Source organism: Macrobrachium rosenbergii, chromosome 3 (assembly GCF_040412425.1).
Source record: "Macrobrachium rosenbergii isolate ZJJX-2024 chromosome 3, ASM4041242v1, whole genome shotgun sequence".
In the NCBI taxonomy this organism is placed as follows: domain Eukaryota; kingdom Metazoa; phylum Arthropoda; class Malacostraca; order Decapoda; family Palaemonidae; genus Macrobrachium; species Macrobrachium rosenbergii.
Window position 1 is genome coordinate 47,035,478 of NC_089743.1, and position 72,089 is coordinate 47,107,566.

A 72,089-nucleotide genomic window follows, 5' to 3' on the forward strand; every position below is an offset into this window, starting at 1 on the left:
CTAATGAATTCTAGACCTATCAGATTGGAAAGATCTTTTGGGCGTAGAAGAGAGGGAGGCAGAGCAGTGGTTGGGGCGGGGGGGTTTGGGTGAGCGTTGGGGCTGACGGGAATGTTCCCCTGGCAAGAGTAATTTCCATCGATCACGCTGGGAGTCATCTACCAAACCCTGGAGTATATCACTTATCTCTTTTAATAAGAAATATCTGCGTACAGTCAATATACCGGTACCATACAGTACTGACTTTAACTTGAGCAAATAAAATCACTCTCGGAGAGCCATCTATAAATGCTGTCGATGACAGTCTCATTAAATTTTGTTTGGAAGAAAAGCCGTACCCGGTATACCAAAATAATCGACGCTATCATTAAAGAAATCGAGTTCTTGTAACATATCGACGATACATAGAGAGAGTAGAAGAGAGGAAAATGAAAATACCTTTTTATGACAGTACAATATCTCCTGAATTTACAAACGCATTTATCAATTTTTAACTACATTCAACGGGCATCATTGCATTAGAATACTGGAAAGTCTCTCTCTCTGTCTGTCTCTCTCTGTAAATCTTAAAAAACGCTAAGGACGCACATCTGACGACTTGAAGGCTAATGTCTACGGCCTTTGAATAATAAATAATTATATAGGCGTAACAAAAAAAGATTAGCGTTTGTTAATATAGAAGGAAAGTTTTCAAGATTTAAGTATAGCGATTGTTTTACAATCCACGGTGGGTTTAAAATTATTCTCTTTAGTTAACTATTCTTCTAATAATGTATTCCACAGTAGCCAACTAATGTGTAGACAAAAAGTGTCTGTATTCCTGGTTAGTTACAATCGGCAATTTCATGATGACTAAAATAAAACGTATTTTTTTACAGGGATTAACTATACATCCTATATTAAATGCTCATCGATTGCTGTTTATAAATATAATAATCAGCTGTTGAATAAATTAATAAGCTGGCCTTTTGTGTTTTATTATGAACGAGGAAGCTTTTATAATTTAAATACTCAAGAAAGTGATAAAAATCTTTCTACGCGACAATGAAGTTAGATCTTAGCAAACAGCGATTACGCCTAAAAAAGAATGAGGTTACTAATATGCTACATGATTACTGTGCTCAATTGGAGAGAGAGAGAGAGAGAGAGAGAGAGAGAGAGAGAGAGAGAGAGAGAGAGAGAGAGAGAGAGAGAGAGAGAGAACTGTGATCTATGTGTTCAGTGTAGCTGAATGTACTTTATACATATACTTTTCAAGTTACTGCTCTGCAAGGAATGCTCAAAGAATCCTTATCCAGGAGGTGGTAAAAATAGCTTTGGGTCCTAGTAGGGGACTTTCCTTCAGGATAGTTAAGCGATTTGACCCAATGGTGTCTATTGAATTGAACTGAATACAGAATTTAGGCCAAAGACCAAGCACTGGGACCTATGAGGTCATTCGGCGCTGAAATGGAAACAGACAGTAAAAGGTTTGAAAGGTGTAACAGGATGATAATATTTGCAGTTGCACTATGAATCAATTGTTAGGAGAGGGTGGAGAGTAAGATGGAAGAAAGAGAACATGAAAGGAGGCACAGTAAAAGGAACGAAATGGGTTGCAGCTAGGGGCCGAAGGCACGCTGCAAAGAACCTTAAGTAATGCCTACAATGCACCTCTGACGGCCCTGCCCCGCTGCGGGGCCAATGGTGTCTATTCTTCACACCGCTGGACTGTAGAACAGTCTCCCAGAGGATGTTGTGCAACGGGAACCTCAAATGTTCAAGAGAAGATGCAATGCATTAATACCCTAAAACAATTTTCCTTGTACTTTTAATAGCTGACTTAAATTCTTATCCATTTATAAATTTAATCTATCTGTTCTTTCCAATAACTGATCTCTTTTTTTGTATTTCCTATTACCTGCTTTTCTTTCCATGAACATCATATTCTTTGGAATCTTGAATTTCAAGTCAATGGCCCCCGTGGGCTTGTTCCATAAGAATGGGGTCCATCTACTGAATAATAATAATAATAATAATAATAATAATAATAATAATAATAATAATAATAATAATAATAATAATAATAATTGAACGTTGGCTTTAGTTTCTAGAAGAGAGAAATTTTCTTCTGAATATTCAAGTCCTATAGGCTCGTCGTGCCAAAGTTACCTCACCTACATTAAAGAAGAATGCTTCTTAAAAGACAGTTCAGTGGAACAGGTAGAGCTTTTACAAAATCGATAACTCTGTCAAAGGCGGTAACATTTTTCCCCCTGAACTTTAAAGTTTTCTGAGTAATTTTGCTCATTATGCTCAGCAGAGAGAGAAAAAAAAACAAGTAAAATATGCGCCGAAGTGTCTTTGGCGCAATCGAGTTTTCTGTACATCGTATAATTAAGGCCACCGAAAACAGATCTATCTTACGGTGGTCTCGGTATAATGCTGCATAAGCCGCGGTCCATGAAACTTTAATCACGGCACGATGGTAGCCTATCCTATATCGTTGCCAGAAGCACAATTATGGCTAACTTTAACCTTAAACAAATAAAAACCGCTTAGGCTAGAGGGCTGCAATTTGCTATGTTTGATGACTGGAGGATGGATGATCAACGTAACAATATAAAGCCTTTTAGCCTCCGTAGTTTTTAAGATCTGTGAGCGGACAGAAAAAAGTGCGGACAGAAAAAAGTGCGGACAGAATAAAGCGCGGACAAAAAAAGTGCGGACAGAAAAAGTGCGGACAGAAAAAAGTGCGGACAGAATAAAGCGCGGACAAAAAAAAGTGCGGACAGATAAAAGTGCGGACGGACAGACAAACCGGCACAATGGTTTTTTTTACAGAAAACTAAAAGTGTCACATTTGTAAATATACATGCATAGCAATGATGGTCACTGAATTTAATTCATTTTAATAATTTCAGTAGTATTTTGATTAATCCCGGTCTAGGTGCAAATTTTTGTTACGTTTTATGTACATTTTCCATGTGTACAGCAAACTGGCATTTTTTAAAAGGTGTATTTTTATTTCCCAAAACTGAGCGCAGAAAAATAATACTTGCTTGGGCAGCTTTCATAGTGTTTTAATGCTTTTACCCCAAGCTGCACTGTATAGATGTCTGTGCTTTCATGCTGCCTCATTTCCATTTTACTATTTTTACAACCATTTGTTCAACAGGTCCTTCTTTTTTCCACAGAGGTAATAAAAAATTAAGATTTTACTATGTACCCATGAATGCATACAACTCTAATCTATCTTGGTTGTAGGAAAGGGAACTACATAGCCATAGATCTTTGCCACAAGAGAGACAGTGACAATTATTCGATCCTGCTGAGGCTATTAAGTTACATGCCCGCACACCATGAACAGTAATGCTCGATGGAGTCATTCATTCAACAGTGACAATGAAGGTTTAATGCATTATATAATATATATATCTTCTTCTTCTTCTTTTAACGTGCTTTTTTCCCATTTTTATATATATATGTATATACTGTATATGTGTATATATGTATATACATAATGCATATATATATGTATATACAGAATATGTATAAATATATAAATACACAAATATATATATATATATATATATATATATATATATATATATATATATATATATATATATATATATATATATATATCGTAAATTGTTACGAACAAGTCGAATTATAAGGCGGGGATAAAATGCAAACCTTTACCTCTATTTTACAACGCATAAAAAAAATATTACGGTTAGTGTCTTAGGGATCTTTCCTAGATTGTGGCCCCCAAGGGTTTTCGTGGGTCGTTATCTAGGACTAATATTTCTTGGGGGTCATTATCTTTATGATCTTTACAGTCTTTTGTTTATGTTTTTACGGTCATCCCCAACGGGCTTGAACTAAACACAAACACGTCGCAAAGGTGGATACATACCGGGCTAAAATCCTTGGGGGTCACTATCTAGGAAAGATCCTGTCTCAGAATAATCGTATTATATAGGTTTAAGCTTTGGCTAAAAATCTCGAGGTCGACTCGGAGCTATATTATATATATAAATACATACATATATATATATATTATATTATATATATATATATATATATATATACAGTATATATATATATATATATATATATATATATATATATATATATATATATATATATATATATATATATATATATATAATACACACATATATATATATATCTATTATATATATATATATATATATATATATATATATATATATATATATATATTCATAATGTTGCCTTGTAACGTGTATATCCGCCCATAGTTTTGATATATTTACTCTTCTATTTATAATGTACTATGTGTAGTAATAATAATTATTGAAATATCATATCAGATATCAAAAGAATTAATGCTTTAGATGAATTAATAACGTAATTTAGAGTTAATAATTTCTTTCCTGATAAAATTGTAGTATATGAGGAACACATGTGTCTTAGTGAAGGGTTTGTCTCACTTTATTTGTCATCAGTTCAGATAAGAGAAGCATGTTGTTTTAATTCACGTGATGACAGGTCGGGAATAACAATTGCCATCTGTTTGAGCATGTTTAATGTTACATACATGGCTCTGGTCACTTATGCCATTTTGAGAGTAAGATCTCATGATCGACTGCGTCATGTATTGTCCAGACTGAGTTCAAAATGTTTTGCCGGAAGTTACGCCATCTTCCTTATTCTGATTAAATCTGTTTCATTCTTATTTCAGAGACCATTCAGTTTGGTTCCCTCTCTCTCTCTCTCTCTCTCTCTCTCTCTCTGTATTTCTTAAAAAGAGAGTAATTATAAACGTAAAATATTTGTGGTCACTGGTATTAGTATTAGCTTTTGAGATCTGAATTTAGTAAAATTATTTAATTTGTAACAGCGGCCGGTAAAAAAGTGTGTTTTGTGAATTTAGCACAGCTGCAAAGGAATTTTACAAAGGTTTTCACAAGCTTGTGTAAGGTAAAGTGAATTTTACTTATTACTACCATGGTATAATAAGTTGTATTAGGAGAATTTTTGCCTTAGTGAAGTTATTATTAATATATCTTTTGTGTATTTTTGTGTGTTCTTGTGTTTGCAGTTTCTTGATATTTGTTGGTGATTTAATATTTATTTACTTGGCATTTTAAATATTTCTTGATAATTTAACATTGAATACTTGATTTAATTTTCATTTATTAAGATTTTCTTTTCAAATCTTGAATAATTTTTGATAGTTTAAATCTTGCTTGATTAACTTAATTCCTTGATAAATTAAAGTTTTGATTTAATTTTGTTTAGTAATTTAATTCTTGATAGTTTAAATTTTGCTTGATTAACTTAATTCCTTGATAAATTAAATTTTGTGGTTTAATTTTGTTTAATAATTTAATTAAAGAGTTAATTAAATTTTTTGTTGTTTTCAAGTAATAGTAAATTTTTCAGACTGTGAATTCTAATTATAAATTTTGAATTTAACAGTAAATTTTTGTATTTAAAATTTTTAAAAAACATTGTTTCATTTATTGACCACCAGTGAATAGGATTAATCGTGTGCATAACGCAAAGTGATAAACATGTTTTGTTCCTTTAGTTGTGCTGAGGTGAATTAAGACCAGGGAAACAGTTAAAGTTGTTTGATGGAGTGATGCCCTTTTATTCTAATATATTTCTTGTTTAGACCTCACAATTCTGTTGATAAACTTAGTTTGACTTTTTTTCATGCGATTAATGAGTTTTTAAGGGATCACTGTCACCTTTAGAGTACTCAGTCATAATTCTTATTGTTATGAGAGTTCAGGTATCTGGCTGAAGTGAGGTATATTTTTGAAATCTGTGATTAGTTATGTAATAACCAGGTACTTGGTATGCATCGTGAAAAAAATATATATATATATAGATATATATATATATATATATATATATATATATATATATATATATAATCATATATATATATATATATATATATATATATATATATATATATATATATATATATATATATATATATATATATATATATATATATATATATATACAGCATATACATCATGACTACCTTTTCAGCATGCTTAATACTCATGTTAATATTGGTAAAGCTAACAAGTTTTTACAATATAAAAAAAATCATGTCCACAAAAAAATTTTGTTCATTCACAAGACATTGCTAAGTCTTGATAAGCAATTTTCGTCTTTTTATATTAGTTTTTGTATAAAAATAAAGCCTAGAGTATGCATGAACAAAATCTAGGATTCGAATGTGTCTATTCGACATTTACAAAACTGGCGCGAAACCTTCAATTTCTGGAACGCGTAATATGCAAGGCACATTTAACTCAAATTACCCCTGTTTTTTATCAGTCATTCTTTCCCAAAAGCAATTCTCTCCCTTTTTCTCCTTCTTCCGTCCCTCGACGCCCTGAAGCCTTCTGAATCATTAACGACGATGAGAAACAGTAACTGACGTCGGATTAGGGAAGCAGAGAATCGGTATCGATGCCGACCATGACTAACGCTTAAATACACCTCCTTAAAGGTCTCTGAGGGGCGTAATCGTCTCTCCGAGTGTCAAACTTCCACCCCGCAACACCTCTTATCGATTATGGCCTTATTGGTTGAATGTAGATTAGGAGAATCGAACGCGGGAGAAGGAAAGGCGAGTTTTTTTATTTTTTTACTCAACGACCGTTGGATTACAGTAATTCGGCTGCATCCTCTCGCGCAAGATACTTGAAGAATGTACGCGATCTGCGATTTATTTTTCTCATATCGTTATATCGTGGTTTATACAGCTTTAAACTTACAGCTTTTAACTTCCCTATTCCTGATCAGAGAAATCCTGAGGGTTAAGGGGGTATAATGCCATTTTAATAAGAGATGCTGATTGCAGGTATCAAAGGAGTATATTCTTCTATCTAAGGTTCATCTCCCTGGTTTCATTATTCCGTACCTCACAATCGTCAAGAAATGTGCGGTCTCAAATCTCGCCTTCCTCGAAGCAAATGGAATCTACAAAGTTATTTCTAAGAAATTTCTCTCTCTCTCTTTCGTGTATTTTCGAACAATCATGGAACGAGGTCTTTATCTTTTTATGTATTCAACAGAAATGACAACTTCCGCAAAATATATGTAAGCCAAATTCCTCTCTTCAAGCTGTGCAACCAGGAACCTTATAATAATTTTATGTCTGGTAAAATCATTATACGATCACGTCTATTGTTCTGTTCAGGTGGTTTATGAAATAAATGCATATTTCGAGCTATTTTAAAAGACTGACCCACTAAGAAGCATTTGCTTAAGAAACAGGATTCGGTTTCACCTGCCTCCCGCGGCACATAGGCCTAACAACCAGGCCTTCAATCTATTATAGGTGGGATGGGGTTGGGCTTCTTTTGGACTTTAGACAGTAGTTCTTCAATACCATTTCCTTACTTTTTTGATCTTCCCATTATAAGTATTTTGTCTTCCCAAACTTAGGAAGGGACAAGCTTCGATTACCTATCACTCTACTCCATGACACCTGAGGAGAGAGAGAGAGAGAGAGAGAGAGAGAGAGAGAGAGAGAGAGAGAGAGAGAGAGAGAGAGAGAGAGAGAGGTTCACCTCTCCAAAGGTGTGTACCCCTAAACCCCCAAACCACCATTTCCTACATTTATTCAAGGCAGCTCGGTCAGTGCTCCTTTTCCTACATTGCAAACCTATGAAATTCCTTCCTGTTTGCTATTTCCCCTCAGATCTCTCTCTCTCTCTCTCTCTCTCTCTCTCTTGGGAGCTTGAATTTCAAGTCAAAGGCCCCTGTGGCATTTTTCTAAATGAACAAGGTTCATCTTATGAATAATAATAATAATAATAATAATAATAATAATAATAATAATAATAATAATAATAATAATAATCTCTCTCTCTCTCTCTCTCTCTCTCAATTAATCAATCAAGTTCAACCTCTTTCTTCTATTTTTTTAACTTAAGTCTAACTTAGTAAGAACACTGGTCAATTGTTTTCATATAAGAAAAATTACTATGTTTACCATATTAAAAAATATAGCAGTGGTCTTTGAACATACATCACCTCACCTAAAACCAGAGAGAGAGAGAGAGAGAGAGAGAGAGAGAGAGAGAGAGAGAGAGAGAGAGAGAGATATTATTATTATTATTATTAAAACCAGTAAAATGTACGCCGTTAGTGATATTTTTTCCTATAAATTCTACCGATTTATACTCGGACACATTACAGTGATCTGTGGCATGTCAACTTATTGTAATCTCTTTGCAAAATATGTCCTCAAAAATTTGTTATTTACATACACCTGCATGATCAATAGTTAATTTATGATCTTAATATAAGTGAATATGCGAAGAGAAAATTTAAAATAATACCCTTTATGTAACAGTAAAGATTAGTCACTGATGTTCATATATATATATATATATATATATATATATATATATATATATATATATATATATATATATATATATATATATATATATATATATATATATATATATATGTGTGTGTGTGTGTGTGTGTGTCATATTTAGAATCTACTGGTCAAATTTTACCAGATATGCAATTTTTATTAACCACATTTAGGAAACGCTTGTCACTACTATGCCTAGATCCAAATCAAGAAATAAATGAAGATATTCTGATGTAATACATATACCTATAAAGATAATAGATAATACCAATAATCATGCATTTATAAAGAACAATGAATACATTGCATACACCCACATGAACAACAACACCGAGCATACACATTTCACGAAACACGCCTCCCACGTAATGTCCAGCAGGAGTTTGGCGAAAACACAAACGCGAACCAAAAATATCCAGCGGAAAAAACCAACACGGAAATCAATAAGAGGTCACAAGGGAGAGAGCAGTGGTTGGGAGGTGGAGTGACAGATCTTTCCACAGGAAGGAAACATTTACGAGGGATTCTGATCACACGGCGGAAGAAAATCTTGACTTGGAAGACCCAAGGTGATCTTTAATTCATTGCACCAACAAGATCTTTTTAAGAAGTTTAAACTCTCTCTCTCTCTCTCTCGTCATATACACACACAAGTTTAATTATAGGTCTACACACCACACATTCATAAACACAGTAGAAAACAACGGCGGTTGCAGGCTAATAAAACTAATCATTAATTCATTGCACTAACAAGATTTTTTTTTAAAGAAGTTTAATCGGCGCCTCTCTCTCTCTCTCTCTCTCTCTCTCTCTCTCTCTCTCTCTCTCTCTCTCTCTCTCTCGTCATATACACAAACATATTTAATTATAGGCCTACACAGTCATACACACGCAATAGAAAACAACGGTGGACGTTGGCTAATATAACTAATTTTCTACGCACTATGTAAAATAAAATATTGAACCGAGGAAAAAAAGTATAGTCTACGGTAAATTCTAAATCGAAATAAAAGCTGTCTCCTTAAGTTAAGCTAATGGGAGGAAAATAAAAGCTAATGGTGGCAAATAAGGCGCAAGTATGCCGCCAAACCTAATGTTTTGGGAGATTTGCGGCAGAAGAAGAACCATGAAATTGCCGAGTAGAGTGACAAAAGTTTTGGCGCGAAATGGACTTAATCGGCCGAGATGGTCGAGAATGCGTTCAATATTTACGAGTGAATGGCATCTATCGCTTTCGTGTTCAGTGGATTTCATGTATAGGATTCGGGAAATTTATTATTCAGTGCCTACACAAAGCTAAAAGTATTTCTATCTATTTTTTTTTTCTTTATTCTTTCCGAGGAGGCTTCATTTTCGCCTAACCATTGAGACAATTATAGGATAAGATTGACTTGTGTCTTTTAAAATAGAACATCCCAATTGATTTCAATAGCTTCCAGTAGTAAATTCCATATGAGTAAGTATACCTATATTCACTTTTATATGTGCAGATACTTATTCAAATAGGATTATCATTCGAGACTGTATAATTCGTCCCGTAATATATGCAATCCAGTATAATAATAATAATAATAATAATAATAATAATAATAATAATAATTATTATTATTATTATTATTATTATAAAAAAATGAAAATGGTTGACATTTTTGAAATCCTCCGCATAATCTAGCTACGCACAGCTAGCTATATAGAGTAATTCGTTACAATTTTTAAGAAAATACCTTAATAACCGTTCGAATGTACAGGCACATTAACATAACGTACACTATCTAAAATGTTAAAGACTTGTGGAATTAACTCAGATGCAACGAATTAACAACGAAATAAAAGTGAGAGAAACTTAGGAAGAATGAATGTAGTTTACATATTCCATTTAAGGGTCGTTAAAAAATTACGCAACACTTTTTTTGGTAATTTCTGACCACACCTCCCTCCTTGTCACGCCTCATAACTCCCCCTACAAAATTATGTAACATCAGCTGGTAAACCCCCCCCCCCCGCCGAATTAGTATGTTTCCTTTTTTTAATGCAATGATATATTAAAGTCTAGCCTGATGCCTGAAAATTATTACCTCTAGGTTTTTCTTAATACTTCTTATGTTATAATATTAAAGAATCACAGATAAATTTGAAATGAAAATGTTCTCTTATGCCATGTTTGGAAGAGGGTTAATTTAATTTGTGATTTTTTCTAAGTCACATTTGTCCTTCTACATTTACATCTTTTCAAATGAAACAAAGGAAAAAATGTGAAAATGTTATGTAACTTATGGCTGCACCCCCTCCCCCCACTGTCACACTCATAACACTTCACCAGTAGCCCCTCCCCCCTAGGCCGTTACGAATTTTTAAACGGCTCCTTACCAATTTAATGCTACCTCGTTTGCATTAATTTGAGTTCGAGACAAAACTGATACTTGGCCTTTCGTTATCAATTAATTATCAGTTAACTTAGAAATTTGTACTTGATCCCACAATTCCTAAGTCTGAAGATAACAACATGCCTACCGCTTTCTCTCCCTGTACGTTTCCTGTAACGCTAACTCTGACGCCTTATGTCGAAAGAGTCAACCGTAAGATTAAATATACGATATTATATTATATTTTTATTTCTTTCTCTGCTTAGAAATTTGGTGGAATCTAAGGCATATATAATTCTGAGACAAGTACAACAGGTTGTACTTGTCTCAGAATTGATGCTAGCATAGGAAAAAAATGACTAGCTTATTAACTAACATAAGCTTGACAAGTCACTTCCTCCAGTTGTTGCATCAAAGTTGTCCGTAAAAATGAAATTATATTTGAAAATAGCGATATTTATAAATCTGTTATAAGTTGTAATTGTATAAGACTTATTTAAATAAAATAAATGCTTGGAAAGTGTCTCAAAGTGAAACCAATACTTTTATAAGTTAAAGGCAGACAGCTGTATCCTTCGCTTTATAGACGCAAAGCGAATCGATACTTATGTCAGCCATTCGCAGTTTGACGTAAGATAACACAAATAAGTATCCTTCCCATTAAAGTCCCATACGAGAGAATTTTTCGAAAGAGTGGAAAAATGTCGAAAGTTCTTCCTTCTCGCCCCTTCGGGATGTTCCTGGATTCAAAAAGAACAGCAGCAGCATCCCGACGCGGGATTCTAATCGATGCTTGAGCAAAATCAGCGTCGCGGGGCAAATGCATTTCTCTGTATCACCTGCCAGGAACTTTCTCCTCTCCTGTCGAATCCTCGACACTTGAGGGACAACAGACCGCCGTTCTTCTTCTTTTTCCTCCTCCCTTCATCATCCCCAACCCCCAAAAGAAATTTTATCGACCCCTGGCAACTATTGATCTACTTTTGGCTCCCCCTTTGTCCCTTTTCTGAATCTTGCACCCCTAGATATTTTTCTCGCCCTGATTCCATTCTGCATTCGAATACTTCTAAAAGATTCCTTCTGTCCGTCCTTCCGTCTGTATGTCTCTTAGGGTATGTCGTTGACTAATATTCTCTCTCTTTCTCTCTCTCTCGTGTAACTGGCCTTAAACCATGTTCCGTCTCATACCGAAATACCGAAATCAAAAGCAATACTTTCATCAAGAAAAAATTTGAAGATTGTTCTGACAAACTGTATCTTCCATAATGTTTCAGTGTGTTTTAAAAGGACGGATAATATTTCAAACAACTGTTTTAAATACTGTTTGTTGTGATTCTATCAAATGTACTTCAAGCAGTCCGCTCTGACTTTCTTATAACATGTAATAAACTCTCTCTCTCTCTCTCTCTCTCTCTCTCTCTCTCTCTCTCTCTCTCTCTCTCTCTCTCAAGCCCAAGGGTCCCCGTAGGGAAAGCATGCCAACACCGAGAAGAAAACTGAGAAATAGAGACTAAAAATTTGAAAGAGAAATAACAAATAAAAGCAAACAAGACAAATAGCTAATAAACTGTGACGAGAGGTTTACGACAGCCAGCACAAGTAAAAAGCAGTTGCACCAAGTTTGAGCTTCAGAAGATCCAACAATCCAACTAAAGGATTAGGAAGATCATTTCACGATTTGGTCACAACAGGAATCAAACTTCCACAAAACTTTACGGTATTGGACCTTGCACAATAAGAGGCAAGGCTGGAAGAATTAGAAGAATTAATTGCATTCTAGTACTATGTGGTAGATGGTATAGAATTGAATTGAATATAGAATTTAGGCCAAAGGCCAAGCACCGGGACCTATGAGGTTATTCAGTGCTGAAACGGAAATTGACAGTAAAAGGTTTGAAAGGTGCAACAGGACTATGAATCAATTCTTAGGTGAGGGTAGAAAGTAAGATGGAAGAAACAGAATACGAAAGGAGATACAGCAAAAGGAACGAGAGGGGTTTTGCAGCTAAGGGCACGCTACACAGAACTTTAAGTAATGCCTACAGTGCACCACGCGGCACTAACCACCCTAGGGGGCTAGACGGTATGGTCTAGGACACTTTGAATACGGATGTTCAGAAGTATGAAATATCTTACACAATGAGCTAACGGAATGACGGCGTCAAAGATTAATATCAAGAGCATAAATAAGAAATTCGTTAAAACTCGCGTTTTTGTCCAACAATTTAAGATGCGATTCAGCTACTATGGACGAAACCCAGGAGCAATACTCAAGAAAAGTATTACAATATTTCCTCAGGAGAGACTCAGTATATACCGATTTTTCGTGCAGGTGAAAAGATAGACCAATCAAGAATACCACCTACAATTTGAAATAGGTTGCAATTAGTTAAAAAAAATCAATAAAAAGATATTAAGGGTTGGAGGTGTCCAATGTCCTAGACATGCTTCCAATGACACTTTTGAGTTTTGCTAGGGTTTAACATCCTCTACCATTATTTTTTATAATTTGGTTCACGTTGTTATTCCCTAATAAGTTTATATATATATATATATATATATATATATATATATATATATATATATATATATATAATTACACATAAGCATAATTACACTGATTATATATATCTAAAATATCCAACTTGAACTGATATATATATATACTGTATATATATATATATATATATATAATATACATATGATTATATATTATATAAAATATCCAACTATGAACTGATATATATATATATATATATATATATATATATATATATATATATATATATAGACTGTTATTACACAGAAGCATAATTACACTGATTATAACTTATCTAAAATATCCAACTTGAACTGAAGTATTCCTGGAACTCGGCATACAAGTTTCAAACAAAATTTGTACATTACATCTGGCAAGGAAAAATCACTTCTTGGAACTAAAGTACATAGTCTAAAAAAAACTCTTTTAAATAAGATAAGAAAAAATCCCTGTAAACCAGACAATATAGCCTATCTCAAAAGATCGATTGTATTCTATTTGCTCAAGAGCTGTAGATTAACGCTGAACGCTTAGACGACGATAAAATCTCTTCACATGTAATCAGCGCAAAGAGATAAGAAAAATCGTGTTAATGATTAGACCCATCCTTTAGGAACGCCTAGCCAACCTCATAACAAGAGTAGCTTGTAGGTTTAAGGGAACGCTGGAAACTAGATATCTATAATCCAGGAAAAAAAATTGCATAAATAACTGCTGAAAACGGTTGCTCTCTTAATCCTCTACTTCTACACACTATTTGTAGGAATGCGAAGCCAGAGTGTACAATGTGGGAAAATTTGCACTATGAATCAATTGTCAGGAGAGGGTGGAAAGTAAGATGGAAGAAATGGGATATGACATCCAAAGCATACGATGCAAAGTTTCCTGGCGATGAGGTGCAGTAAATTATCTACTACTGCATATCCTTTGTCAGGGAAGAATAACCCATCAGGTTTTTTATGCAATGTTATCCTCCCATCATCTTTTTACATCCAAAGATCAATTTCAAACTAAGCTGTGACACTTCCAAACATATCCCACTTTCTTCTTTTTATTCATCTTATTTTAAATAAAATGTCTATCAGACGCCAATTAGAATTTCCCACTTTTTTATGTCTGTGTAGACGTTCCCATTTTCTAGTTTTAATGCATATCTTTTCTTTCATGTAACATGGCTCTCAGCTAAAGCCTTTACATTCAACCAGCATTTTTTACATTCCTCTGGAATTATCCCATCTTCCAATTCCAACTCTATCCAAAATTACAGGCATTGTGTTAAGGACAAGAGAGGCATTTGGATCCTACCCACAGGACAAAGCCCTAAACACAGGGTTGTGAAAGTTTCCCCATTTGTTACTAAAATGAGGCCACTACTCCACAAACTTCGTTGTGACACTGGATATCATCTAGGCAATAACTTGTCCCGTTCTATATTGCCACCAATCAACTTCATCTTTAAGCTTTAATTAATAGTATTAATCCTTTCTGAAAAACCATCTACGCCTATGTCATGTTGCCTTTCTTAATAATTCTGTTTTAGCTAGAAATGTGGCTTATAATTCTAATATAAAACCTGATAATAGTCAGGTTAAGGAGCTTCCATGCCCCTATGTCTTACCTTGGCACACCCTGGCTTTAACCCCATTTAATATTGCCTGTAACTTGTAAATGTAACTCTTAATAGTTTACCTCCCAACTGAGACAGATTCACTCTTAATTCTTGCTTGAGAAAAGCTACAAGTAAAACTTATTTCTAATATCTATTTCAAGAAAACCTGCCACAGTATGATTTATGGAAAGTTAGACTCTGTTGAAAGTAGAGTAAAGGTGAGACAGTGAAGATTAAGTTTTTATTAACAATTGTGTGTTTGCTGGTTTGGTTACAAGATTATTGAATGTTTGAAGACATTCTCTGAGCTTTAGAGGTAGGACGAATGTAAGCAAAAAAGGTCCCCTATGCTTAGTAATTCCCTTGAAATTTCTGACTTGAAATTCAGGGGGTTGAGTGACCCAGACTCCCACAGAGGCTGTTCTACAGCTAGCAGGGACACTAATAAATTTTTACAGCACATTTTGATTGTAATAATTCTGTAAGTTCACCCCAAGTAACTATACCATGTCACATCTTCTGTAACAAGATCACTTTCAAGTTTTGGTGGCTAATTTGAAGGACAAGCACTACTTTGATCACAAGGAGAAATCAATGTTCAATACAACTATCGTCACTCACCTTACAGACAACTTCTTCGGCTTTGCACAACAAAATTGATGACAGTTAACCAGCTATGAACAGATATGACATCATAACCACTGATGAGAGAATGTCCAGCAGTGACATCACAGACATGGCATTCATTCACAGAGGATGTCCTAGAAGATGAACCACACCTTAATAATGATACCAGTGAAATTGGGACGAGTGAAGTAACTGTTCAAAAAAGTTGAAAGAACAATAACACCAAGGACAGATTCAGCTACTCCAGACATGCTATATGTTTACGGATTGTGTATAAATAAATATGAAAAAAAAAAAAATGGAAACAGGCTAGCATAACTGTTAAAACATCCATGAAAGGAGACAAAGAGGGTAGAGATTAGCCCATGACCAGTCTCTACAGACAAGAAGGTCAGAGAAGGATGTCAAGCTGGTGAAGAGAAGAGAGAGGAGGAGAAGCCCGACAAATAATATAACTTGCACTTAAATTGTGGGCAGTAATGCTTCATGGAACAAGATTAGCAGTATCTGCAACAGTATTCTCAACTGTAATTTTGAAAAGGACAGAATCTGCAATAGATTTTCAAGAAAACAGTTTGTAAACTATAGAAGAGGGTAGAAACATTTGTACTAGGATAATATAAAGAACTGCAAATAACTAAAAGCACACTGATTTTGTGCACTGAAGACTTTGTACAGGGTTTCAACAGTGTCTCTTCCTTACAGCACTTCAAAAAACAATGAAAAGTAATCATTACTTTCAGAACATTACAGTACTGTATTAACATCATAATTGGTTTTAAATGTACTCAGCTAATATCTATCAAACATTACAAGATATAGAGAAAGATTCTGTTGAATGCCTTATATTATTATTATATTATCGAATGGAATGGAATATAGAATTTAGGCCATTGGCCAAGTGCTGGGACCCATGAAGTCATTCAGCAATAAAAAGGAAACTGCAAGTAGAAAGATTTGAGAAGTGTTAACAGGAGGAAAACCTCACAGTTGCACTATGAAACAACTGATCAAGAGCAGCAATCTTTCACACAATGGAAAAAAGAAAAAACGATATAAAAGGAGTATAAATTAACACTGTATATGCATGCTACCTGCATTAAAAATCAATAAAGAAACCGAAAGGTTCTGCAATTAAATAACAAAAAATAATAGTAAATGAAAATGAATGGACACAAGTATCCTCAAGGAACAAACAAGTAAAATTGAATACTGTATATTAGATTTAGAACACAAACAATAAAAAAAAAAATGAGGGGGCTGACTGAGTTTTCTTGCAAGTGAAGGAGCTCACAGCCAGTATTGTGGAAAACCATGGTACAGAGACTGAGCCTTAACCCAAGGTATGCAAACACTGATCATTAAATCTGACAGATGAGATGACCATGCAGCCATAAATATGATATCAGATACTTCAGTTAAGTAAAACATGAAGGGAAAGGGTGTTGTGCATCCTAAATAACCCTAAAGCAAAAATTTGGAGACCTAGATTTTCTGGATGGGGCAGTGTAAAAGTCATACTTCATCTCCTCTCATATTAACATCCATGTTATGATTATATAATTAATCTGATTTAATGGAAAGTTACAGTGACATTTGAGAACACAGCTATGACCAAAAAATCTTGGATATTAGAACAAACATAAAAAGTATCACAGGGTTGATTACTTCATTAAACCAACAAGATGCAAATGGATGACACATCCCAAGAAGGGATATACCCAATTGGATGTGGAATGGAATATAGAGTTTAGGCCAAAGGCCAAGCGCTGGGACGTATGAGGTCATTCAGTGCTGAAAGGGAAATTGAGAGTCAAAAGGTTTGAAAGGTGTAACAGGAGGAAAACCCTACAGTTGCACAATGAAGCAACTGTTAGAGGGGGATGAAAAAGTCAGATAAAAAAAATATGAAAGGAGGTACAGTAAAAAGAATGAAAGAGGTTGCAGCTAGGGGCTGAAGGGACACTGCAAAGAACCTTGTGTAATGCCTACAGCACACCAAGTGAGATGCACTGAAGTCACTACCCCCTTAAGGATAGGTTTCATAGGGTTGATGACCCATTAGACTAACAAGTGCAAATGGGTTACACATATCCCAGTCAGGGATATACCCAGTTGGATATCACAAGAACAAAGAGGCCGTGGTGACCGAGAAGTTGATGAAGACAATATTTTGCCTCATGACTATGGTTGTTGACAGGGAAAATGTTTTTGATATACAAACAACGCTGTACAGTACTTTGGGAAAAACTTGATAGAACCTTTTCAAGAAACAATCATGAACTCCATGGATACTTTACAAATAGGGTACTTTCATGGCTTGCATCCATAAAAATTTGCAATAAAATCAACCTTTTCATGGGAATAAGTCTCTTAAAACCTAAAAATACCAACCGCTTTGTGTACAATATCCCCTCCCAAAACATGGATGAGAAGATATTTACTTCCATCATCTTGGCACTTGGAGAAAACACATCTCTCATTCAATGTCTTTAAATGGTGATGAAAGAGAAAAACTTTTGGTAACACTCAATAAATCATTCAAATACTATACAACATAACTGTTTATTTACCAAATATCGTACAACATTAATCAATGTAAAATACTAGAACATTTACAAAAGTAACCATGACTTATTACTACTCCCATAAGTCTCGAATTATTTGTCTAACATATCCTTAGCTTCACTCAATTTGGCAGAAATGTACGGAGAACCTCCTCTATCTGGATGGTTGACTAACATCATCTTTTTATATGCAGCCTGGAAAATAAAATAAGATGCAAAAACTTATTCATTATTATTTATTTGCTTAAATGTTATACATTTGTACAGCGTAGTCACAAGATCAAATAACAACAAAATATGATTTAATCCATGAAAACATATGGAGCATGTTAAAATAGTATTATTCACTTTCCTTTCGGGAAGCTACCACAAGATACTTAACTGTGACTACAGGAATAACAACTCACGCAATCCCCCCAAAAGGGTTACTGAGCTAATCTTTCACATATCTTTTTTAAATACATCCAATAGGCATTAGTCAATCAACTATCCAATTTCATCATGATTCTTTTAATGTCAGCTTTTTCTTTAATTGTACTAAACATATAAAATGATTCCTCTCCCCATCTCTGTCCTGTGTTCTTCTGCCTGAACTCCAATAAGATCTCTCATCTATCCTCTTACTCTATGATTTCCAGGGCTTCCTAAAGGTCTTCCTTGTGTTATTTCCTTATCTACTGCTTTTCTGACCAACTGTTAATCACCCCTTGACCAACACATCTCAGTCTCTGAAATCTCAAATCTTCTTTCCAGCCTCTTGATACTGCATCTGTCCACCAATTTCCATGTGTAAATGTGTACTCGAAAGTGTGTACTTGAAAGTGTAAGTTATTCAGACAGCGAATACGCTAAAAGTCTTTCAGTCAAACACCTTGGCAAAGTGCATCCATTATGGATTTTAGCAAAATATAAATTTCTAAGACCATCTTAGTCTTTATACTCCTGAAAAAATTTATTTTACACTGATGAACTTCAAACATTCCTTAATTACTAGAAACACTTAAACTCATATATTCTGTCTTCACCCAAAATATCAATTGTTCTACCATACTCTACTTGCCAAAACATCCCTGAAAATATTTTCACAAAGTTGATAAATCTAGCTAACTTTCAAAAGAAATTCACTTATTTTTTCTAACTAAAGTATATGAAACACAAAGCATTCCTGGATCATGGGAAATGCACATACTGTATTAATATATTTAAACTTCAAACACTGATAAATAATCTAAAATGTAAGTTGCTCTTAATAACATCCTTGAGAAAACATTTTGGCATGGCAATAACCTTGGTAAAGTCATACTTGTAAAGTAGTTGAATTACATTTATAAAATTACGACAATTACTGTTATACTATAATACTGTATAAAACACAGACATTGCTAAATTACCAGAAACACACATTCTTATGTTCCTCCTGAAACACAAAAAATGATGCATAACATTGTTTCTAAAAGACATGCTGCCCATAAGATAATGTCATTCACAGCCAAACCTAAAGCTATTGCTTTGACTGCTTGCTATTTTGTGAGGTGGAATCTGTCAACCATAGTGACAGTCAAACCACCAAAGTTTCCTTAATACTGTTCATGGCAGGGGTGCAAATTTTGAACAAACCCATAACCATTGTTCCACTGGCATGGCTTCAATTATAGCTTTTCGAGAAATAAGCATTAATCATTCATAATTCTAGATTCATGATATTTAAATGTATTTCTTTTCATTGCTCTTCAGAAAAAATGATGCTTTAAAAAAATAATAACAGATGGAGTATTAGTACTGGTTAGCAAGCACTCCTAAGACAGTTTCCCTCAATATAGTTCATCCCCAGGTTGTAACAGAAACCCACTTTGCAGTCAAGATGCAGAATTCAATGACTGTATACTATGGATCTGTATGGTATAAAATGCTGTTCCAGAATTCTATCTGATCCCACTCATTATACTTTACAGACTACTGCACATGGAGGCACACAGAGAGATTTAGACAGTCCAGTACACTTCTGGGAACAACAGCTACGTTACAAAACTGGTAATAGCCATAACTTCTGGTTGTTAATATTTTACGAGAAGGCTTACTCTACCTATGGGTTGATATATCCAAAGCACGGACAGTGCCTGCAGTACCTGCAGTAAGCAAATGGGAGGGATTTTTAGCTAGGTCCTATTACAACCAGTTTCCCTGCATGGAACTTGGATCCTGTTTACTAATGGAAGCCATTTCCTATCATGCCATTATGAAACCCACCAGTGAGCTACTACTGCAAAGTGCATAAAAGGCTCATTGGAGCCATCATTACATAAGAATGTTTGCTGAAAAACACAAATTATGCCTTTTAGTAACTGGATACATTTAAAAATCTATGAAGAAAAACCAATACACTGTTTAGGTGATAATGATAGTATACCAGCCTAACCACCAACATAGGCACAAAGGCAAAATGAAGTTAAAATAATATAACAAATGCCTATCCCCTGAATCAATTTGGTTTAATTTTAAACTGACATTACAACTCCTTTCAGCACAACAGCTGTTGTTGCTCCTGGAGAATTGTCTCGCATGAAAACCCAATTTTCAAAAACAAAACCAGTTCCATCTTGCAAACCCATCAACCATACACAGTTCATATCAGGGGTCTTCAAATGTCACATAAACTAAAGTCCTTCATCTTGTAGACTGATGAATCCACAGGGCCACAGCGGATACATATCTAACTTTTCATGTAGCCTAAAATGTTATCAGTGAGATAAATTTTATTAAAAACCCACATTAAATCCATCACTCAAATAAAGCCTAGACTGCAACTGGGGTGGGATATTCCAGCTGCTGAATGCTCAAGAGTTAGCTGTTGTGCCCTGTCTAACCCAAGAGGAATTGCTGGAGATGAGAATCAGAAAAAACCCATAGGTCTGAGGTCAGGGGTCTGACTATATGAATGGAATGACCTCTGTTAATAATAGCAAAATAAGGCATTTGTAGTTACGAAAAATCTTTATATGAAGTACAAAGCACTTATCATACATGTGAGAGTAACCACCGAAGTCTGTGTGTTTAAGAAATGAGAGCCATGAACAAGAGGAAGTCTCCTGAGCCCTTCATTTAGTGTTGTCGGACCTAAGAACAATGGAATGACCTACTACCCTCTCTCGAACTCCTGAAGACCCAGGAAGGGAGCTTTCAACTCCAACATGTTGATGTGGAGCCACTTGTCCTGAGAGCTCCACACCCCAAAGTCAGGAGCTCTTCCAGATGAGTAACCCAACATTAGGAGGATGTGTCCGAGAACAGGAGAAGATCCGGAGGGGGTGAATGAAGAGGAACTCCCACCATCAGGTTCTGATCATCCAATCACCACAGGAGATCGCTTCTCACCTCTGCCAACAGAGAGACCTGGAGCTGTGGGGAGTCTCCTGCTGGGGACCAAAACTCCTTTAGTCTCCACTGCAGGGACCAAATGTGAAGATGCCCATGAGGGACCAGCTTCTCCAGAGAAGTCAAGAGGCCCAGAACTACTTATCACTGGTAAGCTGGTTGTTCCTTCTTCAAAAGGAAGGAGTGAGCTACTGCCCTGAACCTCTCGATCCTCTGGTCCGACGGGAAAGCTCTCGATGAGGCTGTCTATCACCATTCCCAGGTGCAGAATCCTTTGGCTGGGAGAAGGATTGGACTTTTCCACATTTATCATGATGCCTAGGTTGTGACATAACTGGAGAAGATGGTCCCTGTCCCAAATCAGCCTTTCCCAGCAACTTGCTAAGACCAACCAATCATCAAGATATTTCAACAGGCGAATCCCCTGAGCATGAGCCCATGTCGGCACTAGGGTAAAGACTCTTGTGGACACTTGTGGAGCTGTTGTCAGTTCAAAGCAAAGGACCTTGAACTGGAACACGTGCTCCCCAAGACTGAAGCGGAGGAACTTCCTGAAAACATGTGCTGGATCTCTATAGTTTCACTTTAAAAATACAGTATCAAACAATAATTAACTTAATCTCTATAGTTTCACTTTAAAAATACAGTATCAAACAATATTTAACTTATTCTCAATATCATAATAAACTATGAATATTAGCATTATAGCTTTTCTTACAATAGATTCATCAGTATACTGTGTATCAATTCCAGAAACACCTAGCACTTCTCGATTTGGATAAGGAGTGGTTCTAGATTTGGATTAAGAGTATATTATGCTAAAAATCCTTCAAGTTATGGCTGAAACTGATAGACTTTTCCATTATATTTTGAATCCCATCATGGATTGGTAGTTTTAACAATTTAAATAATTAAGACAAGCAAGTACCCATTTTATGTCTAAATTTTGATACTTACCAGTTCATAAGAAGAAAATCCAATTAAAAAGTAAGAGTTCTTGGTTCAACAACTGCTTGAAGAACAACAAGAACAGTTATTTGCTTAAAAATCAATATAGCAATGATAAAATGAATACTCTATCGTTTCTCTGTATCTCCTGGTGATGACAATACTACATGCAAAATGACAGTATATTGGCATCATCATCCAATGATAACATCTTGTGAACTGAACAGGGTAACATGCAACACATCACTGGCACTAGTCAATTGTCTGAAGTAGCTGAGTTGCTTGTCATGTGTGAAATGAGCCAAAGTCTTCAATGTTGAGCTTCCTTCTTGGTCTCTTTATACACAACCAGCCCCTCAAGGTTAGTTACAGCTGTCATCATTCCCTCCTATCAATAATGTATTAATTGAACAATCGTGCTACTATTTATGGCTCATGGGTCATTTCAGGTGTCAAGTTTAGTTTTCTTATGTCAGGTGGTGACCACAAAACCATTATTCTCAAACCTTGGAATGTTAGTGCCAGATAATTGCATATTTCATAAGAATCTATTTCTCTAGATTTTATGAAACAAGCATGAAATTTTACTGCACAAGTGCTCTTTAAAGATGTGATGTCATCAGAAACTAGATGCTTGAGTTGACCTGAAAAATTTAATATGGAGTAAAATTCCAAGATGGCATAGACATCTTTTAATAACATTTGCTAGGAAAGATTTTGGTTTATTTTTCACTGCAGAATGGCAATATGAATATTTATCCCTTTTAGCACAGGATATGCCCATACTGAATATTGTAGGTTACAGTTTTTAACAGCCAAAACTATGAAAAGCAGACACTTTCACTACTGGCACGAAGTTCTAGTTGATTAGTGTGTTACCAGAATCAGTAGTATTAAGTATACTATGTACTCATTAAAAGCAAAGGTGAAACAATAATTATAATGAAAAAATGCCCTGTTTGCTCCATAAAACAAGTTGGATCTATTAAATGCTAGTTTTAATCCTAACAGAACCTTCAATTTTAAATAACTTCATCAATTTTGAAGGAAAATTAAAGTAAATGTAAAAAGTGTATGTCAGTGCATTTTGTTCAACCAGGGCACACCATTTGGAACAATGAAATCAAGTGCTTGTACATAACTAAATGGATTTGGGTTCAGTGCCAGCTAATCCAGCAAACTAATCCTGGTTGTCTTAGACTGAGTGACACAAAAGTAGGAAAAGTTAAGTGTCCAAAATGCTTTCTTTTAATAGACCAATCTGAATAGTTAGACAGAGGAGGTGTTCATGAGCTGAAATAAACTGAAACCCCAAAGACTGAGACTGTGATGAGAAGGGGGTGTTGTGATGGTTTGAAAATGACATTTTCATGTGTAAAGATTTACATACTTAAATGGCACTGCTACCAATGATCATGGCAGACCAAAATGTAGGAGACCAACCATTTGAAGTCCCATGACAGGAATGTCCCACCCACTTCCGGACTGTTTAAGGTGGTAAAGGATAACCCTTCGCCTTAATCAAAAGTGAAATCATGGCAGAATGTGATGCCAATCCAATATTGAGCAGTAGAAAACAAACTGGAGTTTGTGTTTGTCATTTTTAGAAGGACAAAAGAGGTGAGCACTTGACATCACTGACTCCAAGTCAAAGGAGTCCTAGACCATGATGGGTAATCACAATGCTGGCAAAGATAATGACTTTGTTCAAAAGATGATATTTTAATGATAAAATAAAGTTTGTTCATATAATGGATCCATATAAGCTGGATTCTCCGAAGGTCCGATTTCAAATTTAGAGGCCACTCTCAGGAAAAAAGGCAGTTAAATACCATTCCCGCTGTCGCTGGGAGGCGTTTAACAACATTCCCAACTGGATTCAGATTTTCTAAATCCAATGTCTCAGACCAGCAACAGGGAGACTATAAATATAAAACTCTGCCAGGTAACCAGTCATGACAATGAAGTTTGCATTTTATCATTAAAATATCATTTTGTTCATGAGACTTACCTGCAGATATGATCTCAGACAGGCTGAATACTACCTTGACTTGAAAGACAGCCAAGAATGTGCAAAAATAATTATTGGTAAAATTATTTTGGTTCCTTATCTGATAGCTAGCTGACTGGTGGTTACTGTCACTTGTAGTCTGCTTCTTTACTAGAGACCCCAGAAAAGGTCCTGACCTGAGGCTGCCTTGAGAAAGATCTGTCAAGGTAGCACAATGAGTCAGATCAGATGTGTAGGACAAAGTTCTGTTACAACCACTAACCAACACCTAAATTGTTGCAAACAAGACTGTTCAGAGTGATCCAGTCACCATTTCGGCTGGGGATAGGATCAGAGTTACCCCTTGTCCAACAACGTTGCTGGAACAATGTATGGTCCCAGAGTCAATTTCCAAGTGCTAAAACATCTTGCCAAGAGACTCAAACACAAACTGACTGGCAGAAAATGTGAACTAAAAATGTCACTGCTACCATAAATTTTCTTGAAGGAGATGTAGCAACTGCCCTCACCTGCAGCGTTAAAACAACTTGATGTTGGGTCGTCAAAGCTAGAGTTGCTCAATCATCTGATCTAATGAAGAATGCCAGTTATTCTTGCTAATAGGCAAACTGGTTCCTCAGAAAGTCTATAAAACATCCAATGGACCATCAGTCACCTGTGTTCTTTTGGCAAGGTTTTCTGAGGCTCTAACTGGACATAGAACTCCCTCAGGTTCCTGTCCTGCTCCAAACCTTTGTTTCAATGTCTGAGCATGGGTTAGAAGACCTCAAGTCAAGAACTTTTGGAGCATCAAAGAATCAGACAGCACTGTGTTCAGCCCACATGACAGTTCAAACTTCTCTCACTCCTTTCGATACAAAGAGGGAGCAGACCAATGCCTTATAAAGATGCAGATGGGAGGCTCAAAAGGGCTAAACATCAAAAACTTGAGATCCGTCAGCACTCCAGAAGAACCTTGGACGATGGTGGCTGGATCAGAGATTGTCATAATCCTCTGTGTCTGAATACAATCGAAACAGAGGTTCAAACACTTGATAGTCGGAACTGCTGAGAGTTTTCAACTTACACCATGAACAAAAATCACCTCCTGGCTCAAGTGATTCTTGAGAAGAGTCAAAAGCTGTCATTGGCTTTGCAACACTTTGGAAGTTGCTTTTCAGGAAGAGAGCCAGGATGAAGAACTTCTGTATTCCATTGACAACAAAGACATTGCCACCCCAGCTCAGCAGAACTTCTAGTCTGAAAGACAGTCACCTTCAGACAGAGGCCGCAAAAATTATCTCAGAAGTTTTGTATGAGCAGACTGCTCTTGGCAAACAATGCAACGTCTCCAACCAGAAGAGAGCTCCGAGAACCAGTGGTTCGAAGAAAACAGAACTGAGAGTCATCCTCAGGCAAGAAGCTGCTCCTGAATTTAGAACAGTCAAAAAAACTTCTGAAGGATCTATTGCCAGCTTTTCCCAGGAAAGCTATTTATATCCTGCCCCAGGGCCGAGTACAGATGAGCTTTATGAGGGGAGCCTCTGTTCTTGAGGTCGTGAAAATATCCACAAGATGGCGACCCCAAAATTTCAAAATCAAAACATTCCCAAACCTTCCTTAGATGAAGGGGTAGGCTGTAACATGTCAGAAGTCTCAAGCTGACCTTGTCCTTTGCTAGAACTCATGTTGCAAACTTGGACTCAAGAATTGACAAAGATAGCCAAAGACTGATGTGCCAGGACACCTGTTCCTCTCTCAGGTTCCTAGATGGACTCAGCCCTCTGGTGTTGCCCCCCAACCAAAGAAAGGAAAAACAACACTAGGTTGGGGTTCAGAAGCTTGAGGGAGATCCTTTCTGCAATTCCGCCTGGATCGAGCCACCACCACAGATCCTATTTATATAAGGAAGAATTCATCACATCCTCTTTTGAAGTCTTCCTTGCTTTGTCAGTTCTCAACAAAAGAACTGAAGAGGCCTGAGATGGACTCCCAGAAAACAAACTTCTCCAGGAGGAAATGGTCCCAAGAGACTCATTCCTTCCTTCACCTAGGCATGTTTCCTTTTCCAAGAAGGCCGAAACTTTTTCAACAAGACAGAGTTGCCGTTCTTGGCAGACGGAGACGCTTAAAAGCCGCTGAATAGAACTGAATTCCCAGACAAATGGACAGTGAGGGGATCAGCTTCGACTTCTCCACAGACCAGAAGTCCCAGGGACTTCACGAGGCTAGTCAACTGAAGGTCCTGGAAACCTGCTCTCATGAGGAAGCTGAATCAACCAGTCTCCAAGTGCCAGATCCTGCCACAGAACATGGAGCCAAGACCATTTCATGAGACGTTAAACACCCTCGGAAAAAAGTGACGCAACAGCATCTGGTGTTCCCAGGCAGTGCCATCCAAGTACTGACCAGACCCAACGTTGCTTAACCACAATCGGACGAGGGCTAGAGAACGCTATGGGTGGCATTTGAGTCCAAAGCAGAGAGCCCTGAACTGGTATTGCTGTCCCCATGACCTGAGATACTCTCTGGGCCAGGAGAAGGTGAATTGGGGCGTGAAGATAAGTCCTTGGAGATCACAGACAAAGATACATCCAATCCCGGGATGAAGGGCAAGTATTGACTGCCTGGCAGGTCTCCATCTTGAACATCTTTCCAGAGGCCTCCACCTGTGTTCTCCAAACTGAGTCTCCAGCCTACTGAAAGTTTCGGGAAGAAACAATCTGAAGTAAAATCCTGGGAACACCGTCAATATCTGTTCCATGCTCTCCGAAACATCCAGCACTGGTCAAACAATTTTCTGTTTGACAGGCTAAGGATATGTTTGCCACAAAAACAAAAGAGGAGACAGGAAGGCCATCAAGTAACCAACAGTAGGAGGGACCAAACGTCTGCCCCCACTCTTTCCAGGCTTGTGCAAAATGAAGCCTGGCTGGTTGTCTGTGAAGGGTCAGGCCACCTCTCTTGTGACATTCCACAGCCAGAGAAAAAAAACTATTTCTGAGTGGGGATGGTTGCTTCTGGTGAAGCCCCTGGCAAGTATCAAACATTTAGCTTTCGTTTACTTTTTGTATCTGAGAAGAGTTGCAACAGCGTTATGAAATGCAGTTTGAATGTCGCTTTAGTTTTGAGAAAAAACGATATTTTTGCTTCTCTGTGTATTTATTTGCTTGCCTGCACAGCTTGATGTTTTTGCAAATGAAAAGTCAAAAATAGACCTGCAAATATAATATAACTTCAGTAAATGAATCTAAATGAGCATCCAACGTGTCAAAACATGCCTGAGGTTGGCCATCCTCGAATTTTTCAAAGGTGTAGCTTGAGCTGACCTACTGACATAGACTGACTGCCCTTTATTCCTGTCTTTCTCTGATTTATTTTTATGGTTTGCAGATCTTAGATATTATTTCATGTTGTATGGAAATACCACCGATATACTGACATTATCATTTTATATGAAAAAAGTAATTTGACTATGATAGGTTAAACTGTTTTGTTTATAACATGAATATACCTTTAAATAAAAACAGTTGGTCTCTATAGTCAGGATATGTATGATGCCATATAAAAATATCCCAGAAAATTTTATTTCAACGATTTTTTCACAAACGCCATCTTAAGACAAAGACAATTCATTTAGTAGAGGGTTTTTCAATAAAATGTGTTGAAAAGTCTCAGGAAACAGATTTATAAAAAAGCCAGAGTCTTAATCAAAAAAAAGAAGGCAAAGAATTCCTTCATACAGATGCTGTGAAACCAGTGTTCTTCCATAGCTGGTGGGTCTTGATTTTGAAAAATAGTTCCGCCATCTTGGCGGGAAATTCAGGTGGCCAAGAAGTTTTCTAAGAGAGCGTAGTAAACATAAAAAAAAAAGTGGAACGCTTCAATGTTTAGCGTGTCATCCTTTCATGCCATGTTTCATCTATCTGAATCGTTTTTAGTATATGTACTGCTGCAAGTACTGGCTAAATTAAGAAGGACATCAAATGTTGGCCTTTGAATTTTGAACAACTGGTATATCAACACAAGACTTGAAGCTATGTATATCTATTTCTCTACTTTTATATGTCATCAATTATATATACTGTACATGTGCCTATACTTGATGTGATGTCATCTGAGCACTAGATGCTTGAGTTGACCCAAAGAAGCCAGCTCCTGGCGCGAGACAGAAAAAAGTCCAACACCTTAACTAAGACGAATGCCACTAAACATCTTTTAATAACATTTGCTAGGAAAGATTTTATGTTTATTTCTACTTTTGCAGTAATGCAATATGAATATTTATCCTTCCAGCTGTTGGATAAACCCAACAAAATATTGTAGGTTGGAGAAGCACTTTTTAGAAGGGCTGAAAACTGAGAGAAAAAGCAGACACTTTCACTTCTTCCACAGGGGAAGAAGTTCTAGCCTTGATTAGTGTGTTACAGAATCAGTAGTATTAAAAATACTTTATTCTCTTCTAAAGAGGAATATCCACGCTCACGGGAAGAGTATGAAAAATGTCTGTTTGCTCCATCAAACAAGTTGGTCTATTATTAAATGCTAGAAAAATCATGAGACAGAACCTTCAATTTTAAAGTTTCTTCTCATCTACTTTCACATATGGGCAGCCTATCCCTGGCAGCCTGGATTGCTAGGAAGGTTCACGTCACCCGTGCTTGTTCAAGTAGAAAGCACACCATTTGGAACAATATTGTGGAAATAGCCATGCCCCTCCCTGGTTGGGAGTTCGACAGAGGTCCAATGGCCTAGAATTATGGAAGCGATCTGAGAAGGTCCAAACACTAGGGGCAAAACAAACTCTAGAGAAATTGCATTGTTCTTTAGTTTCACTGATAGTGACACAAAAGCAGGAAAAATTAACCTTCTGCAAACAAACTTTGTTTTTAATAATAAATCTGAATGCTGACAGGGTTGTTAGTAGCTGAGAAAACCTGAAACCCCAAAGACTGAGACTGTGATGAGAAGGGGGTGTGGATTGTGAAGAGCGGTTTGAAAAATGACATTTTCATGATAAAAGTTTTATATATACTTCAGATTTCTTCCACTCACCTCAGACAACCTACCATTCATTACCAATTATCATAGAGCATTGAACACCACGGTGGCATATCATACATAAAGAGTGGTGAACTATCAAAGTCCCACCCACTATCCGGACTGAAGGTACAACTCAGCAGGTAAGACATCTTAATTAAAAGAAAAGTCAAAAGCAAAATCAAAAACATCCGTGCGGGAAGTCAGGGATCCAGGGCTACCAAAAACAACCAAAATACTGCTGACAACAAATTTCAAATCCAAAAGTATATATAAAACTTTATTTTAGTCGTAACATTGTCATTTTTAGAAAATGGGAATGGTTCCTGACTTACCCAGCAATGGGTACAGCTGACTGACATTGAAAGGAGGTGGGTTGGATGGAAATGATGTAACCTCCAGACATTAATAAAGATAATGACTTTGAACTAAAAAGTTTGCTAGCACTGAGACAATGCTTGTTGTACCTTACCTGGTAAGATAGCTACTGCAGGTAATTACTGCCTCTGGTTGACGCTCATCTTAACCTGTAGAGGGCGTGGCAGAATGGCCAAAGTCGCCCCTACTCCAGTAGGTACTTTGCAGCCATGGAGGTTCACCGGAGGCTGACAAAGACAAAAAAGGGTGCCCTTGTCCTGGGCATGACCAGAATAAAAACAACATTGTCACCTACACCACAATTAAAAACCAGACAACCATCACCCCAACCATAAAAAACTGGCGTGTATTCCAGGCACACTGTACCCCCAGGCTTCCCATAACTCAACAACCTTAAAAACAAGGCGAGGAGACAGTAGAGACAGAGAGTGCCCTATGCTTCCTCTCCCAACACCAAGCCAGGCACAGATAAAGGCCCTAATACACTACTGTGCAATTTTCAAACACTGCTTCCACATCTTCCAGGTAGTGCTAAGCAAAAACTGATTTCAACCTCCAAAAAGTTGAGTGGAGTATCGAGGACAAGTACATATTATGTCAAAAAGCAAGAGAAGTGGTGACAACTCAAACCTCAAGTGCCTTTACTTTACGGATCAGAAAGGTGTCCTCTTGGACCTGAGAATGTGCTTCTGAGATCAGGCTCCTCAGGAAAAAGGAGAGATCATCCTTAGAAAGCGGGTGAGAAGGGTTTCTCACCGAACACCACAGGGTGTTTGAGGAACCTCTGATCTTCTCAGTCCTGCGGAGGTAGTACCGCAAGGCCCACACAGGGCAAAGAAGTCTCCCCTATTCTTCTGGCCCAAGAATGTCCTCCACGCCCTTAATAATGAATGAGCAGGGCCCGGGATGTGAAACGTCCTCTTTCTTGATGAGGAAACCAAGTGACAGAGCAGACTATATTTCCTTGTGCAAAACCAACGTTCTTAGAGGTCTCAAGAGACTTGATGCGATCACTGATGTCCTGATTCGTAGACAGGTTAAGGTCTCTATGCTTGAATACTGAGCTAAGCATAGCCCTGTAGCCCTTAATTGTGGAGGGCAACAATCTCCTAGCAGTCCTTAAGAAGAGCAAGAAGCCTGCTATCTGGCTCACAGAGGTTTCAGAAATAGAGATGCTATTCTGTCCTTACCATCTCCTGAACACTGCCCACTTAGACTGGTAGAGCCTGCTAGAAAAAGCTCTTCGACATCTAGCAACAGCTTCTGCAGCCCTACGTGAAAATCCTTTCGCTCTGACAAGGTTCTTGACAGTCTGAATCCTGGCAGGGCCAGAGCAGACAATCCTTGATGATACCTGCGAAAATGGGACTGTTTGAGTAGCGACTGTACTTGTGGAAGAAGTCTCAGAAAATCCACAAGCAGTCCCAGCAAGTCTGGAAACCATTCTTTCCTTGGCTAGAATGGAGCGATGAGATTCATCAAGACATTTCGATGAGACCTGAGCTTGTTGAGTACCTCTCGAATCAACCCGAAGGGAGGGAAGGCATAGATATTGAAGCCTGTCCAGTCTAAAAGCATGCATCCGTCACCCACGCTAGAGGGTCCGGGACTGGAGAGCAAAAGAGAGGAGGTCGGTTGTTCCTCAACTTTGTGAAGAGATCTATGGAGGGCTTGCCCCAAAGCCTCCACAGATCGCTGCAGACTCTGGAATCTAAGGTCCACCCTGTTGGAAGAACCTGGCAACCGCGGCCTAACTTGTCCGCCAGAACATTCATCTTTCCCTGAACGAAGTGAGGGAGCAGCTTGACTTGTTTCTGCTCCGCCCAGAGAAGGAGGTCTTTCACTGCCTTGTAGAGAGTGAAGGAGAAGGTGCCTCCCTGTTTGTGAACACAGGACAGTGCAGTGGCGTTGTTCGAGTGGATTGCTACTATTTTCCCTGAGAGTAGCGGAGAATATGCCTAAAGGCCCAGATGAATAGGTTCCAATTCTCTGACATTTATATGCAGCAACTTCTGGTCTAATGTCCACCTTCCAGACACCTGACTTCCCAACAGAGCTCCCCAGCCTACATCTGAGGCGTCAGAGCAGATTTCTAGGCTGGGGTTCAGAGGGAAGAGAGAGATCCCTTCTTAAAGTCTACTCCGATAGATCCTTGATCTCCGACGTGACCGGGAAGGCGACAGAGCCTGACTGAGTCTTCCTGCATCAATTTGCCTTCGGGAAGAATTGCAGGGACCTCATGTGAAGTCTCCCCAACCTCACAAAAGATTCCACCGAGGCCAGAGTTCCGAGAAGGCTCATCCAACGAAGAGCTGAACAGGTCAAGAGACTGAGAAACTCTTGCACCGTTCAGAGACATGACTCGACTCTTTTGAGCAAGAGAAAAGCCCAAAAAACTCAAGAGTTCAGTCATCCCCAAATAAAGAATACTCTGAGTCGGAGTCATTTGAGATTTCTGAACTTTGATCAGAATGCTTAACTCCTGTGTTAGGCAAAGGGTCCTTTTCAATTCCTTCGCGCACTGATCCTCTGATGAAGAGCGGAGAAGCCAGTTGTCTCCAGGCATAGGGATACACTGATCCCGAGAAGATGAAGCCACTAGTCGAGGGGAGCAAGAATTCGAGTAAAAACCTGTGGGGCTGTGGCCAGGCCGAAACACAGCGCCTGAAACTGAAGAACCCTGCCCCCGAAAAACAACCCTCAGGAACTTTCTTGAATGCGAATGGATGGGGACATGAAAGTAGGCATCCTGCATGTCCAAGGTGACCATCCAGTTGCCCTGATGGGGACAGGACATGGCAGAATGGTTCGTCTCTATGTGGAACTTTGTTTTCACCACAAACAAATTCAGGATGCTGATATCCACTATGGGTTTCCAGCCCTGAAAAGACTAGGGGACAACAAAAAGTCTGTTGTAGAATCCTTCCAATGACTGGTCCACTAATTCCTCCACAGCTCCTTTGCGAGGGAAACATTCTGCCTCTTGGGCAAGGGCCGAAAACTTCTCGGACCCTGACGAGTAAGCTGTCAAGGTGATTGGTGACTTGGAAAGTGGCGGCTTCTGCTTGAAAGGAATATAATAGCCTGTTTTAAAACCGGCACTACCCAAAGTGCTGCACCTCGGCGACTCCATTCTTTCCAAAATCGGGGCAACCTGGCATCTACCGGGGCGCAAAGGACGCAGATCTCACTTGCTGGTGGCTGGTTTACTTCGCTGGGGAAAGAAGGTTAGAGCATGGTCCCGATTGGGATCTGGCTCGTCCTCCACAAAAGGACTGAGGTTGCAGAGGAGAGAAGGTCTTCAGAACGACTGCAGGAACTACCCCGGGGAACTTCGGTGACTGTGCCAGCATATCGTGAGTCAATTTCTTCTGAAGCGCTGAAAGAACCTCTTTCACAGTGTCCTGAGGGAAGAGTACAACTTGTTGAGCGGAGCAAACATCAGGGATGGCTTCTGAATTGTGGTAACTCCCTTGGTAGCAAAGGAGCACCACAGCTCCCGCTTCTTTAAAGAGCCCATCGCATATGAAAATGCCAGCTCTGCTGACCCATCTCTAACCGCCTGGTCCTCACAAGACAGTACATTCAGCCAATCCAAGGCAAAGTCCTCTGCTAAGACTGGACAGTCTTCGATCTTCCTTGCCAGTGCTCCCACTGTCCAATCAAGGAAGCTAAAATCTCCAGAAACTTTAACATGTCGCGAACCAGATGATCCAATTCTGGAGAGGAGAACATGACTTTAGAAGAGGCGAAAGCAGTGCGTCGCTTAGCGTCGACCAAGCCGGAGAAGTCTCCCTGGGAGAAGGCAGACATTCCCAAGGAGGGAGCTTCTCCAATGGAATAAAACCGGTACCTCCTCTTGAGAAGCTTCGAAGGAGGGAAGGCGAACGTAGCCTTGCCTAAGTCTCTCTTAGAAGCCAACCACTCATCGACCTCTTTCAATGTTTTCTTTGAAGAAGAGGAAGGACTAACTTAGGAAGGCAAGAGTCACTAGCTTGCTTCCTCATCAAAAAAATAGATGCAGGAGAATCTGGAGGTGTGGGCTAGAAAAAATCCGGGAAGTTCGTTAAAAGGAACCCAAGGAAGCTCGAATAGGCAGATGAGGCCGAATCATGGTCAGCTTCCTCCTCATCTGACGATATCGAAGACAAGTTGGAATCTCCAGTCTTGGAAAAAGTCTTCTTCTCCAAGAAGCTCGTCAAGTCATCAAGTTGGCGCCTAATTGGGGCCAAAGGCGAATCCTCTTTAGAAGATGTAAGAGGATGAGGAGGCATTGGCGCAGGTCCTTTGAAGGAGGAGTTGAGAGGTCCACAGTTGGTGATGAGCAAGCAGAAGTTGGAGCCAAACGAGCTGGCGCGGACACCTGAGTCGGTGCAGCTGACGCCAAGCACTCAGGAGAAGGCAGGAGCTCAGGAACACAGGAGCTCTTGGGCTAAGGCGGTGAGTGCTTGTGATGAGAGCGCTTCGGAGACAATGCCTGGCGATCTCCAGAACTGAGAAACTCTGGACTGTCCCAAGCTGACTTACGAAGCTGCGCTGATGAAGAAGGAGGCAGATCAACGAAGCTACAGGAGGGTTGAGGACTCATGCTGACCTCCTTAAGCCTTTTAACAGGAGGAGGAGAGATGTCCGCAGCAGCAGAATGCCTCTTCAAAGGACTAGAGGTGGAAGACCAACAATGCCTTCCATCATATGACGAATCTTTAGAATCAGACAGACGATGCGCACTAAAAGAGACGCCTTTCTAGTGGCGCTCAGTTGAAGGCTGGTACTGTGCAACAGGCTCGACGGAGGGGTTGACTGCCGTGGGCAAACCCTACCGGCCTCCCTTCGACCTCCGGAATGTCTTCTCCCCGGTGCGGGTGAGTGGGACAGGGACCTTCATTTAGGTGCACTGGTAGGACAGACAGCCACCTCCTCAGAAATCACAACACTCTCACTCTGCACTGCACTTGCACTGTGTATACTTGCACTGGAAGCACTAACACTGGGTACAGACGTTTTATCCACAAAAACTTTAAAAGATAAACCTAGTTCCATGACCGTATCAGCCAAGAACTCAAACTTCTCATCGAACCTAGATTCGAGACTGGCAATGGTGTTGAGATCAGAAGCATGGGAACTTGGTAAAGGAGTTTGCGGTAATACAATAGGAGGACTCAAGATGGGAAAAAAAGACGGGATAAGAAGAGATGAAATAGCGCTACCCTCAGCTACTGAAGGCAAAGGAGTAGCCTCTACGCTAGCTCTATTTTTGGCTCTAAGAGCCACCTTCCTCATCCTATCGCAATCAAGTTTATCAGAATGATGTCTATAAACCTTCCACTGCTGTTCAACCCAATCCTGGCATTCTGGACATGTAATCTCCCCATTACAATCCTGCCTTCTACATTTTATGCACTTAGTATGAGAATCATATGTAACTTTACTTAATCTAGTCTTACAATACTTGGTATAAAACCAAACACTAGAAGAACTAGAATCTGACACCTTAATCAGGGAAAAAATGCTAACCAAAGCTCACAATTCACTAACTGAAAAAGCCACACAGAATTCAAATACATCACCAACACTGGAACAACAAATGCAGAAAGGTACTGCCCAAAAACCACTGATGTTGATCAAGAGCCAGCAGAAAACGAACTGAAGTTATCTGCTGAGTTGTACCTGTCAGTCCTGATAGTGGGTGGGACCCTGTCACCTATACTAGCGATGGTGGTGCCACTGCGAAATTTGAATTTTTGGTCGGCCGTGGTAGGAAGCTGGTAGCTATGTAAATGCTTGGTAAGTCACTTATATAAAAATAACAGATACAGAATTAACAGGATGAAGACCAGTAGCAAGTCCAAAAAATCAGAGAAAGAAAATAGAAAAGATAAAATCTAACAAAAAACATCAACGCTGGTAACAACGATGAAGGTAAAAACCATTTCCTTTTACAAATATCACCTCAGCGAGAAATTAATAAAGGCGAATTCAACTGTACTGTACTCACCCGAACTTTTTGAGGATTAGCACTTGGAGATACACTGAGTATAAGGCCTGCCTCTCTTTTCGTCATTTTGGGTTCAAATCCGCCTTTGTAATATTTGCTATTAGCTAGGGTCTGAAATTATAAGATTACTATTAGTAACACCACTGAACGAAAAAATTATTGAAGAAACCCTCATTTTCCCTAAGTACTGTCAGGTTAAAAAACTAGTCAGGGCTTATAAACATTACAATTATTTTATAATACCTTAATGTATAACTCTAAGTGTACTTAAGCCTTACTTTCTGATCAACTGCAACATTAGCAGCCATGAACTGAGTTGTCAGTAGGCCTACGTTGAGTTTTTTTTTGTCAGCATCCTGTAATCCAGGAACCCTCAACTATTTCATTTATATTCTGGCCATCTCAACCCCTTCCCAGATCAATTATATCAACCAAGCATTTCATTTCAAAACATTTATTTTTTACTTTATTTATTTAGTAGTCTAAGGAATGCTGCAAACACCCTTTAACAGTACCTACAGCTCACCACATGAGGTGCACTGACGGCATTATCCCCCTTCTGGGGATACAACTTATGGAAATTTTACAAATTCCAGAATGCACACTCACTGCAGCAAGCTTCCCTATTGGCATGAACACCATCAAAAACTGAAATTATTTTTTGACATTATAGTCTTTCATAGCAAACAAATCATTATTTAAAATAGTACAGTATTAATAACCATGCAAAACAGCAATAACACCATGTCAAGCATACTTGAGTAATTACAGGTGTAATAGCTCCAAATGCATTGGAGGAATACTTCAGCAAACTACATGGTCCATCATTACGTAACTGTTTGTCCTTTCTATAAAAGCTTCATCAGTGTACTTGGAAAAGTAAAGATAAACACACACAGTGTAAAACTACTACTGCTGAGAAAAATACTTCATGTGACTAACAGACATTCTATGAATGTGAATGATCCAAAGGGAGGTTGTGCTAATGTCACGGTTCACCATGATTGTCATCTACCTGTATAATAACCATAAATGGAACAATGAACTCATCTGTCCAGGATAAAAATGCCCAAAGTTCATTCTATTTTGGTACATAAAAACATTGGAAACAAGGTCAGATTTGGGTTAAAAGCTATCCTCTGCAGATACAAATATATAACTCTTAAACTTCTTAAAACTGGAAATGGAATATAACATTTAGGCCAAAGGCCAAGCACTGGGACCTATGAGGTCATTCAGCGCTGAAATGGAAACTAAGAGTAAAATGGTTTTAAAGCTGCACAACGAAACAATTGTTAAGAGAGGGTGGAAAGTGAACGGAGGTACAGTAAAAAGGAAAGGAAGGGGTTGCAGCTACGAGCCGAAGGTATGCTGCAAAGAACCTTAACCCTTAGTGGACGGATTGAGCTTGAGTGTGAAGTAAAACAGGTTTGTTGAGGTGGACGGATTGCGCTTCAGTGTGAAGCAGAATTATGCACCAATGTTATGGTAATAATGATTCGAAACAAAGGTGCCAATACTTCTATATGCTATAAATTCACTAATGGCAACTTTTGTACAGACGTGAGAGCTAGGCCAGTATCAGTAATGCTTGTGACTTCAAGGGGGAAGGTACTGCATCTCTCTCTCTCTCACGAGTCTTTTGTTAAATCTGCTTGTAAATATACGAAGGGGTTGCTGTTGATAGTATGTCGGTTGTAAATGTAATTTTACAAAGAAAATTGCAAAGAAATATTATAAAAAGCATGTAAAAGTAAAAAACGTTACTGAATCTTCTTTCTTGTAAACTTACATGAATATTTTACAACAAATATGCAAAAAATTTGTTACTGCTTTTATTTCTTATCTGTTTTGATATTGTGTGAGCAGTAATAATAATTTTACATAATCCAAAAAACTTATTTATTAGAAAAAACATATATAAGTTGGTAAAATTTACGATTGTCTTGTAAATGAGGCCCCACAAGGGTTTGTAAATAGTCATTTTCAACTTCTCGTGGAAGGTAGGGAAAATTTTTTAGAATTTTTTTATTTATACAGTGTGAATGTACGTGTCATTCTCTTTCCATTGATGTGATTTTGTTTTTATTTTGCCGACCTCAAAATTTCCCCAGTCTGGGGTGCTGCATATTGATAAATTATGCCATCCCTTAAGGGTTAAGTAATGCCTACAGTGCACTGATGGCACTATCCCCTGACAGGGGTACTTCTTAAACTACTCACATGAATGAAACGATACAAGATGGAAGGATGACACAAAATCACTCTATTGCCAACTAGAACCACCTCATGAAAAAATTCTTAGTGGCTATGGATAAATTCTATAATACCATGAGAAGTTTCCTGACATTACCAAACCCTGTATATTAGCACCTGGGCATAATTAGTCTTCAGACAAGTGGCAAGGTCTCTAACTTTGAGAAAAATGGCACAGGCATACAAAAGATCTTGCTGATTGGGTTAGGTATCAATGGAAGTTGCCATACGAACACTACTGTAACCTGAAAACAATACAAAAACATTAAAGAACTAAAGGAATGCAGTATACGACTACATACTTAAATCCAAATAATTAATATATTACAAAGGAAAATTCTGAAAACATCATTTATTCCTGGTTGTCATGCGAAGTTTCCCAATATCTGACATCATCCTTCCATCAGAGGATGTCAGTCTAAAGGATTCAACATAGCTGATCTATAGGTAAAGAGCTCCAAGGAGTTTACAACCATGTGGTCTCTCCAATTTAATGATAATTTATATACAATGAAGAATATCCAAAAGGAACACAGATGCTAGCACTACTATATGTAAAGTAAAGGGTTGGAAAAATTTATTGATATTACCAGAAGAGAAATTAGATAGCAGGTTGGTTATGGCACCAACAACCGGTTACCATACTACCCTTCTATTCTTTTACGACTGGCCAGACAGTCTAAGGTTGAATCCCACTCTTTAGGTACAGCAATTTTCCTTTGGCCATTCTTACAGCAAACAGTCTGGCATATTCTTTACACATTCTTGCCCTTCCTTATACATCTGACATCAATCAATACAGACATATAATACAATTTCTGGACCTTACAAAATTCCCATACCATGAATTATAACTCAAAAGGAGTTACTAACTCATCAACACCCAGTCCCTAGTCCAGCAAAATTAGGTTGTCACTTAAAGTATGGTGCTACTAAACTGACTAAACGAGTTTTTACAGATTTCAAATATAAAAGCCTTAACTTGTTGCTCTAGGGCAGATAAAATATTAGTTATTTAACAAAGTACACTCCAGACTTACCTTACTATCTAGTTTTGGCAAAGAACCAACAGCATCAGCCATTTTCTTCCCTAAGGTTGGCATGGTGCGAAGAACGAAACGAGCCCCAAATCCAATAGTTGCCAGGCCAAGCCCCGCAATTATCATACCACTAGCCTGAAATGAAAATGCTGTCAACACCCATTGTTAAGGAAGGAACATTTATTCCATATTTTTTAATAATTTATATCATGGTGTTCTTAACAATGTACAGGTATACCTTTTCTAAAGTTAGGGGTAAGTTAAATGGTTTATTTACAATGAAAAAGCAACCAATGATAAGATGAAACTTTGTATGGAGAATCTTTGAGGGGAGGGGTTTGAAGGGATTAAGAAAAGGTTAAATTTAGCTAAGAAAAGATACCACATTCTGGTTTCCATATTTGCTATTATTATAAAACTAATTTTACATATTAAGTCTTAGGCTGGCCACTCTTTATTACAGGTGGGCAAGGAAAAAAAAAAAGTGATGTGCAATAATTATAAGATAAGCATGACATACGCAGTCTGAAATATGCAATTCATGTACATAAGACGAAATTGAAGTAATACTCATAGTATTATCCAAACCCCAGGGCCAATGTAGACAGAGGTGTCATGGCTATGAAAAAAATTTCCAGCAAAAAAATCCCCAAAACATTTTTTTTTATCATTAAAAATTATACAACTATACAACTCCTTACATCCTACAATTTGGGGGACCAGTTTGAGAGCACAAGGTTTTTTTAAGAATGGAGGGAAACACAAATCTATAATATGGCCATTTTCAAATACCACCTTGTCAGACAGATCTGTGGGCATTTAACCCAAAGCCCCACACCCCGCCAGGGAACCAATGAAGATAGTGGGGTCTCATGGTCTTGCCTAGGTAGATCTAACTTGACTTTTTCTACAGTTGTTTGGTTGCTAATTATGGATTTACCTTCAATTTTTTTTGCACAAATGTAATTAACCTGTAATTAACCCCTGAAGTCCATCCAACAAGCGGTTTCCATACATGATCTTCACAAGACAGAACACGGGTACGTCTGTTTGGAACGGTTCATATCCCATCCAGCAAGTGCAATAACTTGTTAACGTATGGATACCGGCACCCCCCCCAGGCCAGTACTAAACACGGCGAAGGGACATTCATTTGGTCGACAACAAACAAATGCACCGCCAGTATCAGAAGCCCTAAAAGTGTAGAAAAAACCAGTTTCCAGGGTAAAAACAGGTGCGGAGCTAGTATTTAGAATTACCCTTGCCTATACCAACCATAAAGTGTAGTAAACATTTTAGGGGGAACATGACCTATAAACAATTCCACATACCTAACTTTACCTAGAACGTCAACCCCTTATGTCACCTAGTTAGGTAAGGTTTGGTTACTGTTCTAATTCACTTTTCCTCCCTAACAAAAAACAGACTTTCAACACTGCCCAAGTTTTACCAATCTCCCACACACTTAAGGGGGTCCAAGGGGCATGCAACCCATCTGGCCAGGTTAGGGCACGGCATCCTAGGTTAGGTTAGGTTGCCGTAAGTCTGGTTAGGTCATATTCCCTCTGAAATGCCTTCTAGGCCTTCAGTAACCCTGACATCTAACTCTGCATTAGCTCCAATGTAACCCACGCAACCGGTAAGCTGGCCTAGCCTAGGCCTAGGGTATAAAGTTACCCGTGATTTGCCCAGCATATCATATCCAACATAAAAGCTTAATAAAGAATATTTTCTTACCATACTGGGGCCGTGAACCACTACTTCCTTCTTCTCTTCCAGTTTGGAGCGTTATTCGTCGATTAGCCTTTTGAAAATTACATCAACACCACTGCGTTACAACTACGCGGTTGGCATCGGACGTCCGTCCGGTCACTCGGGTGTACCGTACCCTTGTTATACTGAAAACAAAACGGATCTGAAAAAAATATATATAGTGCATAAAAATATTAAGTCAGGTCACACTATCATGGACGCCAAGACGCTAAATTCAGTTTACAGCATAAAGAAACTGCAATAGACATCATACAGCGGTGATTGTGATAAAAGGTTATAAGGGTAAAAGAGCAGTTGGATGTTCTTCTTTGGAAATCGTTTCCCATAATTGTTCTGAAACGAGAAGAAAGAATGGAAACTCTTTTGTAGCATCAAATGTTCCATCATTAACTTATTTTACAACTTTCCAGGGGCTTGAACCTATGAAACAATTTCGGCCGGTTTACCTTTGATTCTGTAGACAACTATGTTTACCACTGAAAACTGAAAGGAATACGAGGTTAAAATCTACTTGAGAATTTGGTTTTCGATTTTATGTTAGAGGCCTGTGTTGGTCTACCTCTGATCTGACGAGCGCTCATTTTCTTTGTCAATTATTGCTTATAATTTTTTTGAGCAACTGCTTTTTAGTACCTCATTGATTTGAAAACATAGCATTATCTCAAAAATAGAATAGTAAATAGGTTTAATTTTATTATATATATAAGTTTTACAACTTTCTAAAACTTAAAGTAGGTTACTGAATAATCTGGGGCCAAGGGTGGGGAGCGGTTACCCCCCTCAATGTTGATTTTGAGTTGGTAAAAAATGAACAGTATTTGTTGTTTAAATACGCACCTGTATAGTGTAGCTCTATATATATATATATATATATATATATATATATATATATTATATATGTGTATATATATTTGTGTATATATATATATATATATATATATATATATATATATATATATATATATATATATATACATACATACATGTGTGTGTATGTGTGTGTGTACATATGAGAAACTAGACAAAATGCACCAGACCGAATGCACCATTAGCCTAGACCGAATGCACCACCAGCCTGGTCTAAATGCACCAACCACTTAGTCTAAATGCACCATTTTGTAAATAGTCTGAATGCACCACACTGCATAAAAATGCGCTTGTTGTTTGGTTGATTCTGGTATCATCAAATTTTTGTTATTCTTACTAGAAACTGGTTAAATCTCAAAGTTTTTAGGTTGTTAAAAATAGTTAAGTAATTTAAAGAATAGGGAGTTTTATTTCTTTACTAAAGCTTTTATATCATTCATCCTTTTTATCATATTTAATATCAATATTTATTTTATTTTATATACCCCCAGCTTAGTCTACAGGATATGAACTTTTCTGGCAGAAGTCTTGAAGTGTCTTGCTAATATACAGTACAGAGAAAACAATAGCGATAATACAATTGTTATAAAAAATTACAATCTATAATTAAAAACATATGAGAATACTTTAAAAAAAAGAAAAATACAAGACAAGTCTTCTCCATGATCGATCATACTGCTGCATTTTCTTAAGTAATCAGAAGTAATTATATCGTGATTTTCGTACTCGCTCCCTCCACAAACATTTGAGCCTTTGCTGCTTGGAGTTACTCCGTTTACTTGGAACTTTGCATAGCTGCTTCTGCGAGATCAGCCTCCTTACCTACAAGGGAAACAACTTTGCTTCATTGTATAGAGTAGATATCAGCAGGTACAGATTCATTGTCTTATTAGGAACATTGTGGTTCAGACGATGGTGCCATCCCTCTACCTCATTGTTCGTTCTTAGTAACCTCTTGAAGGTTGACCAACTGGAAGGTGGTCGTGATGTGCTGGTTATCCATGTCTTCTCAATGTAATCCAGCAGTCTGTGAAGTTTGTCTGCTGTGGTAGTCGTGGGACATCTGTCTTTGAGTTGGTTGAAAGTACTGCAGATGTGTGAAGCAGGAAGGTTGGGTACTGCCACTGTGAGGTTCAAGAAATGTCAGAAGTGAAAGACTGATCCTTTATTACGTTGTTGTTGTTTCAGATTTAGCTGGCCTTGTGCCAGCACGGGCTCTTGCTCCTAGAGCAGCCCGTAACTCTATGTTGATGATGAGTCTGTGAGTTGGGTAGGTTAGATGAAAACTTTATTATGATGCATGAAAGTGATTTTGGTGGGGGATCCTTTATTATTCTCGACAGGTGTTTATAATGCGGAAAGCGGACGGAAAGGTAGCGGGCGACCTGAGGGCCTCCCGCTGCTTCCATACAGAAATTGTTTGTTAACAGGCATAAGAAGACATATATAATGCGTTATAAAACATGTAAAAGGCAGATATATACATCGATATATACATCGGCGGAAATGTCGTACAATGATGCATATAATGAGATACATAAAGAACCTGAAATAATAACAAGTAACATATATGATGTGATTAATGTACATATGAGGAGTGAAACACAAGAATGGAGAGGCGATTTGACGCCCTTACACCATTAAGTTACGAATATAGTTACGGACAGGAAGCTGATTCACGTATGATGAGCGTAGCCCATGTTTTTTTTAACCCTGTTGTACACTGCTTGCGCCCAATGGAACCCACATCCATATACGGGAATATTCGGCAGAGACTTACGAAGAGCATTCCAAAGAGCACGCTCAAAGTCCACATCTATTTCTTCTAGCATAATGTCTGGTGGGAGGAGCTTGATGGTAGCATCCAAGACAGCCCTGTAATCTGTGGACTTTCGTCGAGACATAAGTGCAAATAACAGTGGGACCTGCTTTGTAGTGTCCCCAGTCCTAATGTAGCTGTGGATGCTAACAACAAAGCTGTACAAATGGCCCTCTTATAACTTTGAATGTTCCATCAATAAACCAGATCTTTGATTTGCAAAGGAAGGAAAGTTGGAGAAGTGATGCAAGCAACAAATGACCATTTCCTTCATGGTGAAGATCTTGAAGAAAATCATGTGGAATGTGATTTTCGGCAATCTCAAATTCCAAATCAGTTGGATGCTTTGGCCGCAGTCGTTGTCGGGCTCGGTTGGCAGTTCTTGGCAGGTTGGATACTTTTGGCAGTTAAGCTTCATCAGTTGCAAGTGACAAGAGGTTATATATAACAACCTTCCCTGAAGATTTGAAGACATCTTCCTTGGCAGCTGTTTTAACTCGGGTTATAGCTTGTGCCCGACGTCATGCTCCTGCGCTGCCTTCATGGTTGTGTTCCTTAAGGCCTCTGGTGAAGATATTGTCTTACTGACTAACACTAGCAAAACACTTCTTTGTACGGACACTACATATCCATGACACAGCTACAGATATCTGCCATTTTTTGACATACTGGAATCCAAGACTATATGTGAGAAGATCACCGCCTTTTCTTGAACTTCCTTCAGTTACTTGGTAGGTTGTTGGGGCATCTACCATCATGGCATCGGGGATTGGTTCTTTCGTGAGTGACGTCTGCTCAGCTTGACTGACCTCTTCCACTGGAAGACTAATGTTAAAGAGGAGTAATGAGTTTGTAGGACCATCTACAGTTGATGTACTTTTGTGCTGCTGGGTCCTCAGAAGGATCATCTGGAATTGCTTTTCCATTAAAGTTGTCAAAATCCATTTGTGGTAGGTTGCTGAGAGTACAGTTATGGCAAACCCATACAGGTAACTCAACCTCCCCTTGTTTAGCTTCCTGTAGAATTCCTTAGTAATACCTAAAAAAATAAAGGAGAAAAGTTTTCAAGTTCCAACGTGGCCTTATGTTTCAAGTCCCATCCCAGTGTGTGTCAGATGCAAATTTTTCTGCAAATAAATAGGTTGTTATTGGGGTGCTGACACTTGATTTTTAGCTCACCTGAACCATTACCTGATCACACCTACAGATTTGCACAACTCCTAATTTACCTGCTTTGAACCCTATTAATTCCTCTAATACTATAATGGAAAAAAATACTAAAGTTTTACCAACCAGAGTTACAAATTCTATGCTGCCAAGCATCACAGATATCACACTGCATTGTTTCTTGACGTGGTCGTACTTCCCCTTCACACACCACACAAGGGTGGGGTTGAATTCATTCCTAGGTCTTGTGGTCATGGTATATGGAGAAAGTTCTGTAGGTCTACTTTCAAACTTATAACTGAGAGAACATTTTCATACCAGCTCAGTTTCAACTGTTCATCCTTAATTACAGTATTGTGGGCTACTGGTAAACAAGCAGTGGTAAGATAAATAAGTAGTTAGCACAGTAATTTTTTTTAGGGGTTAACTACCAGCTACAGAAACAGTTAGGCTTGTAGTTTAAATTAAGAGGTAGCTACCTAGTAAGTTTTAAACTTCTCCATCAAAACATATTGTGTTTGTTGATTTTGTAAAATATTTTTATTCAGACTTTTTAAAATGATTCACTTTATCAAAGGAAGTAACGCTGCAAAGTGAATATACATAGTTACCCAAAGAACAGGTGTTAAGTGAATTAAGTTGGTGCATTGGGACCATAAGGAATAATGCATTTTAATTGGTAAGTTTTAATCTTCTCATAGCATAATGTATTTGTTGGTTTTGTGATATTGTTTTTCAGACTTTGTAAGTGATTCAGTATATCAAAGAAAATAATCCTGCAAAGTGAATATAGTAACCTATATAGTTCCCCAGGTGTTATGTGAATTAAGTTGGTGCATTGGGACCACAAGGAAAGATGCACTTTAATGGGAAGTGGTGCATTGGGACCAGATACTCAGTGCATTTGGACCATGATACATGGTGCATTCAGACTAGTGTTGGTGCACTGAAGCAATGGTGCATTTAGCCCATGAAACTACATATGCAAGTAAGAAATTAAGAATAGATATATGACACATATGCACACACACATACATAGGCCTATACCAACTTAACTATATGGACTGGATATCGCACAGAAACTTTACAGAAGCCGTGACAATTTTGTCCGAATCGTATCCCTGTGAATTAAGTGACACCAAATCCTTGACTGTTGAATTAGAAGTTTTCAAGATATATTTTTCAGAGAATGTAGAGCAGCATCCTGAAGTAGATCAGGAAACCATCCTTACAGCTGCAGATGTTGTCTTAAGAGCTCATAAAGAACATAATTCATTTCCTTATCTGTCAAAAGTTTTCAAATTGTTTTTGACTGCACCACCTCCAGTATGTAAACGTGGAAGGGCATTTAACAGGCTGAAGCTATTAAAAACTTATTTGCGAAACCGAACAAAGGAAAACCCGCTTACGTTATCTAATGCTGCTAGGTTGTGAAAGTGATCTAACTGATCACTTAGATCTTCAAAAGGTTGCTGAAGATGAATGGAAGGCAATAAAAACTAGGATAATAAACATTTAAACCGCCCCCCTCCCCCAACTCTCATTATGGAAATGTATAGAAGATTTTCACTCTAATGAATCCTCATATTATTTATTCATCACACTGAAATTAACTCTTTGTTTTTTTTTTTTTTTTTTTGTTGCCCCTTCCAGCTTGCCAGTTTTTTCTATCTTCAGATTAATAAACTATAATCTTCGTTTTGTTTGCATTATAAAATACTCTCGGGGACAAATATTTTTGTTTTATAGAAATTAAAAAATAACCATAAAAAATTTGGTTTGTATACATAACCTTACCTATAGGATATATATGGTATCTAGTTCAACTTGGTCAAAATTACTAAGTTGGTCAAAGTTGTCTTTAACCCCCCTTCAATCAGATGGTCCTCAAGCCATCCCTGATAGCATCTCTTGATGGGGCAGACCAAACATGGTTTAACTGAATGCTTCCAGAATAATTTCCATCTTTACCTCCTTATCCAACATTCTTTCTCCATTTCTGATTATTTGGGGGACTGGAATCTAACCCATCAGATATCTAAGTTGAGAGGCAAATAGCAGAGGATTTTACTTCAGATGCTACTTGTATATACAGGTACTTCTCTGAACAACTCCTTTAGATTCCCGTAAGATCTATCTGTCCATGTAGAAAGCGTAGTTCTTATATCTTGAAAGACCACGCACCACTCATCTTGAGGGAGTGCGTTAGCTTTTGGGTTACTATGGAGCAGAATCCAGGTAAGTCTTCTCTGGATCCTGCTATAGAGCCTGGTTTTTACATTTAACGTGCATTCCCTTCACTTCTTTCTTAATGCCGTCGACCCGTATTTTTTTGCAGATATTACGTTGGTAATTGTTCTCAAGAACTTCTTGACTGGATGCCATCACCATTTCGTTTGCCCTGGTGCTTATGCCAGGTTTTGAAGTGCCAAAGATACGGGGTAGAAGTCGTGAAGTCACAATCTGTTAGTTTCGCGATTAATTCCACATGCATTCGCTTCTAAAATTAAGAAATCTCTGCCTCAAGAAGTTTTTTTTTTTTTTTTTTTAGAAGAAAGAAATTTTATCAACAGCCTCTTGCAATGATTTAACTTTATCTGAGCATCATGCCCATCTCGATATCCTCACTCATTGAGATAGCTCTCAGACTTCATGCCCCATTGTTATTTCTTTTCCCTCTTGTATCCAAAACTTCGCAGCCCTTTCCTCAGTCCTCCTCTTTTATCTGGGCTCTAACTGCCGGAATGGGGTGAAGGCACCCCCTTCTGTTCCCAAAGGAGGTAATATTGTAAGAACAGAGGGCAATTTTCTCTTGCCCGAGTTGATAGTGGAACTGGCGTCGTCTGGCATGGGACTACCACTCTTACCAAGCGAGCCATGAAAACTTTTTCTTCCTCCGGAACTTGATTCGCTCTCTGGAATTTGCTGGTGCAGATAATGATACCTTTTTAGCTTCACATTAATAACGAGTTCTTAATAACTTTTAACAAGTAACTCAAGATATTTGGCAGGACGAAAACCTGTTGATATAATAAAAAAAAAAATCAGTACATTTCATCCCCGACAGATTATCTAGTTTCTTGAAGTTTCTGACAGTTGCTAATCGGAAGCAGTACGTGATATGGATTATGCAAATAAAATTTGTAAAATAAAATAACCCTTGACGTACGGTACAGGGAAATAACCAGATCTTGGTTTTATGACACCTTAATTTTCTGGAACACAGTTATGTAAGCAGTGGTATTGCTTCTCACTCTGAAAACCCATTACTGTGTTCATCATATATAGCCGCTCGAATTCTCTTTCCCTATTTAATGTTAGGGTTCTAGACTTATCTATGGTACATCTGAGAAAAGAGAGTCATTTATGGAACGTTGAGATTCTTACTGATGCCATAAAAGAATAAAAAAACAATTGCTGCTGGGTCATAAAAAGTCGAAGGGAGAAAAACAGCGCCGGCACTCTCATGAAAAAAGGAAGGGTTGGTCTAGCATGACAGTAGACAGGGTTACAAAAAGCCCTATATTTGCCCTAAAGTCTTTTTTTTTTTTTACAGTTCTTGGATAGAAAATGTGATGAATTATGCACCACTTTCGCTTTAATCTGATTCGGACAGAACAGATCCAGTCGCTGAATGAGCGAGAAGACAGAGATGGAGAGAAGGAGCTCAAAGGAGAAAAAACTTTAGTATGACTGAGGGACTGAGGTTGGGCAGCCCCATTTGCTACTTTTATGTAGACTTGAGGAACATATATAGTAATGTAAGAGATAAAGGACAACAATGTATACTGAAATTATAAAGAACATGGGGTTCCTGAAATGTTATCAGTAGTAGCTCCCACAGTCTATAATGCACACATACAAGCAGACGCACACACATATATATATACATATATATATATGTATATATATATATATATATATATATATATATATATATATATATATATATATAGAATAAATGTATATATATAGAATGTAGTGGGTTGCAATTCTCCTTGTCTAAGACCCTCGTTTTTCCAGCGACACCCAGCTGGTTCGACTCCTAAGTGAGTTAAAATGCTTCAAGCGTATTCCATCAAAATTCCATTTTACCTCTATTGATCTAAGTAGTGAATTAAATTCGTTATAGTCAGTAGGCTGTGGTGGGTTGCAACGATGGTCTTGAATGGAGTCTGGAATGACTTATGTTTACATATAAAACAATATTAGTCTGTGTTCATTAAGAGAAGCTGCAGAGGTTGATGAAACAGTTTGAAAATATTACTGTGCATTAAAAGTTAAAAGGAAGTATCATCACTAATAAGCTTATAGAGTGAATGAGACTTATGAAGATGGAACAATGAATATTAGTATAAATAGCAGAGGAATGGAAGTAGTTTGTTAATATAAGTGACTGAGATTGAATGTTACATATGCAGGTATGGTAAAAGAAGAGGTAAATAATAGAAAACGTGAAGCAAATAAACAAGCAGTCTATACAAAATGTTTTGAAAAAAGAAGGATTACTTATGGAAGTGAAGTGTGGATGCTGACCACAAAGAGAGAGAGAGAGAGAGAGAGAGAGAGAGAGAGAGAGAGAGAGAGAGAGAGGTATATGTGGAGCACCAAGGGTTGAAAGGGAGGAAAATGCATGTAGGTTTTCATCTACACAAGATAGATCAGGGTGTTTCGAGAAGGTTTGTTCATGCAGAGAGAATAGGATGATAGGTTGATATAAAGTGTGCATTTGGTTTTGAAATTTTGTGAGGAAAGATTAGAGGGAACGAGGAGTCCTCTTCCTGGATATCAAGGGAGAGTGAGAGCGCGTTCAAGATAAAAATGAGAAGAGCAAATTGTGTATTGGGGTTGATGTTCTATTCATGAGCCTCTTAGCCCCAGCAGTTGACGGATTAATGTGGCATCAACATTTTATAGCGCAATATAAAAATTATTTTGTTACAAGAATACGTGAGCACAATGGAAGCGCCATGTTGAAAAAGATGTGAAAAAAATTATGCCCGCCACGCTTTCATCTTAATATCTATGTCGTTCAAAGTCAAGAATATGACTGACAGTGTCTTCCGTTAGGCATTGACGGGTGCGCACGTTCATGCGTATGTGTGTGTGTGTGTGAGAGAGAGAGAGAGAGAGAGAGAGAGAGAGAGAGAGAGAGAGAGAGAGAGAGAGAGTCTGTATATTTGTTTTTGTGTGTGCGTGTGTGTGCATCAGGAATTGGCAAAGAGATCAAGACTTAACTTTTATTGAAAAATCATTTGCGCTTTACCTGGGAGATGAGTTTCCGATAATAGATTGAACGCTTCAGATTTCGGTATTTTCTATATTTAAAATTTGCATGGTCTTATGAACGCATGCAAGGATCTTTATTCCGTTGATATAAAAATGCTTCTACCAATCAGGCTCATATTCTTTTAACTAGACATAATAAAATACTTTTTTTTTTAATAAAGAATAAGTAAACTTGTATTTGCCACAATGAGTGTATCAAACTACTCGATTTTACTCGAAAACAAACCTTTCTGGTTCGACCACGCCCTTACCGACAAGGCCTTAGAACGGCTCTCTTTAATCTGCTACATCTTTGCAATGTTTTGCTTTCACTTGCAGTTGGATTTACTGTGGGAAAAGTAATACAAGAGAGAGAGAGAGAGAGAGAGAGATTAGATGGCTTAAGTGAAAATGGAAATGTAGGCAAACACGAAGAGAAAGACGGAATAAAAAGAATGGAAATAGGGACAGGCGATTAAGAATATATTAAAAGAGAGAGAGAGAGAGAGAGAGAGAGAGAGAGAGAGAGAGAGAGAGAGAGAGAGAGAGAGAGAGAGAGAGAGATTGTTTTGGGTTAACGAACTGAGGTTGATAAAACTTGTTTAAAGGTCTTCAGCTATATGTACATTGTAAAAATATTTCATTTTTTGGCTCATGTTGCCCGGGCCGCATGAAAAAAATTAGAAAAAAGGGTAAAATGAACGGGGTTACAAGTCAGGAAATCAATTTCTCATTATTTTTCGTAGCAAAGGCCAATGAGACGGGTAGCTTGTTCTCTTTTGTCGCCCAAACACACTCACATACACAAACACACAAACACACAAAAAATGACAAGGAGTAGAGTGGGGCACAATCACGAAGCTAGCAACTAACTTGCCTCTTCAGAGACCATGAAGCTGGAATAGACCTATCTCTTCAGGAACCAGGAACAGACCTATCTCTTCAGAAACTAGCAATAGACCTATCCCTTCAGAAACCAGTAATAGACCTATCTTTTCAGAAACTAGGAATAGACTTATCTCTTCAGGAACCAGGAATAGACCTACCCCCTCATGTAAGACAGGTAACAAATGCTGGAGGATATTTCAAAGTCTTGGCATCATAATGAGAGAAACATCACTAAACTGCGTAATCATAGGACAACACGGTTCTACAGAACTGAAAGAATTCCACGCTTAATTCCTCAGACGTTGTCTCACTTTCTTCGACTCTGATAGGGTATATGGAGGTATTCTTGTGTTGTTACTAATGAAACAACGTAAATTTATCACTCGAGGGACGTACCACTAGGAAAGATATTTTTCTTTATGGCGAGGTTTGGTAGTGTGCGTGGTGATATATACCATGTACCAGCACCTTTTAACCGTTTACCCTTTGTGTTTGTAGTCACCACTTTCCGGCTCGATTCATTTTGCATTAGAGATTTTCATAGTAAATCTAGATTGATGAGTGGACTGATAGAGACTAATGAGATATAGCAGTTGAAACATGTATGAAGGAGAGCCTGCAGGTGGAAATTAGAATGAAATATAAATATCTATCTATAATAATAAAATCCGAGAGGATCTGACCTTGTTTGTCCTCCAGTGGGTGACAGTAGGGGAGACATGATACAGCAACCCATCCCCTGCAAACCAGTTTGTCTACCCCGGGTGGAGGCGGGATAGGTAGGGGAATGGGAGGGTAGCGGAGTCATCATCCCTTCTCCTGCATACCTGTTTGTCCGGCCTGGCTGGTGGCGGGGTAGATATAGGAACAGGTGGGTGGGGGAGTCATCAACCCTCCTCCTGCAAACCGGTTTGTCCGTCCCGGGTGGGACAGAGTAGGTAGGGGTTTGGTAGGTTAGGGGAGACGGCACCCCCGGTTTCCAGCACACGTAGCACGGGCTAACAAGCTCGTATTTAATATTTATTCCTGTCATGAGTCTATTATAGAGTTCAATTGTGGTTGTACTTACCAGGCATTTGGAGTGCTAATAGTTGAAGTACTAACTCTGAATCCCCAGGAAGGACTATAATCTGAGTAGTAGTGATTGGATTAACCTATGAAGGGACAGGGTTTCTTAATATTCAACGATAAACAACACACAGCAAGTTTTTCAGAATGAAAGTAGCATACAATGGAAGCCTCGGCTGCATAACTGCCCCCCAGCCTCTGAAGTTAATCTTCCTAGTGTTTAAAATGGGACTTTTATGCAACTGGGAAAGTACCGAATTCTTTAAAATCAGTTTGATTTCTCTGTAGCAAAATAAATTCTTCCTCCTTTGGTTTGTAATGGCGCGTTTTGATGCGATTGACAAGAACAGCATAGTACCCAACTGATAACCTAAAATGTTGGCAGTATTATAAATCAGCTCAAATGTAGTCACAGTCACACAAACATAAATTACCAGAATCTCATCACCCTGTCAAAGACACATAGATTTCTGCAGCGTTTATATAAAGATTGAAGTGGATAATTTATATGAGAAATATCATACCTCAAAGTAAGTAGTAGAGGATATGAGGACTAAAATGTTTCAACAGACGTTTAGGAATGGAATGGAACATAGAGTTTTAGTCAAAAGCCAATCACTGGGACCTGTGAAGTCATTCAGCGCTGGGAAGGAAGTAGGAAGTAAAAAAGTTTTAAAGGTGTAATAGGAGCAAAACCTTGCAGTTGCACTATGAAATAATTGTTAGGAGAGGGTGGATAGCAAGATGAAAGAAAGATAATATGAATGGGGGCACAGGGAAAGGGATGAAAGGGGTTGCAGCTAGGGGCCGAAGGGACGCTGCAGAGAATCTTTAGTAATGCCTACGGTGCACTCCGTGAAGTGCACTGACGGCGCTACCCCCAACGGGGCAACAGTTACCTTTCTCTGCATTGGTTTTTGTGCTTATCCATCCCGGCCATAAATTTGATATTCCACAGGTCCAAAACTTATTAAAAGTGCCTTCTTTTGCGATCCAGGTGCCTCTAGCTAATGCGATATTATACAATGATTGGAGAACATCCTAAGTTTTGCCAATATGACTGCTGCGTGATCACCAGTTCTGATGCTCATTAAAAATGGAGAGTGTGTCCTGGTTTACATCTGATCCAGCTTAGTACCTGTGGACAAATCTGTACCATTTAGTCCCTGTGGCCTTGATCATTCTGTAATTCTTTAATTATTCAGAAAAACGAAGATTAGAAATGAAAAAGGACAACAAAAATATAGTATAAAAAGTAATTTTGTAAAAACTGGGCTCACAGATCAGACACATTTTAACTATGTATTTGAACCAACCTTCCACTAGACTCACTAATCACGTGTTCTCCTTTTCACTAGACATAACAAGCAACGCAATACTTCTTCCTCTCATTAGATTACTTTATTATTGGTGTGTGATCAGTCTCTGGTTAGGAGATTTGATAAGGGACGCGACGGACCGGGGCAAGAATAGCATCAAATCGCCGTTTATTCTCCGACGCGGAGGTAATGACGCGTGAAGCCCAGATCACCTTAGCAGGATCCAAAGACCTTAGAATAGAAAACGGGAAAAATGGGAAGTCGGTAGAGTTTTGATAGCGTTTTGTAGCGCCGAAGAAGCAAACGAGTATCTATATTTAAATATGGCCTTTAAACACTTCCTATCTGTGGCCTTATTAATAGTCTTCATCCTGCTCCATTAAAGGTATATATTTTATTTTTTTTTTAAATCTCTTCACTAATACGAGATATTTATGGCTCAGTCCGTTTCATGTGGACGTCTGATCTGGGCTCATTGATACTATTTTTCTTTTTCTTTTAGAAATGTATCTGAAATCACCGTCGATATTATTTTGGGTAATTACTTTAATATGACTGACCAGTTTATCTGAATGCAAGTTAAAATCGTGGTATAAGCAATACACACACACATTATATACAGCACATATGTATACATGTTTGATTTTAAATCACGGAAAGGTAAAAACGTGATTAGATATATATATATATATATATATATATATATATATATATATATATATATATTGTCACGAAGTGACCAAGTACCTGGTTATCACACAACTAGTCACAAAATTCAAAAATTTACCTCACTTCAGCCAGGTACCTAAACTCTCATAACAATAAAATTACGACTGAACACTCTAAAGGTAACAGTGATCCCTTAAAACTTGCTTATCACTTGAAAAATCAAATTAAGTTTATCAAGTTATGTGTGAGGTATTGAGATATACTAGATAAAGAAGGGCATCACTCCATCAAACAACTATAATTGTTTCCCAGGTCTTCATTCACTTCCATTTAGGAGAGGAGAACAAAACATATCTATCACTTACCTTGTGCTTACACAAATAACCCTATTCACTGGTGGTAAAAAATAAAACACTGTGTTTTTAAAACTTTAAATACAAAAATTTATTTCTAACTTCAAAAGTTATAACTAGAATTCACAATCTGAAAAAATTTACCATTACTTGAAAACAATATAAGATATAATTCATTCTTAGACAAGATTAATTCACAAAACTTTAATTTATCAAGAAATTACGTTAACTAAGCAAAATTCATACTATTAAGATTTACTCAAGATTTGAAAAAGAAGTCTTAACAAATGTAAATCTAACCATGTACGCAATGTTAAAGTATCAGCATATGTAAAATGTTAAGTAAATGAATGTTAAACCACCAACACAAAAGTTTGGGTAACACTATGAAATTGCAAACACAAGAACACACAAAAATGCAAAATCAAGCATACACAAAAATGCAAAAACAAGAACATACAAAAATGCACAAAAAACTTATCAACAGTAATTTCACTAAGTCAAAATCTATCTGACTCTTTCATTTTACCATGGTAGAAATAAGTAAAAACCACTTTACCTTATACAAGTTTCTGAACACTTTAGTAAATCCCTTGCTGTAGCTCAAAACACTATTTTTATATGGCGCCGTTACACTAATAGTTTCACTAAACTCGTATCTTAACCCTTAGTGGACGGATTGAGCTTCAGTGCGAAGTACGACAGGTTTGGGGAGGTGGACGGATTGCTCTACAGTGTGAAGCAGAATTACACACCACTGTTATGGTAATAATGATTCGAAACAAAGGTGCCAATGCTTCTATATGCTATAAATTCACTAATGGCAACTTTTATACAGACGTGAGAGTTCAGCCTGTATCAGTAATGCTTGTGACTTCAAGGGGGAAGGTACTACATCTCTCTCTCTCACATGGGTCTTTGTGTAAATTTGCTTGTAAATATACGAAGGGGTTGCTGTTGTTTTTGTTTTTGTCTTTTCTGATAGTATGTCGGTTGTAAATGTAATTTTACAAAGAAATATTATAAAAAGCATGTAAAAGTAAAAAAAAAAGTTACCGAATCTTCCTTCTCGTAAACTTTCGTGAATATTTTACAACAAATATGCAAAAAATTTGTTACTGCTTTTATTTCTTATCTGTTTTGATATTGTGTGAGCAGTAATAATAATTTCACATAATCCAAAAAACTTATTTATTAGAAAAAACATATATAAGTTGGTAAAATTTGCGATTGTCATGTAAATGAGGCTCCACAAGGAGTTGTAAATAGTCATTTTCAGCTTCTCATGGAAGGTAGGGAAAATTTTTTAGAATTTTTTTTATTTATACAGTGTGAATGTACGTGTCATTCTCTTTCCATTTATGTGATTTTTTTTTATTTTGTCGACCCCAAAGTTTCCCCGGTCTGGGGTGCTGCACAATGATAAATTATGCCGTCCCTTAAGGGTTAAATTATGTGTCTGGAGAGTGACCACAAAATTTTAATCTCTTCTGAAGGAAGAGGGGATAAGAGAGAGAGAGAGAGAGAGAGAGAGAGAGAGAGAGAGAGAGAGAGAGAGAGACCACCCTAACTCTACCAGGTTTCTGTCTTAATTGAAGTGCTTCTCAAAACTCTACTATGAGAATAAACCTGTGTTGCCAGTTAGGCATTTTTGGAATTGGGTCACTCTGGGAGAAAACAGGAATAAACAGAGTTTCTTCCTCTGGAGAAGGGAAAATAAACAAGATAATTTTTTCCCTGGCTCCAAAGAGCTATATAGGCCTGTCCTCTTATCTGTATAATTGACAGAGATTTCCTGTGGCACACTTGTCCAAATAGAGAAGGCTTATGGATCAGGCAGCTTATCTGAACCTGTCATCCCACATCTCTTCAGCTAATAGAGGATTTCCTGTCTTAACACCTGTGCAAATAACAAACTTTTAGACTAGCCACTGTTATCAAACTTGTCATCTCATCTCCCTTTAGCTGACAACTTAAGTGGTTTAGGGTCTCTCTCGCATAAAGGATTTCCTGTGGCCACCCATTTGACACCTGAACAAACATTCAGCTGTGTCACACAAGAGCTACTCCTAATAGAACACATGACAAATACAAGAGAAAATATATCAAAATACAAAAACATATTAATTTTACAGAAAACATACATATCATAAGACATATCATTATAATATGTATATATATATATATATATATATATATATATATATATATATATATATATATATATATATATAAATAAACCGGTCATAGGGGGTGCAAGCCAGCACAACTTTAAGCTGCTCCCAAGCCCAGGTAAATGGTGAGGGTTGGTCACCGTGGGTGGCAGGAAAGGCATCCAGCCGTGAAACCTCTGCCAAAACCATGGATAGTAGCCAGGGACAGCCAAGAGAAGGTCAGGGCGTACCCTGTTCACTTGACGTGGGCGGGCTTCGCCTGACCCACCTGATAAATGGGCAAGGGCTACCACATCAAGGACGGGCGTGGTTAAAAAAGAAAGTCCAATAGCTTAGAATTGGAACTCTGAATGTTGGCACCATGATGGGACAAAGTAGGGAGGTGGCAGATGTTACGGAGAGAAGGAAAATTGATATCTTGTGTGTGCAGGAGACAAGGTGGAAGGGGAACAAGGCAAGAGAGATTGGTAGTGGGTTTAAGATGCTGTATAGTGGAACTGATGAAAGGGGAAGATGTGGAGTTGAGGTTGCTCTTAGTAAGGAAATGAAGGAAAATGTAGTTGAGGTTGAAAGAAAAAACTGTAGAATAATGAAAGTGAAACTGTGCTGTGGGGGACACATTCTAAATGTAGTCAGTGCTTATGCAACCCAAGTGGACTGTGATGAGAAAGTTAAAAATAGATTCTGGAGGGAGATGGATGAGATGATCACATCAATAGAAATGGAAGAAAGACTGGTGATTGGATGTGACCTGAATGGACACACTGGACGCAGTCGTGAAGATATCAGTAGAATTCATGGAGGACATGGAATGGGAGAAATGAATGAAGAAGGAGAACTTATAGCAGATTTTGCATTATCTTTTGATTTAGCAATAAGCAACACCTTTTTAACAAGGAAAAATTACGCAACATACAGTAGTGGAGGGAGACAGACGCAAATTGATTTTCTGTTGTGTAGAAGAAACCATCTGGTGGAAGTAAAGAATTGTAAGATCATAAGGGAGAAACTATTAGCCCACAAGATAGGTTAGTTGTGTCTGATTTTTTATATGGCTGGTTGCACAGGGGAAAAATATGGTGAAGCCCAAGATAAAGTGGTGGAGGCTAAAAGACCAAGAGATGAGACAGAGTTTTAAAGAAAAGGTCCTGCACAGCATTAGATTAGCAGATGATGTGAACATCTGGTGGGTAGAAAATAGCACAATGATACTGAGAATGGCAGAGGAGCTATTATGGAAAACATCAGGCAGAGGACCACCTAATGATGAGGAGATACTCAAGGTAAGGTAAAAAGGAAACGAGAAGCAAGGATAATACATGAAAGGGATGAATCTGTGGAAAATGAAATGGCATGGAAAATTACAAATAAAGAAGCAAAAAGGACTGTGGCAAGGGCAAAGGCAGGAGGAATAAATGAGATGCGTGAGAAAGCAGAAACATCAGAGGGTCAGAAGATGATCTACAATATGGCAAAAAGAAGAGATAGAGCAACGAAAGATCTGACGCACATCAAGCAGATCAAGGACCAAAATGGAAGAGTTTTGTCAAGGGAAGAATGTATAAGAGCAAGATGGAAGGAACATTTTGAGAAGTTATTAAACGAAGAGAACCCCAGAAGAATAAGATAAGAGGGAAACCCACGAGTAAGAGCACTTCCAGATATCACCAGAGAAGAAGTGAAGAGAGCACTTGACAAAATGAAAAGTAGAAATTGCTGTTGGACCTGATGGTGGTACCAGTTGAGGTATGGAAATGCATGGGATAAGAAGGGGTTGATATACTCTGGGATCTCTTTTCAAAGGTCTACCGCAAAGAAAAAATCCAGGACAGCTGGAGAAATAGTATTATGGTCCCAATATATAAGGGAAAGGGGGATATACAAGACTGCACAAATTACAGAGGAATAAAACTGATATCTCATACTATGAAGATATATGAACGAATTATAGAGAAAAGATTAAGGAATGAAACAACAATAAGTGAAGAACAATTCGGGTTTATGCCGGGAAAGGGTACAGTAGATGCAATTTTTGCACTAAGGCAAGCAATGAAAAAACATGCAGAAAGACAGAGAGGGCTACATCTAGTATCTATTGATCTGGAGAAGGCATATTATCGGGTACCTAGGCAAGAAGTGTGGAGATGTATGAGAGAGAAGGGCGTTTCAAAAAAGTATGTTAAAGTAGTCCAGGATATGTGTGCAGAGGTTACCACTCAGGTAAGGAGCACTATGGGAACAACAGAAAAGTTTAGTGTAAGAGTTGGTTTACATCAAGGTTCAACTCTCAGTCCCTACATCTTTGACCTTGTGATGGATGTTATTACATCAGATGTCAGAGAAGAAATCCCGTGGAGTGTGATGTTTGCTGATGATGTTGTTTTGGGGGACCTGACTAGAGAAAGGGTGGAGATAAAACTAGAGTTGTGGAGAAAAGCACTTGAAGATCGAGGTTTAAGGATAAGCAGAGCTAAGACAGAATATCTGTGGATGGGAGGGGAAGGAAAGCAGGGTGCAGTTAAATTAGGCTTAGACGACATCAAGAGAATTAACACTTTCAAGTACCTCGGGTCCTGTGTGATGGATGATGGTGGCATGTACTCAGAAATAAACCACAGGATACGGTGTGCTTGGATGAACTGGAGGAGATCATTGGGAATATTGTGCGACAAGAGGATTAGTGCAAGAGTAAAAGGAAGGCTTTATAAAAGTGTAGTTAGACCAGCGATGGCGTATGGGGCTGAGACATGGTCAATAAAGAAGGCTCAAGAAAGGAAGTTGGAAGTAACAGAGATAAGGATGTTGAGATGGGTGTGTGGAGTCACAAGAGAGGATAGGATCAGAAACGATTTTATTAGAGGGACAGTCAAAGTGGTAGAAGTGTCAAAGAAGATTCAGCAAAGAAGATTGCATTGGTTTGGTCATGTCATGCGGAGAGAGGAGGATCATGTGTGTAGAAGGGTCATGGACATGGAGGCGGTTGGGAGGAGGAGGAGGAGGGAAGGTCAAGATTCAGATGGGAAGATAACGTAGCAAATGACATGCGGGAAAAAGGGTTAAGAGAACAGGATATGGAAGATAGAAGAAGATGGAGAAGGCTTACATGGAATGGCGACCCCATATAGAGATGAGTAAAGGCTGAAGACAAAGAAGAAGAAGATATATATATATATATATATATATATATATATATATATATATATATATATATATATATATATATATATATATATATATATATATATATATATGTATAACTGAATCACGAAAATATGGAACGTGATGAATATATAAATAAAGATAAAATCCACGAAGGAAACGGAAACACTGGAGTGCTGCGAGGCCTTTCGACGCTAGGTCTGCTAAGTAAAGGACCTGGCGTCGAAAGGCCTCGCAGCACTCCAGTGTTTCCGTTTCTTCGTGGATTTTTTTATATATATATATATATATATATATATATATATATATATATATATATATATATATATATATATATATATATATATATATATATACTCGTATATATATAAAACACAGATCAGACACGCAAGGTGCTTATTCACACGATGAAGCAGATTAAGGGCAGGAATACGATGGGATACGCATTTTGTTTTAATCCTATATTTCGTGACAACATCGCCACATTTTCAGGGATTTTCTACAAAATAAAATATAATATGTTAACATAAAATAAGAGCTGATTATAAGATCCAATAGTTGAAAGAGCTAAAACAATTTTATTGGTAAAATTACAACCCACAGACTTAAATTAAATTTACATGCACACTTAATTAAAACTGAGACTAGAAGTACAAAAAATTATAAATAACGAAAAGAACATTTAAATATCTCAGCAAATTTATATATATATATATATATATATATATATATATATATATATATATATATATATATATATATATATATATATATATAAATATATATATATATATATATATATATATATATATATATATATATATATATATATATATATATATATATATATATATATAAAGAATGCCAACACATACAATCAAAAGTAAAAATCATACACTCATAAAACTACAGCTGAAGACAGCTCCATACAACCAACCTTTCAGCATCAAAGATAAAAACACACTAAAAATAAACAACGTCAAGGAGTACAAATTTGGAATGAAAGAAAATTTAGGCTAAAACATATATTTTATTTTGTAGAAAATCCCTGAAGATGTGGCGATGTTGTCACGAAACGTAGGATTAAAACAAAATACGTATCCCATTGTATTCCTGCCCTTAATCTACTTCATCGTATATATGTATATATATATATATATATATATATATATATATATATATATATATATATATATATATATATATATATATATATATATATATATATATATATATATATATAACATGTGTGTGTGTGTCAGAATGTATGCATGTATGTATACGTATGCGAATATATATAATTTTCTAGCATGGTCTTTTCTTCATTTTTTTCAGGTAACAGAGCACTTATGTCTTGCACAATTCAACAGCAAGAACTCAAATATCTCCAGCGCTTTTTTTTTTTAGTCTTCAAGGAGGGGTAAATGAATATTGCTGCAATACTGCTATCATCATTCAGTTCTAGGCTGACAGTTGTTTCAACCAACCGTGGTCTTCTTCAGTGCTGCCCTAGTTTCACAAAGAAACTACAGTGCTTTCTGATATAAAGGAGAGTACTGCCACCTGTGTTCTCCAGTATATATAGATATAATTATTAGAACTCCGTTCTGGAAACAACAGAGGTTAATAATACTGATTCAATTATCAGTATACTTTTTCTTTAAGTATTTAGATGTAGCTATTCGTGACCTCTCCTCTTCCTTGATAGTCAGCGAAAATGTTAAGTGGAGGTGAGTGCTTAAATCCTACTCAGTTTGGTGACCTTCAAACGGGTCATGAACTGTTCGTTTTAGTTTTCTGTAAAAGAAAACTATTGTGCTGGCTTTGTCTATCCGTCCGCACTTTTTCTGTCCTCCCTCAGGTCTAAAAAACTATTGGGGTTAGATGGCTGCAAATTGGTATGTTGATCATCCACCCTCCAATCATCAAACATACCAAATTGCATCCCTATTGCCTCAGTAGCTTTATTTTATTTAAGGTTAAAGTTAGCCATAATCGAGCGTCTGGCAACTATATCAGACAGGCCACCACTGGGCCGTGGTTAAAGTTTCATGGGCTGCGGCTCATACAGCATTATACCGAGACCACCGAAAGACAGCTCTATTTTCAGTGGCCTTGATTATACGCTGTACAGAAAACTCGACTGCCCGAAGAAACTTCGGAGCATTTTTTGCTGTTTTAATTTTTTGACATTTAGTCGCCTGCATTTCAACCCTGTGTAAAACGTTCATCGTTCGAACTACTGAATGCAAATTCAGATCACACGGTAACGATGTTCAAACACGCAAACATTTATACGTGGATGCATATGAATTGTGCATGCGTCAAGTATGGATTCCGTACTGTATGTGTATGTGAACGTGTGGCCTCCTCTAGGGAAAAACAGCACAACGTCAGTGATTGTTGTCTTTTATTTTTCTGGAACCGCGCAGTGTTAGGGAAAGTTGCTTCACGCTGATACATAGACACACACACACACACAAACACACACATACATACTGTACACGTATATACTGCACGGATATATATATATATATATATATATATATATATATATATATATATATATATATATATTTATACATATATATTATGTATATATATTTATATAAATATGTATATGTATATGCAGTATATTTATATATGTATACACATTTATATAAATGAATATAAATGTATACTCGTATATGCATATAGGTGTGTGGGTTGTATCCTTTTAAGAAAACAAACTTAACTAATCCCACAACCAAAAAAAAAAAAACCTTCCTTCAGAGCATGGACCAGCCAGTCTCTATGACTCAAAAGAGGAAAGAGGAAGGCGAGTAAAACTCTTTCCTCTTACTTGGACGAAATCCAAAAGTTCCCTTTGGATCGTTAAAGCCCCTGAGTCATGGGACGATCCAGTTACACTGTACTGCTCATATATGGAGATATCATAAGGGAATTGCACGGAACTGAGATGAGTGCGCATATATAGTGTTTTATATTCTTTTGTTTTAGGCGTGGTCGAAAGGGTATATTGAGTTTATTATATATGTATGTATACATGTATTATGTAAGTGTGTATATATATACACATACATACGTGTATATATATATATATATATATATATATATATATATATATATATATATAAATATATGTATGTATATCCATACATATACATATATATACATTCTATATACTGTATATACATACATATCTATATATTTATATCAATCTATCTATATCTATCTACTAATCTATATATATATAATATATATATATATATATATATATATATATATATATATATATATATATATATATATATATATATATATATATATATATATATATATATATATATACACGTCCGTGTGTGTGTATTTTAAATATGTATAAATACAGGCGTGTACGGACAAAAATACTAGCAAATACACATATTAACTTTTTCCTTTCCGACATTTGAGGCATGAGCAGTCAAGGCCAAATCCAACAGATATAAGGGTACGTTTTTCACTTGATTTTGCTTTTTAGAAAAAAGAATTATTATTCAGTACCATAGCAAGCTGTTCAAGGTTATTACAGAGAAAAGTTAATATAAAATGCTATATAAACACTCCAATTGCAAAACTGTACCTCCTCCCTGCGAATATTGCCAAAGGTTGCGTGCGTGTCTAAGCTTTAGTTTTCTGTAAAAGAAACTATTGTCTCTCCGTCCGCACTTTTTTCTGTCCGCACTTTTTCTGTCTGTCCACAGATCTTAAAAACTACCATGGCTAAAGGGCTGCAAATTGGTATGTTGATCATCCACCCTCCAGTCATCAAACATACCAAATTGCAGCCATCTAGCCTCAGTAGTTTTTATTTTATTTAAGGTTAAAGTTAGCCATAATCGTGTTTCTGGCAACGATATGGGATAAGCCACCACCGGGCCGTTGTCAAAGTTTCATGAGCCGCTGCTCATACAGCATTGTACCGAGACCACCAAAAGATAGATCTATTTTCGGTACCCTTTATTATACGCTGTAGCGGCTGTACAGAAAATTCGCTCGAGCCGAAGAAACTGCACATTTTTTACTTGTTTATGTCTGTCTGTCCTCAAGATAGCCCAGACAATTACAGATGAATATTAGCGATATTCATGAAGGAGATAATCTGAGTTTGAGATGGATTCCGACTCTGATGTGGGTTCAATTTTTATTTATTTGTTTACTCATTTATTTATTTAGTTGGTTATTTGGTTAGTTAGTGGGTTGGTTAGTTAGTTAAATATCCGTTTTAGTTAATTTTACCTTGCATCGTCGACAAGATAATCTAAAAAAGTATCCTTGATGACTTCACTGAAAATGTATGACGGAAGTGCGCTCTCTTTCATCGAGTCTAGTGTGTATTTATATGCATGCACCAATTCGTACGTTGTGCTTAGGTTTTAATATGTATTTTAGCAATGTTAGGTATCTAATTAACAACGAATGTTATTTTAATTTTCTGTACCTTTAATATTTATGAAGAACAGTATACCTTTTTGCTCTCTTAATACGAATGCGGTATGAATACATTTTGAAGTCCCTCTTGAGAAAAATATATATATATATATATATATATATATATATATATATATATATATATATATATACTGTATATATATGTTTATATATACATCTATATGCTTTATTTTTACCATACCCCTGCACCTCCAAATCCCCTTCTTATTAGGGCGTGGCTCCGGTTCTCAGCAAAATTTTGGCGTGAGGTTGTTAACCCTATTCCATAGACACAAGCTTGCTAGTTCTATGCCCTTCTCCATTCTGGCCACGGCCTATGCAAATCGCCAGACTACTAGGTAATAATTTCACTCCTTAAGTCAACAGAGGCACGATGGATTGCTCAGGTGAAGCTCGAGAGTTGAGATTAGAGCCACTTGTGCCCTGAAACCATTATGTAGCTGTAAGGATGAGGTTGCTAGCCCTTATGCTCTCTTTTAACCTCCAGATGACGCTATTAATCATTTACTCCTAGGCCGATCGGTGGGTTGCAGGTCAGATTGAACCATTGAATATATATATATATATATATATATATATATATATATATATATATATATATTTATATATACATATATATGTATATATATGTACTGTACATACACACACATATATATGTATATATGTATTTAGATACATACATTCATACGTACATAAATGCATACATACGTACATACATATATTCATATATAATATATATATATATATATATATATATATATATATAAATACATACATTCATACGTACATAAATGCATGCAAACATACATACATACATATATATTATATATATGTATATATATATATATACTCAGTTAAAGTGTGATTATGTTACACAAAATATAGTTAAACCATTTTTCTTTGATTTAATGAGTCCACGAGGGCATATAATAAACGAGGGTCAATTAAAAAAGATGGTATTTGGGAGAGGTGTCACAGAGCAACTAAGGGAGAGTATATATAGATCATAATTTCTAAGCGACAAACCCGAGTCTCTAAAATGAAGGCGATTGGAATCAAAGAAACAGTCTATAAGGAATTTGCTGACCCTACATGGTCATCCTTACCAACTTTCAAATCCACACTCATAACACTCAGGGAATAAGAAATATTTATTCATTTTTTTTTTAAATTTTCAGTCCTCCTGATTTCAAGTGAAAGTTTATTGTACAGTCTTGGTGCTACAAATTTAAAGGCTTTGAAACTAACCTTCAAAAAGTGCATCTTCGCGCACATAGTTTGAAACCATGTGTAGCTAATTTTGGGGTTACTTTACAACAGTACGAGCTCTTGTCGATGCCTTGCGTTAGCTACTTTCCTTGCTAGTTACTAGAAACAACTATAAATGATTGCTATAAGTAATTTCTCAGTAGCTTGAAATCTACCCTGTTCCTAATCTTAATTTTTATGAGCATTCGTTTTTATAAGTAAATAGACGTTATTATTTTTCAGTTATTAATCATCGTATTTACGAATATATAGTTTAATGAATATTATCTGATAGCAAGGTACTTCGCGCTCACTAGTCAAATCAGGATTTTTTAATTAGGCCTTATCAAGTAAGTAAGAATAAAGACAAAATTTAATATTTGGGTGATGCCACCTCATGAGAGATATTTCAAGTTTCCCGACGTTCAAGTTCAAAAAACTCCGCTAACTTTCTTTTTAAACAGTTTGAAACATCGGGAGTAATTTATGCCCGGTGTTTTTAAGCAATCCAGTATTTGCAAGCAAAGTCATTAATGAGTTTCACACACGAGATATTTTCCTTTTGATGCACAAATTATTCAAATAAGGTAGCAAATTGTTTTTGAATTGCTCCTATCACTGTGCTGGCACTAGACTAGCCTGCGATCAATATGGACGTGACAGATGCCAACTTGCATAATTTCGGGAATTTCTCCCTGCGAAGAGAATGTACAGTTATAGAATTTTTCCATTTGTGTGTGTACCGTTAAGTTTCTACCGAGAACTGTGTAAATCAAACGACGTGCAGTAAATGTAAGTCATGAGCAAACTGATTTTCTCTGTCTCCAACATCATCTCTAGACGTTGAGCTAAGTGTTGCAAAGATTTTTTTTCCAGCTCTCATTTAACTTGAACCATTAATTAGAAGTTTTGAAAGGCCATGCTCTGAAGAATTTAGCGCTGGACAATACTTCCCTAAGTAATACGTAAAGAAAGATTAGGGGAAGGAGTAAGAGAGGGGAATTGGCGGGAACACAAAAATGGGCGGGAAAAACAAAGGCGTGCGGCTGTGCGCAGAGGGGGACGAAATCGGAGGCGCGCGCTATAGCTCGGGAGTTCACTTAAGCTTGACATTTCAGTTGTGGTGGAGGCAGTGTTATGTGTGTGTGTCAGTGCCAGGAGTAGCCATGACAAATTGTATTTACCGTCTGCAGGTGAGTATTGAGGTTTTTCTTGGTTATCAGTTGATGAGTATGAGGTGAGAGTCGATAGGAAGTCGACTGTGATCGACGTAAATTGAAGGATGCTCATGAATGAACGAATTTTCGCACTCGAGAGAGAACGTTCTTCCTTGTCCATTACTGATGAGGTTCTTGAGTCGGGTGGGGATTTTCTTTATATTTCTTACAGGAAACATAATCCGAACATTGAGAAAGGGAGGGAGAGAGAGGCAGAGTGATAGATAGAGAGAGACACAGCTCTATAAAGAGATAGATATCAAACAACGAGCCTAGAGCATCTTTATACGGTATCGGGCGACGCTTTGATTTCCCTCAAGTGATTGTTTACTTACACCGGGAGACAGAATGCAGTAAACCTCCTTCGTCCATTAATCAGATGTTGCTTGTTGTATGCGAAGCACTGAAGCAAAATATCTTTATTATCATCATTATGGTTCAGTTCAGAGTAGGCTCTCTAGTCATTACTATAAATTGTGGTCTGGGAGATAGAGTTTTTTTGGTGTTGCAGATGAATATCTCATTATCTTTGCCTCATCAGGTTGAGTGGTATAGTACTAGACTTTTATTATTGCAGCATACTTTCCTTTGGCCGTAATTGTGGAGGACCTTTCAACAGAAGAGTAAAATTACTAAAAATAACGAGGAATTGCAGTCATCATTACCAACGTTAACGTATTTATTAGGTAGTTATATGTATAGAGTGATGGTTAACTTACGTGCACATGTATGGGCCATAATTTTTGACCAAATAGTGGACGAATCTTTTAAAATTAGAGAAAAGTAGCACCAAATCACCTTTAACCGAAATAGCCATACAAATATAGGCCTATGCAATTTTTTTTTTACTTTTTAATCACTCCCAGTTGACATAGCCATACAAATATAGGCCTATGCAATTTTTTTTACTTTAATCATTCCCAGTTGAAATAGCCATACAAGTATAGGCATATACAAATTTTTTTACTTTTAATCACCCGCAATTTTTTTTTTTTTTACTTTTTAACCTCATTTGGAATAGCCATACATAGTCTATAGGCCTATGCAAAAATGTGTACTTTTTAATCACCTGCAATTGAAATAGCCACACAAATATAGGCCTATGCAAAATTTTTCACTTTATATCACGCGTACTTGAAATAGCCGTGCAGATATAGGCCTGTTCATTTTTTTTATTTCTTAATGACCCGAAATTGAATAGCCATGCAGATGTAGGCTTATGCAAAATTATTAACTTTTAATTTCATAACTGATATGAATCACATATATGTTTTTCAAACCGGATTAAATTTTGGCACATGATTTATCTTAGGAAAATGTGCGAGAATTAAATAATAATTTACTATGTAAGGATTTTCAATCTCTGATTTTTCAGCCAGAGGTAGAGAGCTGCGAGGGTGATTGACCGCCTTCAGAAATAATAACTTGGGTAACTGCCTTCAGTGACCCTAAACTGAGTTCTAAATAGTCTGTATCAACGCTGTTTGTCAGACTTCCCGTGCTTCAGTGAACGCGTTCAAAAGTCGCGTGCTGAGTTAGCTATTAAACTCAGGAGGGTCGGTTACTATTAGGCCACGTGTCTGTTCCATCGAATGAACAGCTGCCAGTTAAGCAATATGTTACTGCTGTAATAACTCTCTTTCTGTGTGTGTGTGTGTGTGTGTGTGTATATATATATATATATATATATATATATATATATATATATATATATATATATATATATATATATATATATATATATACTGTATATATGCTATTAGGACACATTTTCTCTCATAACATTTCAATTGAGGTCAATGGCATTATTTGCAGAGCCTATCTCTATTTTTGAAATTTGAATCCGTCTACACTTCTTTTTCTCTGAAATTTCAAGCAAGCTGCTCAAGGATAAGGAAAAATGATTCACGTCTTTTTCCATTTATATACATATTATATATATACATACATATATATACAGTATATATATATTATATATATACATATATATATATATATATATATATATATATATATATATATATATATATATATATATATATATATATATACATACATACACACACACACACACACACTTTTTAACCCTCTCTCTCTCTCTCTCAATCCTTAGAGGCACATGGAGGATTACCAGTAATCACCTATAGGTCATCGTAATTGCAAATTCTCTGAATTTACTTCAATTTCCTTATAAAACGACTATCTAAAATCGACCCAACGCATAGGTAGTTTATCCGCCCTTACGAAACCTAAATAGGCAATTTCCCCACCCAATTACAGCGCTGAGATTACGTTTTCACACTTAATAAATCGTTCACCATTGCAAATTCCAGCGACCCTACCGTCATAAGCAAACGTTTATCATATCTTCACGGGACCGTGTTTATATTTCTCAGAAAATAAGCTGTGGAGTATTTATATAGGGTATATGTTCCTATATACATAAACAGTTGATTTAGCAGGGAAAGTTTCATTAATATACTAACAGAAGATTGTCTTTTGTATACTTTTATAGACCATCACCTATGTACAATGTCGAGTTCAATTATATTTGGTTTAAGTAAATGTCATCTTTAGGCCTATACATACAGCATGGTTCTTGAGGGAAAAAGGGCAGATCTGTCTCACATAAGTAAACTGTATAGCAACTGACTTTTTGTCAGCTTTATTTTCATTTATTGATTTTTGTTAAATAGAAACAAATTACTATAAAAGTACACCATCTAGGCGTACGAAGAGACCGAGTAACTCACAAGTGACAAGTAGTTCAGAATTAGGGCTAATTGCGTTGTTAATGAGCCCAAACATAGTGTTCCAGTTGTTCCACATGGTAATATTGTAGGTGCTTTGGTAGATCAACATGAAGTTTGTGAAGGCTGATGATAATATTAATGGTAGTGATAGCAGTTATAGATGCAGTAGTATAATAATAGCAGCATGTAAAAAATTTAGGTCTATTGTTTTTCCATTGTTTGGTTACAGGATGGAGTGTTATTTATCTTTGAAATTTATTTTTGTTCTTCGAGGTTAACCTAACATCGAAGATAAATTTAGAGAGATTACCATTTTCGAATGTACTTACGATCGCAAGTATTCTTTCAGCAGTCCATCATGTTTGTCATTTAGCTGAAGTAGCAAGTGAACTGACAGCTGGGAAATAAATGAGCGCTCATTGATGTGCCCTGTAATCAGTGGTATCGTGTAGTTAGGATATTAACTTCTATTTAATTATATGTGGCGAACACATAAGCTTTGAAGGGGACATAGCTGAGGCTTTGAAATCCCTTCTTTTCACTTATGCTTGATTGAGTGGAATATGTGCTCTACAATATGTTGCTTTTGAATTATCTCGGTTGTTGCGTAGAGTAACGGTAACACACGCCGGGTGGTGACCAACCTACTGTGTAGGAGTCTCCGAACCACAACCTTCAACAACCATCTCTTGGAGCTCAGATTTTGTTGCATTTATTGATATTCTTGGTTAGACTTAATCAGATGTAGTTATTATGCTTTCTAGTCCTTTCTTCCTCATGGGTCTTCTTTCTTCCCATTTTTCATATATAGCCATTTTATTCTATTCGGTTCTGCTCTGTGCAAGTTCATGATCTCGACTTGTTCCAGAATGTGTGCACTTTATGGATTTTATGAATTACAAAAACAGTGATAATAATAAAGGTCAGCCAATATTCAAAGCAAAAGTTATTAAATTTCAACCGATTTCAATGCCCTACTAATGAGAATTAACGCTGAATAGCCTTCAATAATTGGTCAGTAGAACATTGTTCTAGTACTAAGTGCTTGCAGAAACGTAACAGGGTCACTTTGTTGCCGAGAGGAAGATAATTTAAAATGATAGTGAGGTCACAGGACACATCTTCCAAAAGGAAAAAAAGTCATACATATACACGCTCTATGTTTGTATGTATGTATTAGAAGTTTCCATTGGGCGATGTTGCTTCAACTTGGAGATATTCAGTTTAGGTAGCAGCAGCATGTGGCACCTTTGTTAATCAAATACAAATGAGGGTTTGATAGCCTGTTGGTTAGTTTAGATTAAGCTGACTTACGCAAGCACGAGCTCTTGCCCCAAGTTTGTAAGGTGTGAAAGGGAGTAGGATGTTGTGGACCTCCGGACTCTGCCAAACCGTTCTGGCAGTGTTTCAGCAGGGGATCCAGGCATCAAAATATATAACTTTCCTGTGTAATTTGGATTTCGGTGTGGAATTGGAATGGTTTAGCTTTTTCCGTGTTTGGTAAGTCTCTGAAGGTTATTGATGAGAAAATGACATAAAGGCACGTCTACACTCTTACCCTGTTGCTTTCTCTCTCTTTCTCTTATCTAGGTGTGGTGCATTCTCTCTCTCTCTCTCTCTCTCTCTCTCTCTCTCTCTCTCTCTCTCTCTCTCTCTCTCTCTCTCTCTAGAATTTCTCTAGCTTTCAGTTTTCATAGTTTTTAAAATTTTATTATCTATATCACTGAGTTTTCCATAAGACTTGTATGCTTATGAAGCTGAATTTTTGTCATATTGTCTTCTTTCGTTCTTAAGCATTTGACTTTGTGGACCTTAGTTATCTATTAACAACAGTTTTGATTGAATCAATCATTGTATCTGTGAGGCTCTCCGAGTCATATCCAACCTCTATCAAGAATTTTAATGGGTCTATTGTGGTCTTATTTTATTTAACATGATACTTTTTAAACCATGAAATGTAAATATTGATAATGTTTATGCTTTTGAAATTCAAGGTGAATTTTTTATGGAAAAACTTCTTCATAAACTTGGTCAAGTGCTGGTAACTGTCGAGTAATATATATAGTTTAGATGTATTAATTTATCGTCCATGTGTTTGGCTTGATATCCAGTAAATTTGTGTCAAGTACCGTTTACATATGTATTTTTCTTCTTTCTATATTCCTTATTTTTGGTAATTTCTTGCAAATGAACACCATCTTCTTTGAAAGCTTGAATTTCAAGTCAAAGACCTTTGTAGGCTTGTTCCATATGAATAGGGTTTATCTTTTGAATAATAATAATAATAATAATAATAATAATAATAATAATAATAATAATGAACATTTTCGTTTAGTTCCAATACACTGGTAGGTTTTCATATATGGAGACTTACCATAAGCCTACTACTCATCTGAGAGCTCTTAGTAATGCTCATATGGGCAGATGCTCTCAGTATTTTTTGTTTATGTTTGTGGGAAAGCTCTCTGCATTACTTTCACGTGTATAGATTCTCAGTAATGGTCATTTGTTTTGAGGGGGTTTTGAGTAATGCCCAGTTCTGTGGAGGATTTCAGTATTCCTTAACTGTTGGGGGAGGATTTCAGCGATGTTTTCACGTATCTTCAGTTTTGGTCACCTTTGTTGGGAACCTTTAGCACACTTGGGGACACCTCCAGTAATGCTCTTTTCTGTAAGGAGTCACGTTAAATTGTTCATATATGGGTACTACTTTGGCTTGTTATCTACGCGTCACCTACTC

The 72,089-nt window shown here is 37.2% G+C and overlaps 2 protein-coding genes and 1 pseudogene across 4 annotated transcripts in view; 1 reads left to right on the top strand and 2 right to left on the bottom strand.

Annotated features, from left to right (window-relative positions):
* Positions 1 to 18,076: 18,076 nt before the first annotated feature.
* On the bottom strand, positions 18,077 to 41,019 carry LOC136855118 (mitochondrial import inner membrane translocase subunit TIM14-like). Its single transcript, XM_067131964.1, has 4 exons — positions 40,854 to 41,019; positions 39,117 to 39,251; positions 35,821 to 35,931; positions 18,077 to 18,292 (listed from the first exon to the last, which is right to left on the bottom strand). The coding sequence occupies exons 1-4, from the start codon at positions 40,854 to 40,856 to the stop codon at positions 18,191 to 18,193; spliced, it is 351 nt and encodes a 116-aa protein (XP_066988065.1). The 5' UTR covers positions 40,857 to 41,019; the 3' UTR covers positions 18,077 to 18,190.
* A 1,433-nt stretch (positions 41,020 to 42,452) lies between these two features.
* On the bottom strand, positions 42,453 to 44,997 carry LOC136851128 (uncharacterized; annotated as a pseudogene).
* A 21,449-nt stretch (positions 44,998 to 66,446) lies between these two features.
* LOC136855085 (transmembrane protein 117-like) overlaps positions 66,447 to 72,089 on the top strand; it is a 321,784-nt gene continuing 316,141 nt past the window's right edge. For all 3 annotated transcript variants that reach the window (XM_067131898.1, XM_067131907.1, XM_067131914.1), the window contains exon 1: positions 66,447 to 66,572. The gene's annotated coding sequence lies outside the window, so the exon portion shown is untranslated. The remainder of the gene's footprint in view (positions 66,573 to 72,089) is intronic.

Coding starts and splice junctions, on each gene's coding strand:
- LOC136855118 (XM_067131964.1), bottom strand. Junction 35,932..39,116: donor TGCCAAAACTAGATAGTAAG/GTAAGTCTGGAG, acceptor TTATAATTTCAG/ACCCTAGCTAATAGCAAATA. Junction 18,293..35,820: donor CTAATCCTCAAAAAGTTCGG/GTGAGTACAGTA, acceptor TTTATTTTCCAG/GCTGCATATAAAAAGATGAT.